Source organism: Eublepharis macularius, chromosome 2 (assembly GCF_028583425.1).
Source record: "Eublepharis macularius isolate TG4126 chromosome 2, MPM_Emac_v1.0, whole genome shotgun sequence".
NCBI lineage: Eukaryota > Metazoa > Chordata > Lepidosauria > Squamata > Eublepharidae > Eublepharis > Eublepharis macularius.
Window position 1 is genome coordinate 35,436,377 of NC_072791.1, and position 72,089 is coordinate 35,508,465.

Genomic DNA, 72,089 nt, shown 5'->3' on the forward strand with positions numbered 1-72,089 from the left:
AACTGTAACCCTGTAACTGAGGTATATGCTTCAGTTAACAGATGTGTGGCACTCAGGTCACTCCCCTCAATATTTGAGCTCTCCCCCGCCCCTTTTCATCCATTACATACAATGTATTTATTCACAGCTCAGCAGCCTTACCAACAGAGACTTCTAAAGCAGGGGGCTTTAGTAAACTAAATTAGAACAATTTTCTATTAAAATCTCCAAAGTTTAAATTCATTGTAGCGTTGTCATTACAAAATATCTCAACCACATTCAGCTACAGTTTATGTCTGAAAAAGCAGTCTGCTTGTGTTTGACCACAGATTCACATGCTTGCCACCAATGAAGAAACCTCACTGCTAAAAACCAAAGAACTGATGGAACTAAACACTAGAATCCATTAACATTTTGAAAAGGCAGCCCTGAGATAAAACAGGGACCATGTTTAGCACTGACGGGTACCAAAAAAATAGGGTCAGTTAGTATACATGAGGTTGCAGTCCTTGAGACTAAGCTCCATAGAACACAGTGGGACTAATTTCTGGGTAAACACATTTATAATTGAGCAGCAGAGTTCATAGCATGGTACTGAGTCATTTGAAGGATCTTTGATACACTCAGCAACATGCAACATTTTTGTGGGCTAGACATTTAAATTTAAATTCTCACTTATGTGGGAGTAATGCCCATTAAATGCAGTATGAGTTCTAAAACAAAACGTGCATAGTAGGGTTGGGCTACCAGGCTGCAATCGAGCACACGCCTCCAGGGAATGAACCCCACTGAGCCACGTTTCCTCAGAAAGGCTGTCTAAAATTCCATGTACTCACTGCAGCTGATGAAACAAGACTGAAGTTGGTCCTCAGTTTCTTATTCGCAAATCCAACCACAAATGAGAATAGAAAAGCTCTGAACCCCAAAATAAGGCTTACATCACCACGTATACACACCCAAATTCAAGGGACATTACTGAAACCAGGGTTGGATCGGGCACCAGTGCCTATCCTCTTGTAGCAAAATCAAAAAGAGTCCAGTAGCACCTTTAAGACTAACCAATTTTATTATAGCATAAGCTTTCGAGAATCAAGTTCTCTTCATCAGATGCCTGATCAAAACTGGGCAGATACAGAAGAGGAGGGGGAAAGAGAGAGAAAAGGGAGGGGTCATAAATCACAAGAAGGCAGAATGCAATTAGCATAGAGGCAATCAAAACATTCCTTTGCTTGGAAATGTAAACATCTCCTTTTGGTGTGCAGTCAGTTTGTAGGGGACAGTCTCTGGAGTGTGGGGCTGTGTGATTTGTCTTGGTGTTCAGCTGACCTTTTTTCCTTGTGACGTTGTCCAACTCCCCCCCCCCCCCCGCCCTTTGGAGCAGTTAGCACTAGAACTGGGCTTTGGAGCAGAAAGCAGTGTGGGTCCACCTGGAGGACTGAGCCTAGGGTTGCCAGCCTCCAGGTAGTGGCTGGAGATCTCCCGGAATTACAACTGGTCTCCAGGCCACAGAGAACAGTTCACCTGGAGAAAATGGCTACTTTGGGGAGAGGATTGTATGGAATTATGCCATGCCATGCCCTTCCCTCCCCAACCCCCCCCCCCCTTTCTCCAGGTTTCACCCCCAGATCGCCAGGAATTTCCCAATTCGGAGCTGGCAACCGTAGCTGAGCCCCTAAATGGGGGGGGGGTGTACAATACGTGGTGGTCTAAGCCTTATTTTGGGGTACAAAGCTTTTAAATTATCCTCAGTGTTTGTGGTTGGTTTGTGAATAAGGAACTGGGAATCAACTTCAGCCTCGTGGGGATGAACGTGCAGCCTAGGCCACAGAATCTCGTTAATCTTTAAGGGGACCACAATACTTTGCCACAACCGACGCACCCAGCTACTCGTCCGGCTAGGAGCTCTTGCTCTTTTCTACTTCCATTAAAACATATCATCGATCATTCATAACGCCAAGCAGTCTGAGGCACCGGCTTATCGAAACAAAGCACAACTCCGGTTCCCGCCTCCGTCTTCAACGTCTCTCGCGGAACAGCCGCCAAGCCTTCCATGCTGCTCCGGCTGAACCAGCCGCACCGCCTCCCTTGAAAACAAACACAAAGAGGCTCCGTTTCCTCCCGCGCTTCACCCAGTTCCTCGTCAGGTGATCGCGGGTCACGTGACGACGCGGGGCTAGTTGCGGGTGCCGCCGCCGCCGCGCCTTAAACCAAGTGCAAGCCCTATGACCGCTGGAGACGTTGCTGCAGCCGCCGGTGGCGGCGGAGTCTCCTCCTGAGGAAGCGCGCCAGGCCCTGCTCCCTTCCCCTGTACCGCGTCGGCTTTCGGGATGCTGGTGCTGTGGCGGGGCTTGGCGCTCTGGCTGTCGGCGTGGAGCGCCGCTGCCTGGTCGCCGAGCGGCCGTTACTGGCTGGACGACGCGGTCGGGCTGGAGTTCGACGGCATCGGAGCCGTCAGCGGCGGAGGGGTGAGCGAGCGAGCGGGAAGAGGCGGCGGCGGGCAAGTTGGGTTAGGCTCTCTGCGAGGGGCAGTTTGGAGCCTTAAGCTGTTGGTTTTCCGTTCTACGGGTTACCGTATATAGGTGCACATACGTACACGTATATAGTAATGTAGTTTGTATCTGGATAGCGTGTTTAACCTTTAGTTTCAGGTAGGCAGCCTCTTGGTCTGCAGTAGAACAGCAGGATTTGAGTTCGGTGGCGTCGTTGTAGACCAACAAGATTTGTCAGGGTAATACATTTTCGGAAGGCAAAGCTTCCTTCTTCATGTACGTACTTGTATCTGACAAAGAAAGCTTTGACTCTCGAAAACTTAGATGCTAAAAATCTTGTTGATCTCCAAGGTGCCACTGGACTCAAATCCTGCAGCTGGTGTGGGGTGTGGAATGATATAGTTTAGCCTGACTTGTCAAGTCTCAGAAGCTAAATTGAGTCGGTACTTGGATGGGGGTGGGCTCCATGGAAAGGGAAGGCAACGGCAAATCACGTTTGCTTCTCTCTTCCCTTGAAAATCTCTTACTGGGATTCCCCTTCCTCAGTTGTGACTTGACAGCACATACATACGTTTAATTTGTTAGCTGGTTGTGTCTCGATGATGCATGCATGTATACCTCTATATATGTATAGGCATGTTTTCTAAGTACACACGTGTAAATACATATCCACACAAATATGTATTTATACATCTCTCTCTCTCTCTCTCTCTGTGTGTGTGTGTGTGTGTGTGTGTGTTATGTGCAGTCAGATCACTTCTGACATGGCAATGAAATGAATGAAAGATCTCCAAAACATCCTATCATTAACAAAATTGCACAGATCTTGCTAACTGGAGGACATGGCTTACTTTATTGAGTCAAGCCATCTCTTTTTGGATCTTTTTCTTTTCCTACTCTCTTCCAACTTTCCTAACATTGACTTTTCTGTTGAATCTTTTCTTCTCATGATGTGACCAAAGCAGGATAGCCTCCGTTTTGTCATATTAGCTTCTAGGGAGAATTCAGGCTTGATTTGATCTAGAACCCACTTATTTGTCTTTTTGGATGTCCATGGTATCTGTAAAACTCCTCCATCATCACATTTCAGATAATTAGATGCCAACAGTGTTGCTCACATATAATATATGTATTGTCATCCATAAAGTCACTTATAGCTAGATATGTTCCCAGTATATGTGTGTGTTTTATTTATTCCCTGCTTTTTTCTCAATGGGGAAGCAAAGAGGCTTACCACATAACTCTCCTGTTTTATTCTCACCAACAACCTCTTAGACTGAGAGTTAGGTTGAGGCTGGATAGATCACTGTTTATTAGGATTTAGATTTACAGCAATACCAAGGCACTGCAGGGGTGAAGGATCTATTAAAATGATCTGCACCGAGAGCCAGCGTTTTGATGAACAGCTTTTTGATGGCTCTAAGTGATTTTTCTGTGGATGGTTTACCGAGGGAACTTCCATAGCAGTGTGTGTGTGTATGTGAATATTTTTTCTAGATGCTTCATGTGCTGATACTGTGCATCTTTAGGCCAGTGTGTTTCCTTTCCTTGACAGAGAACTTAAGCAGCATAATATGATTAAGGCACAGTGTTGTGTAGTGATTCATAACTGCCTCCCATTGAAGCCCCAATCACACACTTTTAGGATTGCTCCTAGTGCCTTGTGGAGAAGTTGTTCTCCTTTTTTTTTGTAGTAGAGTTTCTGTTCTTTTGATGTCAGGCAAGTAACTGTGTTGGTCTACAGCAGAACAGTAGGATCTGAGTCTAGTGGCATATTCGAGACCAGTATGTTACCTGAATTGGTCTCCTTGCAAATAAGAGAATAATGGGGGAATTAGCAGCAAGGAAGACAGCTATGTGAGAGGTGGTAACTACGGGATCTTTCCCACCAATTTTTATGGAGTCCCTTCCAAGATAGCAGACGAGGCTGGTGCTTTATGTTCAAAGGGCAATATTTTATTAAAAGATGAAAATGCGCACGCACGCACGCACACACACACACACACACACCCCAGTTGGAATAGAGTGAGGGAGGGCAAAGTATATCTACCTATCCTGAAGAGCAGTCCAGTCCACGGAGGAAGAGAGCAGCTTCAAACGCCAGCGTTGTCGGCCAGGAGGGCAAGAGGCTTAAGGCAACCTCAAGGGAACAGTGCCTTGGATCCAATAAGTGTGTACAGAGAGAGAGTCTTAGGGAAGAGACTCTAAGGGAGCAGCGTCCTGGAAGCAGAGGTCCTGGAAGCGTACACGATTCGAATGGTGCCAGGGCACTACTCTTATAGGGAAAAATGTGTCCTGAGGTGGGAGAGCCCACCTAGCTGTTGGAACAAAGACTCCAGTGGTTAGTTCCTGCAAATAATAAAGGTTTGATTACCTTGATTACTGGAGCATGTGAAAGCAAATGCAAAGTCTCTTCTGGAACTGCACAAAAGGGGCAGTTTGTTAATGGAGTCCACCAGAGCTAAGTTGATGAATTTAGTTGGGGAGTGTACCTTGCCAGGAATGAATTATAAATACTTATGAATGCTGGTTGATTTTCTCCTCAATCATGGACAGGAGATCTCATCATGGAAGGAGGGAAAGGAATGTGTTAAGTGGGATGACTCTGTGACACTTCTGTTGTGCTTGATTCCTTTTTGGGGCTGGGGAGCCTGTAAACTAATCACAGCTAGTCTCTCCACATTTACATGCAGCATTCTATTCATGCCTGGGTCTCCCGGGCAGGACTCAGCAACTGCTAGCTGGAATTCCCCTGGCTGCAATCCAAACTGCCATTTTAATCCAGGGGCTTTGTGATTTTTATATCGCAGGTAGCCATGTTAAATGGCTATTGATGGTGGAGGCTTGGGCAACTGCTTACAATTAAGATTTTCAAGCTTTCAAGAGTCAAAGCTCCCTTCATGTACTGAAGAACTTTGACTCTCAAAAGCTTATATCCTTAAAATCTTGTTGGTCTTTAAGGTGCCACTGGATTCAAATCTTGCTGTTGCTTTAAAGAGTGTCATGCAAAAATTTGCCACACATCCCTGCTTTCAAAGCCTAGCACGTTTAGGTCTTTGACCTAAAAGGGTGGAGGATGGTCTTTCAGTTCCAAGCCTCCTTCCTTGCCATCACCAGCCAGCTAATCTGGTGAGGTTTGAAGTTAAGTCTTGCATGTCTCCCAGTGTCTTCTTGTATGTCCTACTTGTCCTTACCCTATTAGCCTCTTTCTGTAAGCTTCAAAAACAGCAGTTTATATATTCTAGAAATACAGTAATTCAAAACCTCTGTCTTTCTGTTTATCCTCAGGCTACCTCTCGGCTCCTGGTGAATTATGAGGAACCTTATCGCTCTCAGATTTTAGATTATCTTTTTAAGGTAATAATGGGTTTGCTGTTCAAGCAAATTCTAACCTAAAGAAATTTCCTATAAATGTCTAGTATTTAATTATTCTTAGTATGCTGGCTGCTGTTTTTCTCCCCAAGGTTCATAAAAGATATGAGTTAGAGCTGTCAGTCAATACCTGGTAATAATTATTTCTCATTGCATGCAGTTAATATTTAAGTTTATGACTGAAGTCCAGCCTAACAGTCTAAGCCTTTGTTGGATTGTATCTTAACCAGAGCTGCAAAGTTTTGCTCTGTGAAACAGTGATTAGGTTTTCACTGCTGCTGAAGAATGTTGACTGAAGGGTCTAGTGCAGTCTAGAATGCAAGACGTTTAAAGAAACAGCTTGCATTATAAATCAATGAATGCTTGCTTTTCATTTGTTCAATTCTCCCCCAGTTAAGCGGCAGAAGCGCTGAGAGAGGTCTCTGAGAACACGCCCAGCCTAGGCTCAGTGTCTGGAGAAGGGTTTATTCCAGTTTCTGATTAGGGAACCTGGAAGGATTTGAACATTAGGGGAAAGCGGTACCATCTAGCACTACTGTCTTTCATCTGGCCCTCGTCCTGCAATGTTGGGTCATGCTGGGTGGCTGTATGTTGAAGAACTGATCCGGAAAAGATGACTGAACCTATAACAAGCCTGTTGGCTGATCAGTCTTGTGATTTATGTCAAAGGAGAGGGGTACGCACACCCATAATAAAAGTAACACCCTTCATTTGAGGTGCCCTTCATAACTTTCCAGAATCTTAATTTGGTTTCGCCCACACCTGGAAGGGCTGGGTTGCAGGGAACCTAGGCAAGACACTGAAATACTAGTTTCTAATAAGCGTTTAGCGGTACAGTGCTGTCCATACAGATGCAAAGATCTCGGGGGGAAAACACTTTAGAAAATTGTGGGGAAAACTTTTTTTCCTGATCAAAAAAATGGGAAAAGTTTGGGAGTGCTGAAAAACCACTCTGAGCTGAGAGGAAAGGAAGGGTATAAATATCTAAGTAAATAATCTTGAAAGTTTTTTTCTTTCAGAATGAAGGAAATGCTTTTTAAGGCAAAATGTATAATTACTTAATTGCTTTATTTATACCTTGCCTTCCTCTCCAGTGGGGACCCAAAACTGCTTACATCATTCTCCTGTTTTATCTTCACGGTGACTCCGTGAGGTAGGTTAGGCTAAGAGTGTGTGACTAGCCCATTGGTCACCCAGCAGGGTGAAGTATATTCCTTCCCAGGCCCAAAGCTAAGAAGTTCCTAAAACTGTTGTAAGATGTTTCCTGTGTGAACTGACTTTAAATAGAGTTAACCAGATTAGGAGATGTTTAATGAGGGCATTTTAAAAATTGCTTTCCTTTAGCCATTACCATCCTTTAATCCTTAGGAAGGAGTAGGATAGAAATGGAAATAATCAGAAAACTGAAAAAATGAAGCTTTTAATTAAATAATAGTATTTTATCATGATTACCAGGGGTAATTGCATCCATGATGACTTGTGATGAAATGTGTTGTTTTGCATAATGATAAAAAGCAGCTGGAAGGTGATGTATTTTACTAATTATCTCAGCTCACCTCTGTGTAGGTGTTCAATGAGCTGTAAAATAGTGACTTTGCGGAGGAAGTTCCCATAAGGAAGTTAAACCCAAAAGGCTTTAAAATTTAACTTGTTGTAGAATATAACTCTTTTCCCAAGGTGGTAATTGTGTCATACTGATGAAATTACTGAATCAGTGATGGAAATGAGCCTTTCTTACCATGGCAAATAAGCAAGCTGCTCTGTGATCTTTCAAGGCACTCAAGATAATGCTGTGGTATTCTTTCTACTTAAAGAAAGAGCAGGGCTGCATCTTTACAGCGGCTTTCCTTGCCCCAGGCCAAAAACAATTAGTATACAGTGTATACTATACACCATCAGCTAATTGTTCTTTTTCCATATCAGAAGGATTACTGGAATACTATTGTTGCTGTCATTCTGGGTTTTTTTTTTACACCAGCAATATAATTGAACTGGTTCTTCTATACTGGTCATGTGATATAATTGCAGCTGTATATGAAGACTGGGAGAAGTAAACGCAATAGAGCCAGGAGATTGACTTTACAGAATTTATAAGGGAAAAAATGGATAAGTGAAGAGGGCATGATAGGCTTCCAACTGACTTATTATCTCCTCCTTAATGGGTGTGTTGCTGGGCCACTAGTTCCCTATGTGGTGCAGAACTGGTCTTTTGGCATATTGGCTGCTTTGTCTTGAGGGCTCTCAGGTGACTACAAAGCCAGTCAGTTGACTGTTTCATGGAACCAAGGGCACTTGAGTTGGTTTCTTTGAGCAGTGGGGTATGGAATGCTCAGACACAAAGTATTCCCTTTTTTTGGGAGCCTTTTGGTACCTCTCCAGGGCTGCTTCCCTATGGAGACTATGTTGTGTAACTTGTTCCTGCTGACAATATAGAGGCATTTACAGTGGCGATGAAGCATCCATATGCAAGTTTTCCCTCTTCCTTTGCATCAGCCCTCTGTGGCTGCCACTCTTCTCCCCCCCGCCCCCGCTGCCATCAGAGGGCTTTTTCAAGCTTTAAAAAAAATCTGTAATGATTATAGCATTATACTGCCACTGCTATCTATTGCAACAATCTACTAGTTCCCAGTTTTTATTTTAAATAAAATAGCACTTTGGGTTGCAGAGTAATAAGAAGAAATGTGCAAAATGAAAGCTTGGAACTAGTACATTTTTGCAAAAAGATTGTACCTAATCAGGTTTGGGAAAGACTACTGCAAAGTGGTGGAAAACACGGTAATAGGATGAATAGAAGTTACCACCATGAGAACAGCACTGCTGAAAGAAAGCCAAGGCTGAGCAAAACCTGCATGAAGATACAGCACAGCACGGGTTGGTAAACAGGTTCGGGAGGAGCAGGTGAAATAGAAATGTAACGTATTCAATTGCTTACTGTTCAAGGCTGATTTATTATTTTGTTGATAGTGGGTCCTGTTCAGAAAAAAAGCCAAAAAAGATGTAGTATTTATATAATTATTTCATTTGGGTTTGTCCCCGTCCTTAAGCATTAGGAAAGCTAGCAAGGTCAAAACTTACTTAAAATATCTGTGTATTAATAAAAACTGTGGTAGCAAGAATTGCCTTTGATCAAATTCCATAAGTCTTACCTGTTTCCTATATATTTTTTAATTCACTGAAAAAAATAAGGGTGACTTGGGCAGCAACTGGTACAGTGCTGTTAATCGGTTTTTTTTTACTTAAGCAGGTTATGCTATATAAAACCACATATACACAAACTTACATGTATATACATATCTATATATAGATATAGTGCACCTATATTATACATGCCCTGACCTGAATAGCCCAGGTAAGCCTGATCTCGTCATATCTCTGAAGCTAAGCAGGGTCAGCCTTGGTTAGTAATTGGATGGGAGATCTCTGACAAGGACCAGGATTGCAGAGGCAGGCAATGGTAAACCAGCTCTGTTCGTCTCTTGCCATAAAAAACCCACCTGGGGTCGCCATAAGTCAGCTATGATTTGATGTTGCTCTCTCCACCATATTACACACATGCTCAAGTGCCTCCATCTCATAGTTTTGTACTTTATTGGCTGCCTTCGCTTTATTACCTCTAGCAAAGAGGAGATATATTGATTTACTGCATTATTGACTTCTGAGAGTAAGATACCGATTTGCTAGTTGGGAACCAGTATAGGCTAGGGAGTGAAATACCTGCTCTGCCATGAAGCACCCTGAGTAACCATGGATTAGTCACTTCTTCTCAGGCCTGCCTCATGTGCAGATGAAAGCAGGGAGAAAATGAATGCCCTTGGAGGTATATAACATAGAGTGCTTGCAAAAACTGAAAGGGAAATCTAATCTCCAACTGCAAATAGAACTGAGCAAGCCAGTTTTTAAAATTTATTTTTTGTGTTATTTATAGTCCGCTTAACTCAATAATACTCAAGGCAGATTACATAGTGTAAGTCAGTACAATCAACAGCTGGTACATCCAACAAACAATTCAATGGGTTATGGATTGCAGAAATTTGAAAACAAGCATAGAACCAATTCAGGCACAAAACATGGCAGTAACAAAGCATAAATAACTTGAACATATTAAATGAGTTATGAAGAAGTAGTTTTAAAATTAGGGGATAGAGAATCATTATTCCAGTGTTTTTCAGATTAGACACTTGGCAAGCATCACTGAGGAATTATAGTGATTTAAGAACAAAAATAGCCTCTGAGCTTATAATTAAGCACTTACCATGTTGCCTGGTGACTTGATTGCTAAAATTTATTCTTTGTTACTAAATCTAAAAAGTGCTTCTTTAAGATACATTGGAAAATGGAATAGGGACTTATAGTCAGTATTGATTTAGAGGAAAGAAGGTAGATTTAGAATTGTGTGGTACCTAAATGTGTATGATTTTTTTTTTAAAAGTGATATCTTTTTAATGTGAGCTGGATTTTAACCTTGTTTTTAACTCTATTTAACTGTGTTTTAATATATTTATATTTATATTCTACTTTGTTATCCACCTTGAGCACCTTTGGAGGAAAGGCAGCTGATAAACATCCAACTCCACATAGATTAACCACTATATATAGAAATATATGGGGCCAGAGTTGGTAGTGTGGCTCATTCATAGACAATTTTTTAGCTTTTGGGGGGCAATTTCAAAAATTTATCCTTTTTGGAAATTGGTAATTAAGTTAGTTAATGAAATGTTGGGGTGCAGGAAACCCCTTGATCCAAAAGTTATTTAAAAAAGCAAATACATACTGTCTTTTCAGATGGTCTTGAGCTTGCTTACTTTGGCTAAATTGGCAATAGCAGAAAAATTGAAAAAGTTAGAACCTTCTTTGGAAAGTAAATGGTTTCCCTCTTCATGTATGTACTGCATTATTAACTAAATTAATGTTATCAAAGGGCCCAAAAAAGAAAAAAATCAATGTTCAAATAAATTTATTGAGTGCTGGGTATTGTTTATAATGTTTTGGAACAATAAAATGAGAGAAAATATTTTGTTATACATTTTATTAGTTGTTATAATGCCTGTTTCTTTCTGTAGTTGGGAGTGTGAAATGTTATATATTATATTTTGAAGTTTCTGATAAAAATAAAAAGATGCATTATGTTGAATGTGTAACAAATACGCATTCTAGCCATTTTTTCTGTCTTTTTTTAAAGCCAAATTTTGGTGCTTCTTTGCATATTCTCAAAGTGGAAATTGGTGGTGATGCACAGTCAACAGGTAAGAATGAACTACTGAGTCATTAAAGCTGAAGTACTTTTAACAATATTATAAATTTGAATTTCTTAGTTCTAGGATTACCAAGCTGTTTAGGTTAGTTTTGCATGATGACAATACCAACTTTTCCCCTAGCTTCTCTGAGATGTTTTTTTATTGTGAACTATACTAACTAGTAGGCTAATTCATAGCTGAAAAAAAAAGAACCCCAGGCGAATCTGTCTTCTAGCTTGTGAGAACAAAAATTACCTGCTAGTGTTACTTCACGTTAATTTACTAGTTTTAGATGTTTGAAGAATACCGAGGAAGGGTTCATTTAGACAACTAGTTTTTACATTTTTGAGCATGCTTGGCAATTGGTGTCTAGTGAAATCCTTGTTAACCTATGTGAGGAAATTTAGGAGACTCTACTGAAAAATGAAGTGGTCTCTTGTTCCACAGACTAGTTTGGCTGTAAGTCCCATTGTTTTTTTGCAAGTTAACTGATTTTAACTGTCTGATGCAATCTGACAGAAATCAAGAGTAGAATCTATTTCATTTTGTAAATAAGGAATACATATCCTAGCTGAGCAAACTGTTAAACATGAAATGACCTGCTTGAAGTGTTACAGGAGGTGGGTAGTTGTAGGTGTTGAGCATTTTAGCATGTGGCAGCCCAATCCTGAAAGCTGCAGTGATAGTGGTGGCCTGCTGTTATAGTAGTGCAGCTGGTTGAATCACTATGGACACTCCCTCTGGTGCTCGAGGACACATGCTCCCCTCCACAAGGTGCAAACTATATAATGAGCATGCCAGGGTTCATAGCAACCTCAGCAAAATGAATCAGGTAGCAGCACCCGATGACATCAGCTGTCTGCTGATGTGGCGTCTACCTTTTACACTGCCATCCTAAGCAGAGTTACTCCAGTCTAAGCCCATTGATTTCAGCTATTAGTCTCCCCCAACCCCAAAGCACCAGAGGACAGGGAGGAAAGACCCAGCGACAGCACGACCCCAATAGAGGCTCATGGCCTGAGCGTCCCTCCATAGCCCACCCAGGAGGGGTGCAATGCAGTGGACAGGATGAGGGGAAACAGAGGCTGCATCCTGCCATCACATCCTCCCAGCCCAAGCAGGATCTGTGCTCAGGCCTTGTCTCCTGCAGTGGTTGCCTTCTGTCACTTTCTCTCCTTCATGGTAGTGAAGAGGAGGACATAGTGGGAAGGGTGGTCCAGGAAAGAGGAGGCAGTGGGAGGGCAGGGGGGAGGTTGGCAACAGAGTTGGGTATAAGGAAGGAGGAGAAGGGCGTGGAAGGAAATATGAGTGGAGGATGGAATGGAAAAAGATCGATCTGTGTGATTGACAGAGTGACAGGTCTGAGAAGGCAGGAGCCAGTGAGGGAGTTTTCCTGGGAGTTTCTTGCAGATCTCTGTTAGTTCTATTGTACATAATGTGTCTGCTCTGGGAAATACTGGGTAGTCTAGCAAAGGACAGTGTGTAGCATGATTTGCATTTATTGCACTAAGTTTGTTTTGACTCCCACAGATGGAACAGAACCGTCCCACATGCACTATGAAAATGATGAAAATTATTTCCGTGGTTATGAATGGTGGCTGATGAAAGAAGCTAAAAAGAGGAACCCTAACATTAAATTAATTGGTAAGGAAGGACTCAAACATTTAATGTCTCATCATTCTGTTACTGTAACTTGAAAATACTTTTGTGAGTCATATTTAACTACAGGCTATTCCAATACACAGGTTAATATGCAATAGTACTCCATAACATAATGTAAATGGCCTACTTGATGTACATGTATTAATGTGTTAATTCCTTTCTGTGGCTATATGTGTGTATGCTTAGGATTAACCCTTCCTATCACAAAGAGAATCTAAGCCACTAGCTTTACAGAGAAAATAATCTCTGGTCCTTAGGTACTAGCATTTTTCTATGAGTGTGAGGAATTAGGTGCTGGGAATTTTTCAGCTTCACCTAACTTAACAGCAATGTTATTTCACATTAAATTCAAAGTTAAGATGTTCTTATTCTTTCTTCCCAGCTTTATTCCTATTTCTTTTTTGGTAGAAATATTCAATCCAATGCTAGATACTCTGATATAGGGATAACAAGTTGAGAACCCATGAGCAATTGCAGGGTGGAGTGGGGGCACCATTTAGAAATATCTCATCCCTGACATTAGTCACTAACAGGCGACAAATGTGGCTTGCATTCTTTGGAAAGCTTTGTGTTTGAATATACAGTCCTCTGGGTTTTTTAAATGTGATATGCGGTCTATGGTTATTGTCATGGGCTGGGCCAACGCAGGCATGATAGTCAGAGTCTGGTCTGAAGTCAGAGCACGAGTCCAAGGCCAGGTGGCAGTTCCAGATCCAATGTCCAGAATCCGAAAGCTTGAGTCAAGGCACAATCCAGAGGTCACACAACACGGCACGGCACGGCAAGACAAGACAAGGCGGGGGTGGGGGGTGAGGGGTGAGGCGCGACGCAAGGCTCGGCTCGGCTCGGCTCGGCTCAGTGTAGTGGTCGCAGCCAGAGCAAAATGCTGACATGTTGCTTCCGTGCCTCCTGGCTCTCTGTGGCAGGGTTTTATAGGCAGGCTGGGCTTGCAGCCAGCTGCTTGGGAGCTCTCCTGTGCTCACTCCTTATCACTCTCAACAAGCAGCTGGCGTCTGGCCAGGAAGCGTGCACTTCGTGTCCTTGCCTGCAGTTCAGCCCTCACCTTCCGTCTACTGCACTCAAAGGGTGGAGGGGAACCTGGAGGGCTGGGATCAGCTAACTGGGTTTCACCAGCTGGAGCAGAGCTAGAGGTCGTTGGTCCTGCCTCAGCTGTTGGTGGTGCTGGCTGATCAGCAGGTATTCCCTGCTGGTTAGCTTCTGTAAGCTCCCTTCTTTCCGAGGAGTCCTTGGCTTCTGTCAGTTCAGGACTGGCTGCACGGAGCTCCTCTTCCCCTGAGAAGACCTCACTATCACTCAGTCCTGGCTGACACATGACAGTTATTTTTTTGTATGCTTTGGGCTATATAGGAAAGGTGGGATCAGGCTGTTTTTCAGAGTTTTTCTTTTTTTGGGAGGGGGGGTGGACTAATGTACAAAGTCATATTTTTCTGCAGACTTACGGAATCCCCAAATTACTTGCTTTGTAATTTCAACTTTCCTCCCCTATCTCTCATATGGCAAAAACAAATGTGCCTGTACTAATGTAGTATAGGATGGGGAGGTTTGTAACTGTTGTTTTTATTTAGTAATGAGTATGTGGTGGAACAGCCCCACTGACCTGTGAACACTGCCCCTTCTTGTCCTCTGGGGCATCAGGTTCACCAGTGGTAGTCCAAGTCTCCACCTGGCACATACCACCCATGTGATGCCCCCCCCCCAAACCCTGAGAAGGGCTTTTACACCTTCTCTTTTGCACCTACTGCCACCACTTGGTTTTTTTGAGAATTGCCTGTGGGGAGGGCCCAGCCCCCTGCCTTGTGCCCAGTCTCCTGCTACCCAGCATCTTATTACTGTAAGGACTGTTTACTGGGGGATCAGCTAATTGCTAGCAGGCCATTCCCTTCCTGTGGCACCTGTTTTAGATAGCATGGTTGAGTAGTGGGAGTTTATGTGGTACAGAGAACCACTACCAATATTTAAGAATTAAAAGGCATTTATTAAAGAAAAAAAATGTTCATGCTCACAGTTTTAAGCACCGCATCAGAGCAAGCAAGGGAACTAAAAAAGAAATGGGTAAAAATGCAATTCCTCTGTCCCTCCTGCTGTCCCTGCCTAACTTGGATCTTCTGTTTAGGTAGGCTGAATGTCTTAGAAAGTTCCCGCTTATTGAGATACCCTCATACCTTTCATGATTCAGGCTTCCAGCCTCCACATGGTCAATGGCTGCAAGGGGCCATCTTTCAGCTCCTTCAGCTTCCAGCTAAAGTCAGCCAAAGAGACCTTCCTTCCTGTGCCAGAAATTGTACTGTGCTAGTTAGGTCATAAGTGATGCATTTTATGCTCTTAAAGCAGTAAAATAAATTTGGTTTTCATAGGTGAATAGTTATTACATTTTTCAAATTTTCCCCAATTTTCTGCCCCCACCCGTACGCCGTGGGATAAAAGTCTTCAAAACTTCTGGAAAATTTACTTCTCTACTCTGTACTTTTGACTTATCCCATAATTAACCCTGGAAAATGTCTGCTCGGTGGTACAGATAAGTCTAGTTGGGTGGATTCTGAAATCATGATTGTCAAACAGTCAGCATAAAAGTTTACGTCTGAAACTACAAGATAAATGTCATTTAGTTTTTTCCTTAAATCTTTTCCCCCCATTATGTCTAACCACATTTTTAATTACACATCTATTAATTTAATTGCTCTTGCTATGTATTGCAGCTCAATCGTAAAACTTGCTGCATAAGCAAATAACTTTTAAAAACAGAGTGTATTGTTAACAGATGCCCTGACCTGGATATCCTTAGTCTACTCTAGCCTGATCTTGTCAGATCTTGGAAGCGAAGCAGGATTGACCCTGGTTAGTACTTGGATGGCAAGGGAAGTCCATGGTCACTATGCAGAGGCAGTCAGTAGCAAACCATCTCTGTTTGAATCTTGCCTTGAGAACCTTATGGTGGTCCCCATAAGTTGGCTGCAACTTGACAACACTTTACACATATACGTTGTTATGTGTATGTATGGTAGAATTGTGCTGGCATATTTGAAAATTTTATGAATTGGGTGTTGAACATATGAAGCTGCCTTTTACTGAGGCTGATATTTTCTAGTCTAACTGGCAATGGCTCCCCAGGACCTTCAGAAACAGATTGGAATGATTTAAATAGAGATGCTGGTAATTAAAGCTTGAAGATTCTGTATGCAAAGTATGCGTTTTGCCACTGAACCACAGTCTGTCCCTTACTGCTGATTATAAACTGTTTGAAACGTGTACTGAGAAAAGCAGTATTTTGGTCTAGTAGCACCTTAAAGGCCAACTAGATTTTCAGGTATGAGCATCCAAGAGTCAGAGCTCCCTTATATGTTATTTGCATACTCTCCAGAGGTTTCAATTAATGGAAGATGTTTGCTTCCCCAGGAAGCATTTATTTATTCAACATATTGTGCTTACCACAAGTGCCCCCCCTTCTCTCTCTCTCTTTTTACAGGGTTGCCATGGGCTTTTCCAGGATGGATTGGGAGGGGTGAGAACTGGCCTTATGACCATCCAGATGTCACTGCTTATTATATAGTCTCATGGATTATAGGTGCTAAAAGATTTCATAATTTGGACATTGACTATATTGGGGTTAGTAAAGCAGTTTGTTTTAAAAGTTATTACAGTCTTTGTTGTCATATGTTGGAATGTTTCAAATTTGACATCTTGTTAAACTTATCTGACTTAACAGTGTGTTTCCTATATTTTACATGTAACCGACACTGAAAAGAGGCTCAATAGGATACATGTAACTGATACTGAAAAGAGGTTCAATAGGATATTGTTTGCCTGTGATGTTATTTACCTCCATGTCATGAAAATCTTCACCTGTCCATTTCCACACAGTAAACTTCTATTAAAGAGACAGGACACCTTTTCTCCATGTTGTTGGGAGCCCTGTGTAAATTCCAAACTGATAGAGGATGTTTGGCTGTCCAAACCAGAAACCATGATTTGAATGGGTTTCTGATTCTGCTTTGGATGGCAAGTTTTTGACCATATCTTGCCAGATTTTATAATATGGCAAACTTTGCTAGAAAGGAGTTGAAAAATGAACATGGGAAGAAAAAGGGGGAATGTGCAGCTAGTTTCTGATCCTTCAGTCCATGGTTTCAGAAGATCATCTGAACTGAACCACCAAGTAAGACAAAAATGCCTCTCGCCATGTCTTGATAAGGGATCTAGACGTCATCTAGGGAGAACTTGTTCAAACTTGTATGTACTTGAAACAGCTCTCTCGCAGACAAGGGAATGTGTCGATGCCAGGACTGGAACTCAGCCTGGTGTGCTCTCAAAAAGTATGTGTGTATGTTCAGGCTTACAGTGAAACATACAAGAAACAATACCGGGAATATACAGTCAAAATTTTTGGATTTTTATAACAATATATTGGTGCAAAATGTGCAAAAGTGCAAAGTGTCAACAATAAATACAATCTATAATAAATACAATCTATAATAAATACAAGGTAACAATTATACAAGGTAACAGTTGTTTGTCCGTGTTTTTGTAATGTTCATAAAGAAACGTCTGGGTGAGAGCTGCAGTAGAGCCTTCTTAGGAATGTAGGCAGACAGTCCCACATCAATATTTTCATTTGATTTGGATTGTGGTCACCCTCCTCTGTGGGACTGTCTGCCTACATTCCTAAGAAGGCTCTACTGCAGCTCTCACCCAGACGTTTCTTTATGAACATTACAAAAACACGGACAAACAACTGTTACCTTGTATAATTGTTACCTTGTATTTATTATAGATTGTATTTATTATAGATTGTATTTATTGTTGACACTTTGCACTTTTGCACATTTTGCACCAATATATTGTTATAAAAATCCAAAAATTTTGACTGTATATTCCCGGTATTGTTTCTTGTAGCTTTTGACTATCCGGGGTTTCCCTGCTTTGTTTCTTACAGTGAAACATTGCAAACTCAATCTTTGTGTTCTGGAGTAGTGTATGGATTAAGTAATTGAGCTGCAATTCAGCTCTTCATTTGTTTGAATCGCACAACTTCCATGAACTTACCAGGTAGGCTCCAGCCCCAGCTCTCCAGCTGTATTGTGGAGTTAATAATGCTGACTTTGTTCACTGCTCTGAGTGGGAACTAATCTGTCCAGAAATGCGGTATACAATTGAACTGTTGTTATTATTGCACTAAGTAGCTTCTGCATTGGCCCGGTCTGATAGGCATACTAGGAGCTGGGTGTTATTCTTTAGTTTAATCAGCAGAGTAGTGCCTTCTCTTGCTGAACTTCTGGCTCAAAAGTTCTGTAGTTCATATAGCTGGGCTTTGGACATCAGAGATTGCCTTAGGATGTGGTTGTTGTGATAGGGTAGGATGATTTAATTTTTACTGCTTGCTCTTAAACTTCATGATGTTTCTAAATTAATAACTTCTGATTGTCTTATAGATTTGGAATGAACGGACTTTTAACCGTAAATATATCAAGGTAGGCTAATTGATAAGATTTGTTTATTTGGTACAATATTAAATTATTCCCTTGGATGTGACAGCTTGAGAAGTATGAAGTTATATGCCAGTATTACTGAAAAGCAGCTATTCAGCAGGAGTTTCAGGTCTTAAGGCGTGCTAAAAATGTTAGTATTTATAGACTTAATAGTGATTCATTCTCCAGTGGTCCATTGGGAGTGGGTCAGTCCGAACTATTGGGAAGCGATTCCTCCTCTTCAGTGCAGGGTCAGTCGATCTGATTGATCCTGCCTTGGCTCTTCAGTTTTTCCTGGCCCTGCTTAGGTGTAGGACGTCGACTGCAGTGCTCCATCAAGCACAGGATCCTCCCCCCCCCCCAAATCTGAGGCAGAAGTAGGAGAGAAAGGAGCTCACGGGAAGGAAGGGCTCTCAGCCCCCCCCCCCCGGCAGTTTTCCCCGCGCCAGAATCAAGTGGCCACGAACAGGGAGATCGACAACACTAGGCAAGCCTAGCTTCCATGGCTGCTGCGTTGGAAGCGGGCGGCAGCGAGCGGCGAGGCTGACAGCACTAGGCAAGCCTAGTTTCCACGGCTCTCGCAGAGACTCCAGCATCGCATTCCAACCTCTGGGCTAGGAACCCCTCCTCCCTGTCTGATTGGCTCCTCTTCAGGGGGAACGCGGTAGAGTCAGAGGGAGCTGGCAGGAGTAACGACAGGCCGAACAGCCTCTGCTTCAGCTCCTACGCGGCTGACTGGACGTTTCTCTGCACATCGGGGGAAGGTTTGCCTGCAAGTGGAGTGGTGAGAGGCCTCCCAAGGCCAGAATTGTATTCTCCACTGGTCTTAGTCTTCCCTGCCTAAGCGGTGACCCCTTTTGCCTCCTTCCTGCCCCTTTTTTTGCAAACGGCCGTACATTGATTAATCCTATCTTCTTTTGGTGGGAAAAGAGTGGTATGGCTGCTAAGGCAGGACTAACACCCACGGCAGGGGCAGGGGGTGCTATTTGTGACCTGGAACTCCCTAGCTCTCCAAATTCACTCTCTTTTCATCATTCCCCAGGGGATGAAAGGGAGAATAATACTGAATCAGACCCCACAAGTCAGGAAGTTAAAGTCCAACTATTATCCTGGCTTGGTTCTGAAATGCAGAGAGAATTTAAGGAGGCCTTGAAGGAGCATGGCTTTGTAAAAGGGGGTCCCTCCCCTTCAGACAGGGCAGGTTGGCAACCCAATAGGGCACATACTGCAAAGATAGGCAAATGCAGAGGACCATTACCTTCCTCACCTAAGTCCAAGAGGAGAAGGGAAGAGGAGAGTTCCACTTATGGGGAACAAAGCCCTTTGGAATATGAGCTCTCAAGGGATGAGATGTCTGATTTATCCTCCATCAATGAGGAGGGAGAGCTATAAGATGAAGAGGATAGCACCACTACCACACAAGTGAGGCTTTTTCCTCTGGAGGTTTTTGCCCAGAGTGTTGAGGGTCCTAGAGATTATGCCATCGTGCCCTGAGAAAAAGGACACAGGGTGTGCCTTTCCACAGGGGTCCAAACGGGCCTTGCCTAAGAGAGGCAGTGTGCAACCGAGTGTGCCGCTACCTGCCGTGTTCCATGAAATCATGAAGGCGGAATGGGAAACACTGGCAAAGTTAAAAACCACGCAGCCAATTGTGTCCAAGTTATGCTCCTTTACTCCAGACGCGGTTGTGGAGATCAAGTTGCCCATAGTGGATGACCTGGTCTCTAGTCTGGCCACCACTTTTGCGCTTCCTATGGGGGTGGACAGCCTTCCAAATGACCCATGTGACAGAAGGAGCGAACAGGTGTAGCGTAGAAATTTTGAGGCCTCAGCAACGTCAATTAAGGCCTCAGTGACTGGCTCCCTCTTTGCCAGAGCAGCCTTCTTATGGGCATCTGATCTGGCTGCAGTGGAGAGTAACGCGCCGAAGGAAATCAAGGACGAAGTCAAGAAAATTGCTCTTGGCAACAGCTTTCACTGCAGATGTGTCCATGGATGCCTTTCAGTTCTCCTCTAGAGCCATGGGGTTCAGTGTCGTGGCTAGAAGGAACATATGGCTTCAGAAATGGGACGTAGACCCCTTGGCCCATGTGAAGGTGGCGGCAATCTCCTTTAAAGAGGCTAACCTTTTCGGTGAGGCGTTGGAGAGAGACCTTGTGGAAGACAAGGAGAAGAAAAAGGTGCTTCTGTCAAAAAGAGATGCACAACAGAAGCGAAGGTTTCTGTCCTTTTGTGACTCCAGGAAGGCCCCAAGGTATGGGACTGTCAGATCCTCCAAAGGGCATTTGCACCCCAGGTCCAAATCGGACAATAGATCTACAGCCGTCTCCAAATTTGGACAATACAACAAACAGCAGAAAAAGGAGCCCTCTGCATGACTATGATGCCCCAAGCCTGGTCACCAAGATAGGGGGCAGGCTTTAGGAATTTGCGGAAGTGTGGCATCAGACAGTCTCAGACAAATGGGTACTAGAAACTGTAACAAATGGATACTCTTTGGAATTCATAACAAGACCATCGGACTACGTCTTCCAGTTACCCAGAAAGACTTCTCCACTCAAAAGCATCGTCTGTTATTTCAGGCGACCCCCACACTTATTAGAAATAAGGACGATAGAACCAGTTCCGCTAGGTCAAAGAAACCAGGGAGTTTATTCCGCCTTCTTCATAGTACCTAAGAAAAATGGGGACATCAGAGCCATACTGGACCTTCAGTGGCTGAACCAATTCATCAGGACTTACAAGTTTCGCATGGAGACCCTTCAGTCGATTGCGATGGCCATCCAGAAGGGAGACTTCTTGGCTTCCATCGACCTTTCAGAGGCTTACTTCCACATACCCACAAAGTAGACACACCACAGATTTCTCCGTTTTGCTGACAATGGAAACCACTTTCAATATCGAGCGCTCCCTTTTAGGTTCAAGTCATCACCCAGGGTGTTCACCAAGGTTCTGGTAACACTGACGGCCTTACTCAGACTGCAAGGGATGTAACTTTTTCCTTATTTAGATGACATCCTGATAAAGGTGTCTTCCTTGCAGATGGGACTGGAAGCAGTACAAATAACATTGGAATGTCTGGAGAAACATGGTTTTGTGGTCACAAAGAAGAGTTCTCTCCACTGCAGAAATTTTCTCATCTGGGAGTTCTACTGGACACGGTAGAGGACAGAATGTTGCTATCCCCAGACTGACAAAGGAAACTACAATCCCTGATCGTACAGATTCGGAAGAATCCATACCAAGAGGTCATGGCTCTAGCGCAACTTGTAGGCATGATAGTATCGTGCCAGGATGTGCTGCAATGGGCAAGATTCCACACGCGCCCATTTCAATGGTTCCTGCTTCCCTATCAGAGAGCAATAGCTCGAAGAAGGCAAGTCATAGTAAAGGTGCCAAGAAACATTCTTCGATAGTTGGAGTGGTGGATGGATCTGAACAGGTTTCGGTTAGGTGTTCCCCTCAGGAAACCGAAGAGAGTGATGATAACAACAGATGCCAATCGTTGGGGCTGGGGAGCTCACTCCCAGAACAGAACCGCCCAGGGTCTCTAGTCACAGAATGAGAAATCCCAGAGCATGAACCTACTAGAACTGAGAGCAGTGAGGAATGGGTTGCTGCAGTTCAGTCATTTGGCAGGAGCCCATGTCCTAGTAAGAACAGACAACATGACGGCAAAATATTACTTGAACAGACAATGAGGGACCAAGTTCAGGACTCTAAACAAGGAGACCAGTCTCATTCTAGAATGGGCAGAGAAAAACATCCTGTCTCTGAAGGCAGTTCATGTGGTGGGACTAGACAGCGTCCTAGCAGATCAGCTAAGCAGAGGAAAGATAGATCAAGGAGAATGGATGCTGCACAGGGAAGTCATCCACCAAGTATGCAACAAGTTTGGCACTCTGGACACAGATTTGTTTGCCAGCAGTCAAAACTGCCAGGTACCGAGGTTCATGTCTAGAAGGAGGGAACCGCAAGCTCTGTGCACAGACACCCTGAACTGCGATTGGCCAAGGCTTGTGCATGCCTTTCCGCCAATTCAACTGTTCCACAGAGTGATACAGAAAGCCATAGAACAAAGGGCGGAGTTGATACTAATAGCGCCACATTGGCCTAGGAGAATATGGTTCCAGGATCTGATGAGCCTATCAGTAGTGGAACTGTGGCACCTGCCTATCAGGAAGGGTCTTCTGAGTCAAGGACCCCTCCTATATCCACAGCTGGAGATGCTCCAGCTCACTGCTTGGAGATTGAATGTTACCAGCTTAGTCAGTTAGGCTACTTAGAGGAGGCAATCTCAACAATGCTTGCCTCAAGGAAGAGATCTACTAGTAGCAGTTTTAACGTCACTTGGCAAGTGTACCAGAAGTGGTGCTCAAACAGGCAGAAGGATCCTTTACCAATTGCCATTAACGAAGATCTGCTTTTTCTAAAGGAAGGTCTGAGCAAAGGCTTGAACACCAGCACCTTGAAAAGGCAGCTATTTCAGCCACAGGAGGGTGCAGGGAGGGGAAGTCTCTAGCACAACACCCACATATAAAAAGGTTTTTACAAGGTGCAACCTTAATTAACTCAAGTTCATAGGTTTCCCACTTGGAATCTGAACATAATGTTGAAGGCACTAACTAAAGAACCCTTTGAACCGATGGCGACATGCCCCCCACACTTTTCTTAGTGGGAGTTACTTAAGCCAGAAGGGTATCTGAGCGAAATGCATTATCAGTAGATAAGGAATTGTGCATTTTTCACAATGATAGAGTCATTTTGAGACCTGACCCAACCTTCATTCCAAAAATTAACTCTACCTTTCATAGGGGTGAGGATATTAATTTGCCATCATTTTGTACAAACCCTAAGCATCAAAAGGAAAGGGAATGACACTGTCTAGATGTTTGACATGCCCTCAGTTTCTACATAGATAGAACTAAGTCTATCAGAAAATGTGAATCCATGTTTGTCTCTTTTAGAAGGTCTTCCATGGGGAATAGAGTATCTTCCTCCACCCTGACCAGGTGGGTTAGAGTGTATTGTCCGTGCCTATAAGGCTAGAGAGCTGGAACTGCCAAAGGGGATCACGGCTCATTCTCTCGGGGGCACAGCCACATCAGCTGCATATAGATCCTGTCCATCTTTAGAGACGATATGTAAGGCAGCCACTTGGAGATCAGTTCACTCTTTTACAAGGCACTATAAGATAGATAAGATAACCTCAGCCAAGGCTGCTTTTAGGAGAAGAGTACTCCAGCACATGCTCTAAATCTGAATAGTTGAGTAAACCTCCCTGGGACACACTGCTTTTATATGTCCCAATAGTATGGACTGACCCACTGCCAATGGACCACCAGAGAATGGAAGATTTAAGTATCACTTATGTGAAGCTTCCTTTTCCGGTGGTCCGGGCATGGGTCAGTCCAACCCACTGAACAGAGAAAGAGGGTGTGCTACAGTACGCCTACTACAAATGAAGGAGTTACAAGTTCAAGGGTTGGAATCTGAATGTGTATATAGTTGTTGACAGGACATGACTTTACTGTTTATTACAAGTTGTGTTAATGTTAGTGTAATGATTTTAAGTAAATGCGTGTGTGTGATACAGATGAAGTGTGGGGGTGAAAGCGAGGGATGAGTGAGTGATATGAATGGTTGATGACTGACAACAACAACATTCGATTTATATACTGTCCTTCAGGACAACTTAATGCCCACAAAGAGCGGTTTACAAAGAATGTCATTATTATCCCCACAACAAAACACCCTGTGAGGTGGGTGGGGCTGAGAGAGCTCCAGAGAGCTGTGACTAGCCCAGGGTCACCCAGCTGGCTTCAAGTGGAGGAGTGGGGAATCAAACCTGGCTCTCCAGATTAGAGTCCCGTGCTCTTAACCACTACACCAAACTGGCTCTCAGTTTGTGGCTTTCCGTTTGAGAGTGTGGGCGGAGTGAATGCAGTTTTAGACTGAGAGTGGAGAGAAAATGTTTAGTTGGGGCAAGAGAGGCAAGCTCTGTGCAGCCTGAGTATTTTTAAGCAGTTCTGAAATATTGTCGAAGGCTTTCACGGCTGGAGAACGATGGTTGTTGTGGGTTTTCCGGGCTATATTGCCGTGGTCTTAGCATTGTAGTTCCTGACGTTTCGCCAGCAGCTGTGGCTGGCATCTTCAGAGGTGTAGCACATCAAGCACCAATCCATATGCAAAAGAACCTCCTCAGGATACAGTGAAGCCTCCCGCCATTAGCATTCCACACCCTGGGAAACTCTCACAGGATGACTCAGCTCAACCCCACCCCTCCTGAGTAGATATAAATGACCTGCCAACATCTTTTCCACACTGTGACACTGAGAGATCTCTGTCTTCTGGTGCTTCACCTCTGAAGATGCCAGCCACAGCTGCTGGCGAAACGTCAGGAACTACAATGCCAAGACCACGGCAATACAGCCCGGAAAACCCACAACATCCATAGTTCTGAAATATTTAGTCAGGAGAAAGCAGGCAAACTGTGTGCAGCTTGAGCTTGTGTATGTTGACTGAGAGAAATATAACCTGTGTGGTAGCCTGAACTGTATGTTTGTGAAAGAACATTCAGTCAGGAAAAGCAGGCAAACTTTGTGGGCGCCTGAGAAAAGGTCTTGTAATTGAGAGAGAAATTAATATCAAAAGCAGGCGATCTGTGTGTGAAGCCTGAGAGAAGATCTGTGACTGGGTTTAAGTAAAGTAACCTTAAGAATTGACAACTACTGTTTTGAAACCATCAAGTTTTAGAAATAATATGAAACTGATACGCTTGCCTGTCTTGCCCTGACTAAATATTTTCTCTCCACTCTGAGTCTAAAACTCTCTCCGCCCGCACTCTGTCATCAACCAATCATATAACTCACTCATCCCACTTTCTTCCCCACACTTCATCTGTATCACACCAAGCATTTAAAGACACATAAGTGCATTTATTTAAAATCATTCCAGTTAGTATGTAGAATTAATGTAGTAAGGTGGAGGGGAATTACCCAGAGGCTATGAAAGCTAACGGGGACTCAAGGCTTGGGAAAGAACTGAAGAGCCGAGGAAGCCCTTCCCCTTCTGGGATCAATCAGATCTGCTGACCCTGCACTGAAGAGGAGGAGTCGCTTCCCAATAGTATGGACTGACCCCCTTCCGGACCACTGAGAAAAGAAGCTTCACGGTGAGTGATATTTAAATCTTCCATTCTGGCGTGCTTTTTTGAACTGCCATGGAAACCATTCGATCTATATTTGTCACAGTGTAGTGTCACTAAACAGGGACTTAAATAAAATGAGACACATCTTTCTGTCACTTGAATTTAACAATATGCTTTAACAATATGCTATTACTGAGATTTTTCTTATCCCAGGTGTTTACAGTTTACAACGTTACAATGTATTTTTGTTTCATTTTACTCTTGCAGTTTTATTCTTGCAGTAGCCATGTGAAATAATTTAAGCTGAGATACTTTATCCCAAACTATCCAGTGAACGTCAGGGCTGATCAAGGAATTGAATACCTAAATTAATGCTCCGCCCATTATGACATGCTACTGGTAGATGTATGGTCTGCTCTCTTGTGAGGTCTTTTCTCTTGGAGCCATCTACTAAACAATATGAAAAAAACCTAATTATATTTTAAGATAAATAAACATCCTCTAATTACAGCACAGTACTTGGCAGTAGGTCACTCTGAGTTGTGAGGCTTATGCTTAAGTAAGTGTGCATAGGATTGCAGTATTAAACTTTTAAAATGATTACATATCCTGAAAAGCAGTCCCACCTGGTCTTGGCACTCTCTACTTATTTCTAAATAATGGCTTGTCTGCTGTCAAATAACACATCTTCATGATAAAAGATATGTAGAAGTTCTCACCTATCCAAACATGTCCAGTTTTAGTATAAGTTTAATCCTTCACACACACACACACACACCCCAATTTGTACGCTCATTGTAACAGTGACACATGGGAGGCATTGCTGGGAGTATTCCAACTCCCACCACTGAGGACTGTGGGGAAGGGAGCGTGATGCCTTTCTTGGAGGGCATCAGGAGGCAGTATTGGAGGCACCAGAACTTGGCTGTAGGAGTGTGCAGGTTCAAGGCTGTTGAATGGATAGCAGAACATGACGTGGGTGCAGGTAATGACCATCACTTGCCAGTGGTGGGTTCTGCTGTCTTTTTAGTAGCTGTATACAGCACAAGGTCTGGCAGCAGTAGGCTGCAGGAAAGCTTTAATTTTTAATATTATAGAAGTCAGCTCTGTATACTAACCCATGCTACAAAGGTCTTTAATAAAACTTTTTTGGTTCTGTGAAACATGTAGTTAACAAAGTTGGATTTGCTTTGTTTGAGTTCCTTTAGGCCCAGCACAATGTAACCATTTGTTTTTGGTATGAAGTCTTCCTGAGACAGGTGGACTATAAATGCGCTAAAATAAAACAGAAGAATACACATCATTTCTTTGAAATGGTTATCATTTTATCTTTTGTCAGCTAATGAAGTAGGTAGCATTGGCCCATAGCAAAATCCAAAATCCTGATGAAGAGTTCTAGAGAACTTGCAAGCTTTCACATCGTGGTGTTTTTGGTTGGTCTTACTAAAAAGCATTATGTTCTTTTGTTTTTGGATTCTTCAGCTGAAAAATATTGAACATAGTTATGGGCAGTTTTTAGGTTGTTATGGTATTAGCATACTTTGTTGGATCTAGGAAAATGTACATTCGGAAACTAGCTACAGAGAGATTAGTGCTAACTTACCCTAAGTGCTGTGCTCTACTAATGATCTTCGTATTATGTTGAATGTTTGTTTATCTAGTCTGTAATACCATTTCACATTTTTGTTTGTTTTCAAATATTGGTTCATCTTCCTATATGAAGCTTGTTATTTATTTATTGAATGCATGTTTGTATGGGTTCACTGGAGGTAATAGTTACTTACTACAAACTACCCAGTGAGTGAATAATTATGAACTCCTCCTATCCCAGATTTGTGGGAAGTAGTTATAGGTTATTGAGTTTGCCTAGTTGCCATGGGCAGACGTGAAGGCACTCTTTTTATTAAAGATGTAAGTTGTTGTGCTGGAGCTCTGGTATCAAAACAGGTTTTGAGCTGATGAACTGGTAAGACTTGGGGGGGAAAACCCTTGGGCAGTTAGAAACCTTGAACATGATAGGTAATTATACTCTAGTCTTAAGTATTAAGGAATTCTTTATGTGTCTCTTCACTTAGAATCATCACCCACAGTCTCTCTGTGATCTGTATACAGTTAAAGTGCTTAAATCCCTTTAAAAATGATGTATTTAGGCACATTAACTGCACGGGCAATCTTGACTTTCTATTTTACATAATAGTCACATTGCCAGTGGCCTTTTCCCTACTATTTACTTTGACCTGTAAGATTAATGGTATGTTACTTGGTTGACGAAAGCTATTCTTCAAGTATATTATCTGTTACTAAGGTACTACGCGAAACAATGGACAAAGTGGGTATACAGAACATTGGCATCATCGCTGCGGATGGAGACTGGGACATTGTGAAGTCAATGCTAGTTGATCCTTATCTTAATGATGCAGTTGAGATAGTAGGGTAAGTGTGGAAGCCCAGGGAAACAGTGTTCATTCAAAGCTGCCTTGAGCTAAGAGAAATTTAAAGCTCTCTCGCTCCTTAACTCTGTAGTTCAAATAACTGAAATTCCATTTATTTTAAGGGTATCTAGACATAAGTTTTAGCAAGTAATCAGTCTGCCCCTTAAAACTGGGATCAAGTGAGCCTATGCTGTCTTCTGTCACTGTGCCTTTTCACTTTGACTTTGTATAATAACTTCTAATCATATTTAATGTATTTAATTCTCAACATATTTAATGTATTTAATTCTCAACATGGCATCGTCTGTGTATACTTAAATCTATAGAACAGGGCTGTAGTAAGAGAAAGGAGAACTTTTTGTAACGGTGGGGGAAGAACAAGGTTTGAGGAACAATCGTAAAAGTAAGGGGAAAAGAGGAGGAGGAGTGGTTTCCAACTCTACCCCCCCCAAACTCAGAAAAGTTGTATGTGCAAGCACTCACAACTGTTCTTCAGAGGCAGGAGGCATGCGAGGAGGAGGAGGGCAGGGGAGAAGGAGCAGGAACTGCTGCTCTCTACTCTCCTTAGAAGCTATGGTTGCGAAGCTGGAGAGTATCAGGGAGGAGGTATGGATCCTGCCAGCCCATCTAATTGCTGAGGTGGCTGTGATTGTCCCCCATCGCCCCCTAGCACCCCCCCCCTACACACACACATACAGAGACAGACATTTGGGGTGGGCATGGGAAGAAGTGCAGGACTTCCCAGCCTTCCCAGCTGCTGAGGCAGTGATGCTTCTCCCCTCATGCTCAGTCAAGGTAGCAATGCTGGAGGTAGGCAGGGGATGAGGCATGGGAGTTGTTACTGACCCCCTTGCTGCCAAGGTATCATCCTGGAAGTGGGTTGGGAGCAACCTGAGCTATGGGCGGAGCCTGGTGAGCAGGGGAAGGAGTGACAGAGAAAAGGGGGGAGAAAGAGAGGGGTGATGAGTGACAGTTAAGGGATGAGGGACAAAGGGGGATGCATGACAGAGAAAGGATGGGGGGGAAGGGATGAGTGACAGCGAAGGAATGGGGGAGAGGGGAGGAAATGCAGAGGGAATGGGTTGCCCTCTTCTCTCAAGTTCCTTGCAGGTTGTCATTTGTCTCCTAATGCTGATGAAGCTTGTGTTAATATCTTTATCTCTGTGCTTTCTTCTGCAGCTGACCTGTGTGCTTTTTACTTTGTGCTGGATTTTTCTGTTACAGAGAATAATGTGTACCTGTGCCATGGCTTGAAATGCATTAATAAATCATTCCCTTCCCTTAGAGCTGAGATTCCCAACATAGTATCCATGGGTCCTATGGCACCTGCAGTGTATCCTAGTGCTCACTTTTTCTCCTGCTTCTCCACTCTTGGCCCCAACAGTTGTGAAGAGGTACACTAATAGTCAGTCAGCTGTTCCAGACCACAACATGTTCTGTGCTTGGGCTGCTTCAGGGGCTGAGCTGGAAGCTGGATGGAGTTCATGAGCCTGCTGATGTGGGGAGGGCGGAATATAAATTGAATTAAATAAATAAATAGAAAGTAATTTCCTAGTACTCTTCTCTGGAACCATGGATTCCTCTGCACCACCATATCTGCTTTCTGCTGCCTCCCTCCCTTCTCCCTGTTCCTCTCTAGTTCATGGCAAGGAAGGAAGGAAGGGTGTTCTAGACTGTAGTCCTGGCTTACTTCCTGGGAACAGGTGCCTCCATCCATACCATTCCCCAAAATTCTCTAGGATCCCCTTGAGTACATATAGAGTGCAGCAGTCGATGTTCTTCTCCTAGCCCATTCTTTCTCTCTAATATTTCATGTTTCTTTTCTTGCTTGCTCACTTTTCAGATCCCTTTTCATATACAGTCTTAAGAAAGCGGTCTCACATTTTTCATGACATTTTATAAGACATAGCCATGACTCTCAATGGAAAATTGAGATAAAATAGAGAGGTGTCAGTAGGAAATGAAATCAATTTGTGAGTCACCATGTTCTTTTCAAGGTAATACTATTAAAAGTTAGAAATCGCAGTTTCCCAGACGGCGTGTATTCATCCCGGAGTTGCTTCTGTCCTTGCACCCACTTTGGGGGTGCCAGAGTAAAATGTAGAGCATTGCATGTTGCCCTCTTATGACTTTTTCTGCCCCATAGGTATTTGTTTCATTCCGCGGATGCAGATGTGAAGAGGCTGATTTTGGTGAAACTGCATGTAACTACTAAGCAGCTTGCCAGACACACACACAGAATGTAGAGGAAAGTAATGAGGTTCATTCTCTGGGGAAGAAGGGGGAAAAGGGAGTGATGGAGGAGGACAGGGAAGCACTCTTGCTTGCTGCAGTGGCATTAGCTTTGCAAGGAAATACACGCCTGGAAGCTGTCTTTTGACACCCCCTGCAGCCATTTTTTGAGGAGTCCACTACGTTTATTAAAATTCCAGAAGTGTCTGCAGGTGTTGTAATAATATAGATTAAAGCACATTATACTAATCAATACTAAGCTAATACATAGTAATGGCTTGTATTCTGGGTGAACTTTTAAACTTTTTATGAACTATCTATGCATTTTTTTTAGTGTGTTAGGTAACTAAAACAGGTGTACTTTAATCTTTTGACAGCTGATTAAAAATAGTGGACTCCATCTAGATTAATGTTTCTTTATCAGAGATTGGACCAATAGTGATCTAGTATCTTAACTCTTCCTGTCATTTCTCACGGATTTATGGCTTTGTTTTGCAAGTTAGTCATTTTGGGCTAATTAGGTTATACAATAGAAATTATGAATATTCAATGAAGCATTATGCTTATGCTATTACATGAAAAGATCTTAGATATTTGCATATAATAACCTATAAAACATGCTAATCTAGACAGTGAGTTAGAGTTCTGATTGGAAGAGATCTTGTGAAAATTAGGTGAGATTCTTCTCTTTGCAGTGTAGGCTATGAAAATCTTAATGCATTTCATAAGAACTTTGATTATTTTTAAACTTAAGAGTTAGTTAGGACATGTTAGCAAATTTCATTCTGATTGCCTTTCTGTGTTCTATTTTTGTAGGACTTATATTAATAATCATATATTTTTAACTACTTGCTTCATTAAAAAAGAGTGTATTTTCAGTTGTCAGTTGCAGTTTATTAAGTCAAAGACCAGCATAACACAGAAGCAGAAAAGTGCATTACCCTAAAATATGGTTTAAAAGTATAAAATCAATATATAATTAAAATATGATACCAATATACATTAATGGTTAGAAGTTGTGTATATATAAATATTTCCTAATAATAGATATAATAATTATAGCAGCCTTATCCCATAAAATTATACCGTCTTGTTTGTGTCTTCCTTTGATAACGACTTACTACTACTGTTGATACTATCCAATATGTTACTATTCTTATTAGGACAATCCAAGATTGTTGGAGTGTATTTTCAATAAAAGAAATAAACTCTAACAGGTGTCTGAGTACTTTGATTAGAAGCGGCAAAGCAATAAAGAACCTTTTTACAAATAAATGTACTGATAAGCAAATGGTTCAAAGAACAATTTTGCTTGACAGATCTTGAACTAATTGCTGAACACTATCCAAAAGAAAAGATAAATCTTTCCCTTGGAGTAGTGGAAGCTTAAGACACAGGCGAGAGAGCCTGTTACAGAGGTTCAACAGCTTGAGGGACCTTGACCTAGAGAGCTTACTCTAAATCAGCTTCGGAGCTGTAGTTTTGTGAGAGGGAACGTGGCTTTCTAAAATTTTTTACTCTTGCCATAATGCAATTCCCATAATTCTTGGGAGAGCCAATTTGGTGTAGTGGTTAAGAGTGGCAGGGCTCTAATCTGGAGAACTGGGTTTGATTCCTCACTCTTCTGCTTGAAGCCAGCTGGGTGGCCTTGGGTCAGTCACAGCTCTCTCAAAGCATTCTCGGCCCCATCCACCTCACAGGGTGATTGCTGTGGAGATAATAATAACATCCTTTGTAAACTGCTCTGAGTGGGTGTTAAGTTGTCCTGAAGGGCAGTGTATAAATAGATGTTTTTATTGTTGTTGTTGTTATGACTGTTAGTGGTATAAAATCTGTATTAGGGGTGTGTGATTCGGGTTTTGGATTCAGGTAAAATACCTGAATTGGACCCGATTTGCAATGATTCAGAACTTCTGAATCGGGCCCAGCATGCTAGGCCCGATTCAGAACCCCCAAATCAAAGCTCCCCAAAGCAATTTGTATTGCTTTGGGAAGTTTCGGGTCAAGGGGTTTAAATGCCCCTTTCCACGCCGCTTTGCAGTGGCATGGAAAGAGGCATTTAAACCCCAGGATCAGCTATTTGGCAGGGAGTTCCCCTCCAAGCAACTGATCCAGCCGAGCAACTGATCTGTGCGAAGCAGCACGGAAAGGGGAATTTAAACCCAAGAATCAGCTGTTTGGCGGGGAGATCCCCACCAAGCAGCTGATCCGAGCCTTTCTCGCTGCCCTGCTGGCCACTGCAGCTGCAGAGGAGACCACACAGGCCCTGGAGGAGCCGGCTCTGGGCTTCCCCACTGCCTAGCTGGTCTTCTTGGCTCCACAGCCAGGTAAGTGGGGTGGGGGTTCAGAGGAGGGGGGAGTAATTGGGGGGCTGGGAGACAGGCAGCTTCCCCCTTCACTTTGGTATGCTCCGAATCTTTACGGAGCATACCGAAGCAATTTAAATACCAATAGCCAGAGCGGCTTGCTGCTTCGGCTTTCAGGGTATTACAGATCCAGGTGCACAACCCTAATCCATAAACTTAGCACTGTCTGAAACTTTATGTCTCTCTCTTGGAAAGTAAACATCACGGGGAGATTATGCACAGCTTTTAATCACTTTTCATGTCATTCATACCCGAAAGTATATGAAAGTTCTGTTGGGCTCTTCATTTGGTTTTGGAAGCCTGTATTGCTGAACAGGCTGTCCCAACAGATATGCCCGCCTTATTTTTATACCGTATTATTGTTGCTCTCGTTCTCCTCTGCTTTCCTTATTGCTAGGTTTGTGAAACAAGCTTCTTGAAAGCTTGTTATATTTCAAATCACTGCTTATTCCCTTAGGAGACGATGCAAATTTTTTAAAAAATTATGTAATAGGATCTGGAAATGGAAGAAGCAAGGTGTGACAATTTACTAGTGTTTCCTAAACACACAGGCTTGGGTCAGACATAGTGTGAAACTGTAGTGCTAGGTGAATGAGTTAACAACAGGCACCCCTCTCTGTACATTCTTCTTTGTGAACTGCATACTCCTGGTTTGTGACAAATGCTACTTTACTATTACATCCAAACTGGTTGTTCAGAAAAACTGTTGCCACAAACGAGAGATGCACAAACTAGGGACACACTAAGTGTGCTTAGTGTGATATAAGCCCCTTTGAACTTGGTGGGACTTGTTTTTCAGTGTACATAAATAGAACTTGGCCGTAAATCAGTTTTCTGAAAGGCAGTATAATACTGTCTAAAAGCATTTTATTTTTGGCCCAGGAAAGAATAACTGTTGTTCTCCAGGTTTTTCTCTTAGATATGTTAAGTGGCTAGTGTAATAGTGGGTGGATATTGGATCTTGACTAGAGTGATCCAGCTTCATATTTGCACCCAGCTGTGAGGTTCACTGGGTGTCCTTGGGCCAGGCATTAGCTCTCAACCTAATGTTGCCTTTACAGGCCATTTGAGAGGATAAAATAGAAATCTCTGCCTCCCTGAGTTCTTTGGAAGAAGGGTAGAAAAAACGTGATACATACATCTGCATCTATTGCTACAGAAATTATTCTGCATGTCGATAATGCTTAGTAATTTTGTTTCCGCATGTCATGACATATGAAAACCAGCAGGCCTGGCTCTTCACAATTATGTTCTGTGCACATAATTGAATTGGTTTTATTTGTATATCGCACCATACATTTTTTCCTGTCTTTTACTCTTGCTTATTTAGGGAGGTGGGGGTTAATTAATTCACCAATTTTTTTTTACATACCTGGAGGGTCCCTAAAATATGTAGAGACCTACCTTGTCTGTCAGAGCCTCCATTGTGCTGCTTTTGTAATCTACACAAGGGTCCAACACTTTACTATTAGATTTAAAGATGTATCTAAGATCTGGCCTAATGAAAAATCATTCTGTGTTACAGGCGGACAGTGTTTATAATGGAATTTACAATATGTTAATTGACTTTATAATTGGCAGTTATTTACAATATTTAATATGCTCGGGAATTAGATGTACATTTCACAATTAAATGATTTCAAAACAAAAAATATGCAAAATGGTACAGCCAATGTAATAGATGTAGATTGCAGAATAAAAATTTCTACCTGCCCAGTTCATTTTTCAATCAAAATTCAGGTTGTGTTTTCAAAAGTTGCACATTTTAATCCTAAACATGGGATTTAATTATGAGGCTAATTAATCTAGTAGAAAAAATTCTGGGTTATGGCTGCAATCCCAAGCATATCTGGAAGTAAACCATAATAGTAAACTTTCTGAGGAAACCTGTTTAGTTTTGGTCTATGAAGAGCAGAAACAAGTGATACTTTGAACAGAAAATACTGGATAATGACCTCTTGTGAAAACAGACAAATTTTTGTTTGATAAAACCAACAAATCTTATATTCTGATGCAGACTTTTTTTGTTGCTGATGTATGTCCTTTGGCAACGGTGGTTGTCAGCAGAACCTTCCCTGTTAACATTTTACAGCTACTAATATCCTGTGCCAGAATTCTTGCATCAAGAGGTGGTTGACTTTGTATCTGAGTATTTTTACTTACGATTCAAAATGAAAACAGGATCCTTTTTCCTGTCTCCTAAGACCTGACTGAGAGCAGACTTTAAATACTTGTTCAGTAGTCAACCTTGCTATAAACAGCTATTTTGTACTGAAAGAACAGCAAACTTGACTTCTGTAAACAGGAAAAAAATTATTTTTCCTCTCTTTGTTTTCAAAGCTTTTAAGATACACTTTGGATAAGCAAGATTTGCAGCGGGTACGAATCATAGCCAGCGATAGCTGTTGGGAACCAATTTCCTTTGTCATGCTGCTTGACTGTGAACTCCGTGAAGCGGTCGATGTCATTGGGTAGGGTGCCTCTTCAAAGCTGCAGTGCAGCATGGCAGACTGCTGTTTGAGAAGCCTTGTTGGGTTCATGGCAGTAGGCAGCTCAGAACTTTGGATTCTAGTCTTTCCTCAAAGTTGTCTTGGTGGCTAATATTGATATGTGAAGCCCCCGATTCAAATTTTATCTCTGTGAACTTGTTAGGTGCTCTTAAGAAAGCCACACACTCAACCACAATCCTCAGCTGCATTAGGAAGGTAATAATTCTCACTTGATTTACTTGGCAATTATAAGAATTTCTGAAACAACGGACATCAAGTTCTTTGAACATCAAGTTCTATAACACGGTTCATGTATTTTAAATATGTACATTTCAAATATAAGCACTCTATTTTTGTTTAAAGTTTGTAGGATATGAGTGGCATCCGATGCTCCCTGGCGGTTCATTGGATGAGCTAGTGGAAGACTGGCAAGTCCGTTTTTCCAAAGCCATCGATAAAATCGCCCCCCGTTGCCCTCTCCACCCCTGTACCAAACTAGCTCCCTGGTATACAGAGGAGCTACAGCGGAAGAAGCAGGAGCTGAGATGGCTAGAGCGAGTATGGCGACGAACTCGTGATGAAGAGGCAAGAACATCCTATAGGACGTTCATGAAAGCCTATGAGATGGCAGTGAAGGCTACAAAGAAAAAGTTCTATGCAGCCTCCATTGCATCAGCTAGCTCACGCCCAGCAAAATTGTTTAATGTGGTTCGGTCCTTGGTCTCCTTATCAGGAGGGGACCGTCAAAATTTAAATTCGGATATTGGCTGTGAGGCTTTTGGGAGCTTTTTTGCTGATAAAATCTTGTCTCTCCGCTGTGATCTCCCAGCCACAGTTGATACAGTGAGCGAACTGGAGGCCCCTTGGCCGCCTTCTGGGATAACATTAGACAAATTCAGCCCACTCTCTGGGGATGAGATTGACAGGATTCTGCGAGCAGTTAGGCCTACCACATGCTCCTTGGATCCATGCCCTTCGTGGCTGGTGAAGGCCAGTGTAGATGGGCTACAGGATGCCCTGGAGTCGGCTGAGACTGAATCCCTTGAAGACGGAGGTCCTGCATGTGGGTCTAGGGTCCATGGGTGCGGGACTCCAGCTCCCCGCTCTCGATGGAGCGCTGCTTACGCCGGTGTTGAGAGTGAGGAGCCTGGGGGCGGTCCTGGATGCTTCCCTGTCTATGGAGGCATAGGTCGCAGCGGTTGTTCGATCCTCATTTTTCTACCTAAAACAGGCTCGACAACTTATCCCTTACTTATCGACCCATGACCTTACGACAGTGATCCAGGCAATGGTCACCTCCAGATTAGACTACTGTAACTCGGTCTACGCAGGGCTTCCCTTGGGCTTGATCCGGAAACTGCAGCTGGTTCAGAATGCAGCTGCACGAGTGCTTGTTCTCATCATGGCACATATAACACCCATCCTCCCATCAGCTGCACTGGTTACCAGTTGAGTACCAGGTCCGGTTCAAGGTTCTGGTGTTGACCTACAAAGCCCTATGAGGACTGGGCCCAGCATATCTTCGGGACCGCCTCTCCCCATATGTTCCCCGGAGGTCGCTTCGATCAGCTAATAAGCAGTTGCTGGTGGTCCCTGGCCCCAGGGAGGTCCATCTGGCCTCTACCAGAGCCAGGGCCTTTTTGGTCCTGGCTCCGACCTGGTGGAACTCTCTGTCTGAGGAAACTAGGGCTCGGCGGGATTTGTTATCTTTCCGCCGGGCCTGCAAGACGGAGATGTTCCACCAGGCATTTGGTGGGGGCTAGGCTGTCCTCTCGCCGGCTATACCACTGAAGACCGTCAACCACTCATGCAGGAGCTCATAAGTGTGACGCAGGGCATGATGTAAGAGCCAATCCCTGCGCCTAAAATGCTGTATTTTAATATTTATATCCACGAATTGAGAAATTTCATTGTATATGGAATAGTATTTTAATGTTTATTTATAATGTTTTTATTGTTTTTAAACTGCATGTTACAAATTGTATGCTGTTACATTGCCCTGAGCCCATCTGACGGGGAGGGTGGTCTAGAAATGCAATAAAATAAATAAATAAATACATCTGTTAACACTGTAGGCTCTGTTTTCTAGTCCCTAGACCTGCCACTACTTCCCCTGGTGCCTACTGAGCATTTCAGAAAGTGGGCAGGATCACTGTAAGATAGGGCTTATTGGCAGCCCTTATTCAAATGAAAGAGGTTTCCATGGCTGTCATAATAATAATAATATTTGATTTATATGCTGTCTTTCAGGACAACTTAACACCCACTCAGCGGTTTACAAAGTGTTGTTATTATCCTCATGACAATCACCCTGTGAGGTGGGTAGAGCTGAGAGAGCTCTGAGAGAGCTGTGACTGACCCACGGTCACCCAGCTGCCTTCAAGTGGAAGAGAGGGGAATCAAACTTGGTTCTTCAGATTAGAGTCCTGCTACTTTTAACCACTACGCCAAACTGGCTCTCTGTAATAGCAGCTACTGGAAGTTCATTAGGATTAGTAGCACCTGGGCTTTTTGTAGTCCATTCTCTCTGCAGGCCTGACTGACAGTTGCCCTGAGCTTCCTTTGTAAGGAAGAGAAGGAGCTTTATTCTAGAGTGAGAGCCCAGGGAACTGAACTGTTCTGTAAGGGGAGATAAATGTTCAGGAATAGAAGGCCACCTCTTCCTCCTCCAAACTTTGTCCTCCCAGTAGCTGGACCTTGCTTCCATCAGAAGTAAAGATAGTACTGACTTTGATAGTCCAATGGCTGGACTCTGAAGAAGTCAGCTTCATATCTTCAGAATGGTTGCTGTACCATGCAGTTCTTCTGCAAAGTGAGGAGAGAAAGTATTCGGTTTTTCTCTGCCTCCTGTGACAACCATTTTGGGCTTGGCTCTGCCTCCTGATGTAACCATTCTGGAGTGGCACTAACTGTTCCCTCTCAAAATTTCAAAGGTGCCTGCAGGCTTAAAAAGGTTGGGGACCCCTGCCGTAGACTTTGTTTTGCATCCAAATTGGTTGATCCAAACTTACAACAAAAGGCTTATCTCCAATGGGCATCCAAATATTTTTAAAGTACTCTTGATTCGATTAAGCGTAGAGTAGACTGTTCTTCTTTTCTTTTTTTCCTTCTTTGGCTATGGATTACTTTGTTGAAGTTAAATATCCTTATCTGTGTGTGATTGTTTTTTGTTTTGTACTATCAAGGGCTCACTATCCAGGGACGACAACAGTGCCTTCTGCCTTGTTAACAAAAAAGAAACTCTGGGCTTCAGAAGACTACAGCACTTTCAACAATGAAGTGGGCGCCGGATGCTGGGCTCGAATCCTGAACCAAAACTACGTCAATGGCCACATGACCTCGTACGTCTAGTTATGCGTGGGGATATATCCGTCTGTAGTATCGGCACTATGAGATACATAGTATAAAGGCTTGTATAAATGGTATTTGGGGGTTAGTATTATAACGAATGTATTTGAAGCCCATATTTCTTGTCAGCTAAGTTAGATCCCCCAATAGGAATATTTTGTACATTTTATTTTATTAAAATATTTATACTGTCTCTCCCATCCCCAAATGATGGCTGAAAACAAGGAGATGCAAACAGAATATATTAATCCCCTGAAACGCCCTGTTCATTTTCATAATTGTATTATTAAGAACTGCTGAGCTACAGTTTGATTAATATATGTATTAATCTTGTGTTAGTTGAGTAACCTGATTGTTGCTAGAAATTTTTTTTTTTATGAGTACATGCATTAATTTCTACATATTTTCAGCACTATAGCTTGGAATTTAGTGGCTAGTTACTATGAAGACCTACCCTTTGGTCGATGTGGTTTAATGACGGCACAAGAACCATGGAGTGGACATTACAGCGTGGATCCTCCGATATGGATCACTGGTAAATGTTTTTTTAATTTTTGAAGAAACATTTAGTTGTGTCTGCATGCCTGTAGATTACAATGCTGTTGTAAATACATTTTTAAAAAAGTGCTAGGACTCCGTTTTGTGATTGACAATTTGAACAATAGTTGGTGGAGTACTTCCTTCATGTGTTATGCTTATCACATGGGTTTCAGTTGATGAGGTCTAAAGGACTATTGCAGGAGACTTGGTGTGCTTGGCATTACAGTGAGGAGATTTACATCACTCGATTAGGTTTTGGGGCAGTAGGCTCTAGAAAAAGCTTTTAAACAATGCTGTACTGTAAGGGCCAAAATAGATGGCACCCCAGAACACAGGTGGAAGGCATTTCCCCACCTAGGGATGGCAATGCTTTACTATATCTCATTAACCCAAATAGTTCATTACATGGGATCAAGGGAAGAAGTTTGGTCTTAGTTGTGAACTTCACTTCTTTTGCATTAACAGTCTACCTAGTCTGTTCTGATGCAGTTTATATTTTGTTGAAATGCTACAGGTTAATTTTCTCAAGGAGTCAAGGAGCACTGAATTAACAGTTGCAATGAAAGTGGTTTCAGAAAAAAGAAAAGTAATATAAATTTTGCCTTAGGTCAGTTACAGCAGCAGAGAGCCACCTTAATAAAGCAGCGAAGCAAGCCTCTTAGAGTAACTGTTGAAGGAAACTGGGACCTGAACCTGTATAATGAGCAGCCTCACAAATAGCTGAGCGAAGCATGTAGCTTGAATCCAAGGAACCTGTATTCCTCTCTGTGCCTGCAGTCTGTCTTGACCTGAAAGATTATTCCTGGGGTCACAGGAGCAGCCGTGTGAGTTTTGCCAGGAGGAGAGATAAGTTTCCCTTCTTCACTGATGAGAAAAAGGAGGGGGCGATTTGACCACCTCCCCCCTCTCATCAGAGCCTCTCCTCCAGTGTGCAGATTCATCTATGTAGGTCCTGTATCTTCAAAAATAACCATTCTCTTGTTTCGAACCATTCCTATATCTATACCACACAAATTAATGAAACAATGGCAAGCAATCTTTAATAATTTTTTACGGAACCATAAATGACCCAGAATTGCATTTCACATGTTATGACAGAGTCCCCAAAATGGGGGCTTCAAATATCCAGACCTTGAACTATATGCACACTCAGTCCATCTCTCTACTATATTACAAATACTAAGATCTAAGGAAGAAACAATTCGGTCACAGATATCACAGTCATTATACTCCCCTTTGTCAATTCAAGAAATTCTTTGAAGCACTAATCGCCTTAGACCAACACAAACTGATAACAACACACTTTGGGCAAGTCTAATGAAACTGTGGGACCACTACAAAACCAAACTACTCCCACCACTATCACGGTATTCAGCTATTCTTTTTCAAGAATGGTTTCCACCAGGCTGCAGCCTATTAAACCGTAAGCAATGGATTTTTTTGAAAAATACAAATCTCTTAGACATATCTTCCCATGTGGGCCTTTTATCAAAAACTGATTTAGAAAAGAAATTAAACACTACTATCCCCTGGTTTCAGTACCTACAATTAGTCAATATGACTAATAAAATACATTTAAAAGATATAATATCAACACCCAAAACAAACTTTGAAGACCTCATAGACATGAACACTCACCATAAAAAGGACTGATCTCAAAAGTCGACAAAGAGAGAGAGAATGAGAGAGAGACACACACACACACACACATAAAAATACTTTTCTCTGTTTTTGGTGGATGAGATGAGCCTACTTGCCTACTAAACCCAGTACAATGCTGAGCTTAAGAAATGCAGCACAGAACCTGTTTGGTTATCTGTGTGCTCCTTTTGTTCATGTTTCTTGCTTGTTTCAATATTATGTCTGGCTCACAGCAGGAGAAGGAACTTAGCCGGAGGGAACAGTCACCATGGCTCCTCCTCCTCCTCTTCTTTCCAGTCTTCTTCTGGAGCCTCAGTTTTTGACTTGTCAATTTCCAACCCTTTATGAGCTGTCTGGGCCGGACATACTTCCTAACCTCATTTGCAGTCTTATGAGCATACTAATCCTGTGAGGCTGTAGGAAGGTGCTCCTGCCTTACCCAAGCTTGTGGGCAGTGCAGGAGCATGTGCTTGTGGTCCAGGGTAGCTGAGCTATGCTGACCATTCCTCCCAACCACTTTGCTTGGCTGGCAGCTGGCGAAGTGCGAAGCCTTCTGATACTTTCTTACTGTGTAATAAGTTTTTTAACTAAGATCAGCAGCTTTGAGACTATTGGAGAATATTCTTCTTTTTCTGTTGTGACAGCACATACAACCCAGTTTACACAACCAGGCTGGCATTACCTGAAGGTAGACGGGCGTTTAGATGGAGGCGGCAGCTACGTGGCACTGACTGATGGGCAAGGCAATCTTACAATCATCATTGAAACCATGGTAATGCTCTCTCAGCTCTAGGCCTGTTAAAATCTGCCTAATTCTTAAAGCTGAAAATCTGTTCTAACTGTGCACATACAATGGCATGTATCAACACTTGAAAACAAATGTGTCTGGCTAATTAAAATTATATATGACTGTCCATTCAGTTCACGAGGATGATATTTAAACGTGCCATTTTAAAACTTGGTTTACCATAGTGGCTAACCTTTGATTCAGAATTTTTCATTTCTGTTGTGAACTCATAAGGCTTGGGCATTCTGCTGTCTATCAGTCTCATCATTTCAACTGGAATATGGGAATAATTATACTAACCTACTTTACAGGGATTTCTAAGGATTAATGTCCTAAATCATTAAAAGTGCTTTGAGCACTTTCAAATCATGTATTAAGACTGATGGTGGTTTTAGTAGCTTCTTTTTCTGAAGCAACTACTGATTCACTGTTGTGCTTTTTAGTCATCTTAATGATTTGGGTTTATCCAGTGTGGTCTCCTAATCTAGTGAACGCTTCGTCAGTATTGCAAAGCTAAGATAAGTAGAGTGTACTTATGACACCTGAAGTTCCTCCTCTTATTTTAAATATCTACTTCCTAGCTGGCTCAGATAATCATGTATAAATGTATTTTTGTCTATTGTGAACGACCACTTTTTTAAAGCTTTAAAAAAGCTTTTTTAAAGCTTTAAAAAAGCTTTTTTAAAGTATCAAGTGGTATAAACTTGCTGTCACCAAATAGCACTTATGAAAACTATGTTTGTATTGGCTAGTTAATATTTTAATATGAAAAGCTCTTGAACATTAGCTGCATGTAAATTGTGTTGAATTAAGCTTCTCTACATTTTTCCCACCAGACTTATCACCACTCTGCTTGCATCAGGCCACCGCTACTTCCATACAGCGTGTCACCACAGAATGCAACTTTCTATCTCAATGGATCTTTTGTAAGTAGACAGCATTCTCTGTATTTTCGTCCTGCATATTGATGTTACTGTGTAGAATCATCGGGTTGGAAGAGACCTTTAGAGTCATCTAGTCCAACCCCCAGCACAATGCAGGAAATTCACAAATCCCTCCCCCCCACACTCACCCAGTGACACTTACTTTGTGCCCAGAAGATGGGAAGACAGTAGGTAGTAGGTATACATTAAGAAAATGATGTGTAGTAAGTATACATCAAGAAAAACATGATCTCAGTTTGGTCACTCTTTGCCTCTGCAGTTGAGGCCAGTGTAACACAATTGTCCTGATTCTCATCAGCGTGTGCATTAGTCGACTGGACCTGGGAGTGTTGGTGCTGAGTCGTACTACCCTAGAATGAATTGTGTACTCATTACTATGTTCTTGGTGCTTGAAATACCCATAATGTTAGTTAAAGTTATATAAATATTTTAAATAAATAAATTTGCATTCATGTGCACTTACTGAGGGATCTTGAAACTGAAGTTCGACATTTGTCTCCTCAAGAAACAAACTGTCATATTTTAAGAATGATCTAATGATTTTTTTCTCCCTTCAGAGCCATGTGAAAGCTCTTCAGATGTGGTATTCTAAGCTTGAATTTACATCAGCAAATTCTACATTGTTCCATTCACTTGGATCCAAAAAAGTGAGTGTATGTTAATGGGAGGCTTTATTAGGACAGTGTTCAGTTACAGTACAAACACATACAGTTAAAAAGTTTTTTTAGTTATTGGGTGTTTATAATTAAAGAGAAAGGAGCTCTGTTCATTTTTGCACCTCAGTTGTGCCACTTAGAGGAGAGTGACTTCTTTCTGGTTTACGTGAAGAATCCAAATAGGATATCAGACGTGCAAATCTCTTGCCCCCTGCCCCTAATTTCTCTGTATATTATCTGATGTTGCCTTTGGACTTTGTGTGGTTAGGTGGTACATCTTCATAACAGGCATCAAGAATGTCTGCTGTTCTATCTCTGTACATTTTAATATTTAGGGAGCATGTTCTTTAAAAGTTAAACAGGTGAATATAAAAAAAGTGGTTTTATTCTCGACAGCATGATACCTAGAGATGCAATGACCCATTTTTCCCCCTGGTTTTCCCTGTGTGTGTGTGTGTGTGTGTGTGTCTCGCTTGCTCTCTCTCTCTCTCTCTCTCTCTTGAAATGAGTGAAAAGTGCTGCAATTAACATAGGGTGCAACAGACTCTCCCTCAAATCAGTATTTTGATACCTTTACAGTTTTGAGCTAAGGCATTTATACTTCTGCTTGAGGTGGCTTAAAAACAAAGACCATGAAATTATGATTATTAAAACCAAGCCATTGAAAGCAATATTATGCAACCTGAACTGATACCTAATAACAGCCCTTTGGCCAGAAGTGGACCATAAAAACATCTTTTCAATTAAATTCCTGGTTAAAGAGCAGTGTTTTTAGCCCAGTGCCTGCCTGCTTGTCTGCCTGCCTGCCTGCCTGTCTGACTGTCTGTCTGTCTGTCTCTCTCTGTGTAAAGTGTCAAGTCGCAGCCAACTTATGGTGACCCCGATAAGGCTTTCGAGGCAAAACGAATAGAGGTGGTTGGCCATTGTCTGCCTGTATGTAGTGATGATGCACTTCCTTGGTGGTCTCCCATCCAAGTATTAATCAGAGCCGACTACTGCTTAGCTTTCAAGATTTGACGAGATTGGGCTAGCCTGGGCAACCCAGTACCTGAAGGACAGTAAAGTAGATGCCAGGCAAGCCTCTACAGGGAGGACATTCCAAAGGTGAAATGCCACATTTTCTAGTAAAAAGCCAGCCTCTGGTTGCCTTTTCCTCACCTCTGTAGGCAGGAGCAGAGAGAGCAGGGCTCATTGACTTCACTGTGCTTGGAAGGGTAACTCTGTTTAGGACTGCACTGTTAGGTGTAAATGGTGCATTTTATGTTAAGGCAGCAAATTATGTTTGGGTGTGATAGGAAAGTAAGTATTGGGTTGTATCCAGCCGGCTTTTTCTCTCAGTCTTGCTCAGTTCCCTCCTTACTACATCCCTTATCCATCATGGCTTTTTTACATGCAAATCTCATGATCTCTATTGTAGCCTTTTGGGGACTTCTCTTTTTTCTACTTGAGGAAAAACTAGTTGGATCCAACCAATTAAATATGTTACAATTCTCCCCAAAATTTCCATGTTTATTGCAGAAATGGCTTTCAATTTTTAGAAATTTTACTTCTCCAATGTTACCAGTCAACTTTTATAGTCTTATAAATTTCAGCATTTTATGTACTGCTAAGGTACTTTTGAACTCATGCGTGTCTTATGCTAAAATGTAATGCTTCTTTAATTTTGTGATCTGATACATTTATAATTAAATGTTTTAGTGGGAGGCATGGGTAAACCTTGGTAAACCTGCTATAGTGTTAGTTTGGATCAGAGCTTCTGTGTTACGTTGACAATTCTAGTTGTGTACCCATGGTAAAACATTCTGTATCTGCTGTCTTTATTTGGGCACTTGCTTATCCTCTTTCCACACAGGTGTGTGAAGGAGCATTGACAGTAAATTTGGGTTTGGATGAAGTCTATACTCTGACAACATTGACAACAGGCCGTAAAAGCCCCTTTCCTGATCCCCCTCCTTCCCATCCCTTTCCCACAGCTTACAAGGATGACTTCAATATCCGTAAGTTCTTGAATTCCCTTGTAGGATATAGATAGAACTATAGGAGAACAGTTGCTGGATATGATGAAGAAAGTAATTCAAAATGCCTTTGCACACAGAAACGGGGCCAGCTCAGCCCCATAACTAGACATGCCAGAAAGAGAGTCTAGAGGCCTAGAATAAAAAAAAAACTTGGAGAGGAGCATGAAACAATGGAGTAACACAATTGTATGGCCTTGTTTCAATTAGAAGAGCTATCACTCTATACAATATATTAAGGTCCAAGTGCAGAGAGTATCTGAGAATGGCAGGAATGTCTAACTTCATAGAAGTTAATGATACTACTTAAGGATAGATGTATTGGTGGAGGGCCAAAGGATATTTGTGTGTATGAGAAACTTGTAATCACTAATTTTGCGTAGCCTTGGTTAAGATAAGAGGTAGCAAGAATGAACGATTTTTATATATTTTAAGATGTTTCAGATAATACTATTTGTTGTTTGAAGTTGATGTCTGATGTTTGAAGTTATAAGATAATGTTAGCCAAGAATGTGAGTCCCTTTGAAGTAGCACAGATAGCTATTGTAAGGTAATGGTTCTGAAATCCTATAAATATTTAAAGAGAGCAATCATGTCCCCCCTCAAGCTCCTCTTCTCCAAACTAAACATTTCCAAGGCCCTCAGTTTTTCCTCGAAAGGCTCAGTCTCCAGACCCCTGATCATTCTCATCGCTGTCTTCTGCACCCTCTCAATTTTGTCCACATCCTTTTTGAAGTGAGGCTTCTAGAACTGCACACAGTACTCCAGGTGTGGCCTGACCAAGGTAGTATAGAGAGGGACTATGACCTGCGATTTCGATGCAATAGCCCTTTTGATATAACCCAAGACTGAGTTTGCCTTTTTTGCCACCGCATCACGCTGACTGCTCATATTTAGTTTACAGTCCACTCTTACTCCAAGATCTCTTTCGCGTACGCTACTACCCAGAAGTACTACCCATCCTGTATTTGTGCTTCACATTTTTGTGGCCCAGATGTAATACTGTGCACTTATCTATGTTGAATTGCATTCTGTTCATAACCGCCCACTTCTCCAGAGTATTCAGGTCTTGTTGAATTTTAACTCTATCTTCTTGGATGTTTGCTGCTCCTCCCAATTTGGTATCATCGGCAAATTTAATGAGTAGCCCATTTACTCCCATCCAGATCATTGATAAAAATATTGAAAAGTACTGGGCCCAAAACCAAACCCTGTGGCACTCCACTGGACACCTCCCTCCAATCTGATGAAATGCCATTGACCACCACTCTTTGGGTGTGGTCCTCTAACCAGTTCCCTATCCACCGAACTGTCCTATAGTCCAGTCTGCAGTCTTCCATTTCACCCAATGTCATGGGGAACCTTATCAGAAGCTTTACTGAAATCCAGGTAAATCATGTTGACAGAGTTCCCACGATCGAGCTCGTCACTCAATCAAAAAAGGAAACCAGGTTGGTCTGACAAGATCTGTTGGGGACAAAACTATGTTGACTTCCCCAGATCAATAAGTGGTCCTTCAGATGCTTACAGTTTGATCCCTTTAAAATCTGCTCTAATATCTTCCCAGCAACAGAAGTCAGACTGACCGGCCTGTAGTTTCCCGGGTCATCCTTTTCCCCTTTCTTAAAGATTGGGATAACATTTGCTCTTCTCCAATCTTGTGGCACATCCCCAGTCCTCCAGGAGACCTTGAAGATGATGGACAAAGGCTCTGCAAGTTCTCTAGAAAGTTCTTGAGCACTTTTGGGTGCATACCATCTGGCCCAGGGGATTTGTATTCGTCCAGTGCAGCCAGGTGCCTACCAGGAGTTGGATTTCAGCTCTCATGTTTCACACTCTTGGTTGTATTAGTCATTCATGCTTCAATAGAGACCTGGTAGTATTCTCACACAACCCTTCTTTTGTGGGTTATTAGAGGCTATCAAAGTCTCCCTTGAGTGCATGACTGTTCAGTGTTTTTTATCTTCTGTGGCTCTCCCCACCAGAGTGCTGTTTTTTCCTTGCTGCATTCCTGCTTGTACTTTGGCAGGAACACTTTTACAGAGCTCCCTGCTTCTTTAGAAGCACTTCTGGTTGAATGTCAATAAGACTCTAAGCATCTTTTGGGAAGCTGGTCCTCCATAGTCTCTTGTTTATTGAGTGGTCTTCTGTGCAAGCACACATACTTCCCTCCTGCCCTGCTATGAAGTCTCTGGAACTTTAATTTCTGGGATGTCTCCAGCGGTGGTATGGAGAGAACTGCAGGAATAGCACCCCTCTTCCTGGCTGCGTGATATTTGGGGTAGGAAAGTGCAAAAGAGGGAGGAGGGGCACTCCTGGTCTTCTAGAATGCTCTGAAAACCTTCTCCATGGCTGGCCTGCATGTACACAGTCCCAGTGTGTGCCTGCACAGAAGACCATGCGATGAACAACAGTCGCAGGTAAGTCAGCCCTGTTTTTTTGGACTCATGTCCAAAATTGCTCGAATGACTAACTCTTCTGGTCTGTTAAACTTTGCCTGTTGGCTTACTGTTTTGGGAAAGACTTCTTTGCTCCTGTAAGGCTGCAGTGAGACATACATTTTGATACCCTCATCCACCTGAGACCCCACGCTCTCTTGCAAGGTATGAATAAGGATATGTAATGAGTTTCAGCTAACATTTCCTGGGAGACTTTCTGAGACGCTTCTAGTTTAACATAATTCCAAGTTAATTTAGAAATAGCAGAATAGCAGTTTTGCAGTAGGTACAGTGCTAGCCTGCTGTCTCCAGGATGAAGTGGTCTGAGAAGTTTCTCAATAGCGTCCATGGACGTGAGGGAATAAAATAATTACTGTTTTATGCAGATCATTTTAGGCTGTTAAATGCTTTATATTGTTTTATTCTCTGACTGTTCAGTTCATGATTTTTGTGCTGTTTCATGGTTTTATCATATTTTACTTTGTGAGCTGTCAGTGGCGCACATACACTTTCTAAGTAAATGAATGAGTGTGTTCTCCAAATAGGCAACCCACCTTTCAGTGAGGCACCATACTTTGCTGATCAAACCGGGATCTTCGAGTACTTCGTGAACACTTCGGATCCAGGAGAGCACGTCTTTACTCTCCGGCAGGTGGTCAATCAGAGACCTGTGACATGGGTTGCTGATGCCGAGAACACCATCAGCATTATAGGGAACTATAAATGGTATGTACCCCAGTGAGATTCTGAACTGGAGCAGTAGTGCAAATTTTCAGGAGCAAATTCAGCCAATTAAAGCAATTAACTCCCTTGGACTGTTAAGGAACAGTGGACTTATACACGTGTATTTTAAAAAAGTACTGAGTCCCACATAATCTAGTAGAAATTTTGTTAGTTCAACTATGCAACTTTCAACATGCCAGAGTGTTCAGGGAATGAGTTTGTTGGTGAACAGAAGGTTCTTTTGAAACCTTTTTGTGCTCAGGTAACCTGGTACTACATAAGTTATTTAAGGTGATCACTTACTGCCACCTGCTGTCTACTTCATAGCATTGCTTTGAAAAGCTGATGAAAGTAAGCTGTTCACTAAAGAACTGAATGGGCGCAAGTGATCTCTAGCTATTGCAGCCTTACAATTAAGTGTGCTGTGACTGCATGCTATGCCCTATGCTACAACTATTTCCCTCTCTTCCTTCCTTACTTTTAGCTGCTGTTGCCTGCCCTGTGTCAAGGCTTTGGTGCTCTGAAGCTATGCCAGGCCGTGGGGGTGGGTGGGGGTGGGTGGGGAGGACCCACATCATGTCTTCCACTGGAAACAGCAGTGGCGGGGTTATCTCTTCTGCCAGATCTAGCTTAGCAGGCTGGGCCAGAGTTGAAATAGAGTGGCAGGGAGAAGAATGAGAGATTATTCATGCTGTGTTTTGGGGGGGGGGCACCTGCTTTAGGCAGGAGGCAAGCTACATTCCTCTAGTGCTTGGAGGCACTGTTACTTCTGCCTGTTTCTTTTCATCTTGCAGCTTGTTCTTGGGACTGTCCTTGCTGTCATGGTTTCTGTTCTGCAGTGGCGCTTTTTCAGTTAACCTGCGGTTTTCCTGTTATGAGTAATCTTGTGAGTGGGTTCAGTGGATATCTGACAATCCAAATTTCAAAGGAGATGTTGGAGGGAAGAGCTCAGTACATGCTGAATCTGTTATTAGGACTGGTTCCTGTATGAATTTTCTCATATGACATGAATATACTTTGTCTTAGAGGTGGTGATTGGTGGATGTGCCTTTTATGATGCAAAATCAAAAAGAGTCCAGTAGCACCTTTAAGACTAACCAACTTTATTGTAGCATAAGCTTTCGGGAATCACAGTTCTCTTCATCAGATGCATCTGACGAAGAGAACTGTGATTCTCAAAAGCTTATGCTACAATAAAGTTGGTTAGTCTTAAAGGTGCTACTGGACTCTTTGATTTTGCTACTACAGACTAACACGGCTAACTCCTCTGCACCTTTTATGATGATGTTTTATGATGATACCAGGAAATCATACATTTGCAATGACTGTTACTATCATAAGGCAATCCTATTTTTAGATTGACTTTCAGTCAGTCTAATAGCAAAGAGTCCAGTAGCACCTTTAAAACTAACCAAGTTTAAGCTTTCGAGAACCACAGTTCTCTTTGTCAGATGCAAGTCAATCTAATTAAGTACGTGGTTGATGAATGGTCTTTGCTTCTTGGCAAGTATGAAAGGGTGCAATACCTGAAAATTATATCATCTTTTCTGCAATGCATATGTCTTTCTAGTATTTATCAACCTTGATTGAAAACCTTCATAGTATTTTTAGTTGTACATTTGAAATGGATGAATACCTGTTAGCCGTATCTTTTATTTTGGAAATAGTATTGTTTGGGATGTAGCATGTCTTGACTTCTATTTTAATCTTAGCAAAAGTCTGAAATATTTCATGTGTTTTTGGATAATGGAATGTAATTATGCAGATTTTTGTAGTTGGCAGGGTTAAGGTTTAGGTGGGGCAGTTAGCTAAGGAGGTTTATATTCAAAAAATTTTCAAACATGAGTTTTTAAATGGCAGCACCTTTCCTTTTAACATTGTTAAAAATAACATTGCTTTTGCAGGGTGAACCTAACTCTCAGTTGCGACATTTACATAGAATCAAAGCAAGGAGGTGCATTTATTGCAGGACGAGTAGACAAAGGTGGGATATACATTGGAGATGCCAAGGGAGTTTTCTTCTGGGTGTTTCCAGATGGCACTTACCGAGTCACACGTGATCTCCGTGAGTATATAACTTTTGATATTCACATACCTGTCACAGAACTGCAGTTGGTGACAATTGAGCCATGCATTGTAAATCTGTTATATAATCATCTTCTCACTTGAGCTAGTAGGATTCTATTAATTTTCTTGTTTCTAGTTAAGATGAGTTTGGTGCTTGCTTCCATAGTGCTTTCACTAGCGTGGAGTAATCAAAGTCAAATTTTGTCAGCCTAAAAATTCATTTGAATTGTTCTTATTTTAAGAATGTGTTAAAAGAATGCTAATTGCTTTAAAAACACCTTAGTTGAGAGAGCTTGCTATTAGCTTGTATTCCAGCACCTACAAAATGTTTGGACAAAATATTTATATTTCATTATGAACACAATCTATGAAGGGGCTGTAAATTTGAAATGTAGCAATCCCTTTTTCAACTGGCTGAAGCATCTGAGAATGCACTGAAATACAGTGCTTACATGGATATATGGAGTATAATACAGCAGCTTTAGAGGAAAACCAACTTTGTATAATAGCCAAGCATGTTGTGATTGCAGTGTGATACAAACTTGCCAAATATTGTTGAGTTTGAGATCTTGAAAAGATAATCTCAAATGTTGATGCCAGGAGATTCCTTCCTCAGCAACCTTCACAGTGTTTAAAAATAACCAGGGCTCAACTACAGGCTTATACTGTCTCTGTACAGTTTGTTTTTGTTTATAAACTTGTGTAATTTGTTTACAGATGGTAAAGAGATCTTAATGAAAGGGATGTCTGGCGTGCGGGCTGAAACCTGGCATAGGCTTACACTAACACTCATGGTAAGCCCTGATAAAATCGAGTTAATATTGGCAAAAGAGAGACGAACCCTTCAGAGTTATAAAATAGTTATGGTAATCAGGAAATCCTTGAGAGAAGCATTATTCTTTGACAAATGGAAAACATGGGTTGAAGTGGGTCACTGTTAAGATGACCAGATCTAACATTTGAGTTTGCCTTCAAACTAGGAGTTGATTCCCATGTTTAGAAGTAACAGCTGAGCTAAGCAATGCATACTGTCACTTGCTGTAAATAATGTGGATTTTTTTAATGTTCTCATATCTAAAATGGAAGATGAAAAGTTGGTTTATATAGGGTAGGGGGAAAAAAAATCACATTTATACTTAGGCGTAGCTGCTTGGCCAAGTGGCTTTTCCTAGAATGAATCACACCGAGCATCCCACATCTGTGTTTAACGTGAGTGAATGAGAGACAGCAGCAGGCTAGTGGTGCTTGAATATCTGGATGGCCTTAGGTAGGTTGCTGTGTAGAGGATAAAATTGGGGAGACATCTCTACATGTGCTGCCTTAGCTACTTAGAGAGGAAGGGTGGAATAAACAAGTGATTTGATTTATGTTGCCATGTTTATAGCTTGGCAAAAGGCCTCCTTTGGCGTTGAATTTGCTAGCGATTTGGGATGAGGTTCTAAGATACAAGTGATCCTGGGACAAAAAACAAAAGTAGGACTTGTAGAGAATTCTTAATAAAACCAGAACAGTTTTCCAATTGAAAGGTTTTTCTGCCATTACAGCTCTTAGGGGCAAAGCCTGGCAAAACAAAAAGGGGCTATATAGGAAAATGGCATTCTGATATCTATAACAGAGCACAAATGTAGGAACTTGTCACATGCTAACTTGCTGTGGCTGAACTACCTAGGATCTTAACACCTCATACTACTTAATCATTTTTCAAAGCTCAAGTTTCAGTAGTCAATCTAGTGAATTTTGTATCAGGTCATGTACTTTAACACTGTCTCCTTTATTTTGACAGGGCTCGAATGCTTCAGGCATGTTAAATGGCTATCCTCTTTGGGAGAATGTTACCGTAACCAAACCAGAGAATGGCTGGGCAGCTATTGGGACAAAATCGTTTGAGTTTACACAGTTTGACAACTTTCATATTCAGGCCAGCTGAGGGCCTTTTCAAAGAAGGAAAAACTGGCTTCTCTTAGTGCCTTGAAAATAACTTTTTGTAAATTATGTTGGTGGGAAATTTTTATTTTTCTTACTGCTTTTATGAATGAATCTAACCCTGTGATTTAGAAAAAAGTCCCAAAGCAGAATTCATACTTTTTCTCTCTCCTTGGAAGAGATCATTGCTGCCTCCCCCAAGCCTTATAAATTGTTGGAATTCAAATGTCATAGCATGACTTTTTAAGCACAAAGGGAATGTTTTTAATACTTGCATAGCCGTGAAGTCCATTCCTTTCACACTAACGCCATTAAATTAGACAATATGCTTTGTGTACCTTTCTATAAAGGGATCACTTTGCCTTTTTGGTGATCCATCTGAGATGATGGAATAAAGGGATCAAATGGATTTAAATGCCTTCTCCCAAGAAATAAGATCTCACACTTAGCCTTTTACATTCTTAAATACATTTGCCTATTTTTAATGACAGTGAACCCAACTGCCAACAGGTTGGATCTCACAAAACTCCTTATTTTAAACTACCTCTTACTCTATAACAGTAGCAAACCAAGTATGTTGAAACAGCCTTATTCCATGTCTAATAGCTGCTTCCAGTTTTTCCTCTGCTTTTCTCCTTCTACAGAAGAGAGAGTAGAAAATACTTCTGAAGTTTTATTAATGGAAATTCATGGAAAGGCACTTTCCCTAGAGTTTAAGGGACATTTGACACATGATTGTGCTCTCAGATTGACATCTAGGCTAGACTTGTATGGAGGGAGTGTGAGCATGGACCACCACTTCCATGTAGGTGGTGTGTATGTGAGTGGCCTGGTTTCTGTGGTGGTGGTACTCCAAGGTGGTCATGTATATATCCCCCACATGGAGCAATTGGCACCTCCTTTCAAGGCCATTCGCAGCATTCCTAGTGGCCTCCTGTACTCCCCAGAGGTGAAACCCAGCCCAATGATGAAGAAATGTTTGCATGGATTTTTGATTCATTAATTCATTAATCACAAACTGATACATATATCCTTTCAGGTATTTTTCTTTTAATAATTGAGTAACTTCCCCCCTCCCCCAACCCATCATCATTGACCAGATTCCTAAAATCAAGTTGTGTGGTTTCATTATCTTTGTCCCTTTTTCTTACCTATTACACACTGCAGAAAGCTGACACCAGTTAAGATTATATGTTAGCCTAGTTAAGTCCCTAGAAAATTTCATTAGAAAATGTCTCTAAACAATAGATCCCCCTGGTAGTTTTTGAAATAGAATGACAATGTATTACACTTGACTATTGGAAATTATCTTGTTGACATACGTGGCTGGATCCAACCACCTTTTCCAATCTCTCTCACTTAAATTTTCCTCCTTACTACAGCCCTTGTCCCACATGCCTTTTGACCGTGGAGATCCTTTGATGCCCAGCATAGACTTTTTGGAGGTCAAAAGGGACCCCTTCCTCCTCTTTAAAGCACTGGATAAAACATATGCCATTTTAAAGTTTTGTCTCATCTGTGAATTTGGATGTTGTGCATTATTGTAGTTAAGTAGAGAAGGGAAAAACCAGAATATTTCTTTTGCTGCTTGAGCAGAAGCTGTGCCCATGTTCCAAGAGCTAAACAATTAGAGACACCTACTAAAGGATTTCCATGGATGTTTAAGCACTTTGGAAATTTTGGCTGGTATAAATACTTCCATACTCAGACCATTTTTTTTATAAAAAAAAGATTGGGTTGGATCTAGAAATTCTATAGCAGGTGCTGATGGTCACAAATCTATCTCAAGGTCCCCTCTCTCCAGTAGATCTTTCTGAACCTGGGAGAGTTGACTGCTGTTTCACAGGACCCATATGGTCTATTAGCCACCTGGATCAGGGGCTGGAATATTGAGAGGGAGTGGTTGTTGTTGCCCTTCCTTCTCTCAGTACAGCTGTGCTGATGGAAGAGCAATGTCATCTTTCCCCCCTGCCTCAGCACAACCCACTTACCTATATGCAGTTCCTGTAAATCTGCAAATTAACTTTTCTGGAGTCTGAAGGGACTGCTGGATGGAGAAGAAAGATCTGCAATCCCCGGGACCAACAGATCACTGGATCTGAAGTTACTGAGTCTGATTAGTGTCCATTATAACATTTCCTGGTACCTTTTGGTGAGGAGCTGCATTTAAGAAGGACCCGATTAATGTAACCCAAAGATTTTATTCTTTTTGCACTAACTTAACGAATGGTTGTATTTTTATGTTATGTGCTGAATGTCTTGTAATCAAGAGAAGTTTTGTTAATTTATGAAATAGCAAAAAAGTTTGCCCTGTTATGGTTAATGTTTGTGTGTTCTCCTTAAGCTGCTTTGATATATGTGACTAGTGCAGACTGATGTATGTGACTAGTGCAGACTCTGTACAAATGTTTCAAACTGAAGAAATAAATACTACTAAAACTCTACCTGTGTAGAATCTCTATGTAAATATTGTTTCCCTTGCCGACTAAGCAGAGATGAGCACCGCTTTGTGGTTTAGGGCCTAAAAAGGCTTAGTCACCATGTAGAAGCTGTGTATATTGCAAGACACTACCAGGAAGATGTATTTCCACAACCTACTGGCTCAAAAGGAGAGTTTCATACCAAAAGACCTTCACTACATACAACAGAACATGTCTATTCTGCACTACTCATTGTCTGTGCAATAGATCTGATAATGTAGATAAGGCATCCAGTCCTTTTTAAAAAGCTCATCTAGGAACATAAAAGCTATATATTAAATCATTCTAGTGGTCAGAGATCCTTCAAACAGAGCAGCAAACATGTCAATTTCCCATTAATTAATGGAATATAAATATACAGAGACCCAGTTAACAAGGGTGCAAAGTCTTAAAGACGTATACACTAGCAATCGCATTTAAAGCAGAAGTCTGATCTGTACTGTTACAAAGAATCTAACTCTGGCAGGGCGCGTTGTGTTGCCCATATAGATTTTGTGACAAGTACAAACAAGTAAGTAACACCAGCTGTTTGACGTGGAGAAACCTGACATGTCTGATCTGGAGTCATATGTCTGTCTACATATCTGCCATGAGTATTCTCTGTGCTCTGTATTGTGTGCTGATCCTCTGAGAGTATGTGAAGTAGCCTATTGGAGGCCTGTTTAGCTGGGAGTTGCTTATCTTACAGGTGCCTGCTGTGATGCCTACTTTCATTTTCACAGCCGTTTGAGAATGTGTCCTTGAGTGCCGGCTTCTTCCTGGGAACTGAGAATAACTTCATTTCTCCTACAGTTCTTCTCTCCTCCTGTCTCAAACCTCCTCCCCCTCTTCTGGCTCCTTCTTGGCAGAATCCTAACTGTCCATATCCTAAAGGCGGGAACTTTCCCTATAACTAACCCCTCCAAACTTACACACATCACTTCTGCTAATACCCTTGTCTGTGTTTGCTGATACTGATGGATCTCTAATAAAGTAACGTTAGTTGTTGTGGATTTTCCAGGCTGTATCGCCGTGGTCTTGGCATTGTAGTTCCTGACGTTTCGCCAGCAGCTGTGACTGGCATCTTCAGAGGTGTAGCACCGAAAGACAGATCTCTGTGTCAAACTGGCATCTTCAGAGGTGTAGCACTGAAAGACAGGATCTCTCAGTGTCAAACTGAGAGATCTCGCAGTTTGACACTGAGAGATCTCTGTCTTTCGGTGCTACACCTTTGAAGTTGCCAGTCACAGCTGCTGGCGAAACGTCAGGAACTACAATGCCAGGACCACATCGATACAGCCCAGAAAATCCACAACAACCATCGTTCTCTGGCTGTGAAAGCCTTCAACAATATAAAGTAACTTTAACTCATACACTGGAGTGTGTGCAGTAGAGTACTATGGGGATCTAACTGCCAGAACCTGACACACATTAATATAATATATTAATATAATTATAATTAAGTATATTAATGTAGACGGCAGAGGCATAACATCAGATGAAAGAGCAAGTACATCTGGTGTATAAATGAAAGTATATTAATATAATTGCACCTGAGGAAGCTCATTAGAGTGAAACACGTGGCTAGCAGTTTGTTGGGCAACTTCTGTCCCGGGGGAGTTCCACGGCTGGATACTAACCTTGAAGATCCAAGATTACAAGAAAGGAGAACACTGTTTTTGAAGGACTATCGGTCATACAAGGACTTTATAGATTGAATGAAGCCATGGAGCCACAGAGAGAAGTACCAGGAACGACTATTTAAATTTACACAGATTGTACTGGTTTATATTTGGCTATTATGCAATTGATTTATTGAGTGGTTTGATGGTTGTAGATATTTATTGTATAGATATTATTTATTACCTGTATTTTGTATTATTTATTCAAAGCATGTAGCACTTTCTTCACTGTTTATAAAAATGTTCTAAAAATTTCCTCAAAAAAATTTAAAAATTTGATACATATAGTGTGGGGGATTTTTTCTAGAAGTATAGGAGCACCTTCTCCCACAGACAGACTCTTTGTTTGATACAGTCAAAGAGGACCTCCCAAATTTTGCATACGGAATAGGAAATAGCCACACAGCAGGTTATGCCTAATGTTCCATAGTAGAGGTGAAATGAGTATGCTAGAAGCCTTGTGAACCAGCCCTCAGAATCAATTTTAATAGGCCTGCATTAGAAATGGGAATCAAGAGCACTGTTCTACAGGTTCTTTCTATCCCCTTTCATATCATTTGCCTTTTTACCATTACAGACTTTCACAGGCTCTCAGTGCAGTAGTTAACTGTGCTGGGTCCAGAAAGGGAGCGACTTTCTTTTTTGTTACAAAGATGGATTGCACCAATCCACTGCTGCCCGGCTTCCCTGACAAGACGTTTCAGCATTGATGCTTCTGCTGCAGGGTTCTTAGTCTTATTTGGTTGTCTCAAAATAAAAAGCTTAAAAGAAGTTCTCTAGCACCATGTGAAGCAACACATCTTTTAGGAAATGGATTCCATTTAATGTCATGAATTAACTTCTTGTGTTCACATTAGCTACATTTTCTTTTAATCCATATCACTGCTAGGGCTGGCTGGTTATTTTTTAAAGGCAGTGATAGTTGAGGCTGAAACTATTTGTTTCCTAGAATCCCAACTTTAATTAATGTGAAATTTTATACAGCAGAGATTTTTCTACAAGAAGAAACAAAGCCACACGCTGCTTGAGCTGGCCAAATGTAAGCACTTTAAGGCTCATTGCCTTTAATGTGATAGCAAAGAAAATGTTTAATTATTGTGGAAATCTTGTGAATTTAAATGCTGTATCGATGGTGCCCACAATTTTTAGTTGTTTTGCATTTTAACAAAAGAAAATTGTACAAACAAATTGTGCAAATCAATAAATGTGTACATATAGTCCCTGTTCTTCAAATTGCAGTGAACACCCTATTCAGCTAGAAATAATGACACGTTTCCTACCTCAGGCTAATGAAATTCCTCCAGCCTTAGTGGAGGATGAGACCCCTCAGTTGAAGGAAAGCTTCAAACTTTGCTCAGTGGAGTGCTAGGTAGGAGAAATGCCTTTATACTCAGCATTTATAAAGGAGCTTTCTGTGTTCAAAGTGCCCCCCACACCTTATCCCCACAGCAGCCCTGTAAGTTAAGTCAGTATTATCCCCCATTAGAGCTGGCGCCTTGACCTGGATAAACCCAGGCTAGCACAATCTGGAAAGTTAAGCAGGGTTGGTCCTGGTTAGGAAAACACCCAACTCTACATCTTGCTCTTCTGGTCCCCACAGGATGCAGTAGAAATCTTAGATCACTGCCTGACAGCCATGGCGAAATGACTGAAAAACAACAAATTGAAATTGAACCCAGACACGACTGAAGTGACGCTTGCTGGGAAGACAGAGCTCTTGAAGGATATTGTAGTCCCCACTTACGATGGAGTTTGTCTGACCCTTGCAGACTCGGTTAAGAGCCTAGGAGTGATACTGAATCCAGCGCGACTACTAGAAAAAATTAAGGCAGCCACAAAAAAATGCTTTCTACAACCTCACTGTAGCCTGGAAGATGGCTTCTTATCTCGACACAGCTGACCTGGCCAGCTGGATCCATGCTATGGTAAACATCAAGGCTTGACTATTGTAATGCACTATACATTGGTCTCCCATCTAAGTTTAGAAGGCTCTAATTAGTCCAAATGCTGCAGCTTGACTTATCAGAGTGAGCAGAAGCATGAACATCACTCCCATCCTACAGTCACTCCATTGGCTACCTATCAGTTACCCTGCTCGGTTCAAGGTATCGGTTATTTCATACAAAGCTCTTCACAGCCTTGGTCTGACATACCTACAGGCCCGCCTCCCTCCCTATGGCCCTTCCTCCATGGCAGCTTTGCTCATCTGAACAGGGTCTCCTGCAGGTGCCAGGCTGCACATGGGTGAAATCAACAGCAGGAGGTCAGGAGAACCCCCTCTCTCCTGGCGTTCCGCAAACAATGCAAAACCGAATTATTCAAAAAGGCTTTTTACTCAAATGGTAGGGCTGTATTGTAGGGATGGGGTTTCAGATGCTTTGCTAATAAGTTAGGGACTGTAGACTTCACCATTATGCTGCCTTACATATTATCTGTTGCTTTAAATATGTACTCCTATGTACTACCCCAAGCTCTGCTCACAATCTGAGTTCGATCCTGGCGGAAGCCAGGTTCAAATAGCCAGCTCAAGGTTGACTCAGCCTTCCAGCCTTCCGAGGTTGGTAAAATGAGTACCTAGTTTCCCGGGGGTAAAGTGTAGTTGACTGGCGAAGGCAATGGCAAACCACCCCATAAAAAGTCTGCCAAGAAAATGTCGTGATGTGACTCCCCCCATGGGTCAGAAATGACTTGGTGCTTGCACAGGGGACTACCTTTACCTTTTTCTATGCTTTGTGTTGCCTTATGCAACATAAGTGTTGCCTATGCTTTGTGTTGCCTTATGTCAGTCCTAGAACTGATTATGTTCTGTTTCAGTATTTCTTCTACTCTGTATTGGATTCTTGCTAATGTTATGTCTTTGTAAACTTGTAATGGCATTGTTTATGGAAATGTCCTTGATATTGTAAGGAAATGTACTTGAAACTGATTGTACTAATCTCATACTGTGTAATCTGCCTTGAGTCTCAGTGAGAAAGGCGGACTATAAATAAATAAATAAAATAAAAATAAAATAAATAACAGCAAACCTCCTCTGAATGTTTCTAAACCCATTGTCTTCAACAGAGATTGGAGAGTGTAACGCAGCTTAGGATGGCATTTCTTTTTTTATTTTTTTTTTATTTTTTTTTAAAAATAATTTTATTGGATTAGAAATCCTATAATTATTCAATACAATCATTTCCCTTTAATTTATTCCAATTCTAACCCCCTCCCTTCCCCCCCTTTTGTTGACTTCCAACAGTTTTCCAACCCCTTCTCTATCTTTTTTCTCACTCATTTCAAACTTACTTTTTTCTATTAAGCATACACTTTCATTCTCTTCTGAGCTAATATATTCTAACACAGTACTATCTTTATTCCCTTCCCCACTTAACTTATCAAACTAAATATTACATTCCTAGCATATCTTCTTTAATAATGTAACATTTTCTCCATTTTTTCCCCTCTTACTTAATCACTCTAATCTCATCAATGTGGGTCAATCAATTTGACCATATTCTACGTATTTCCAAGTACTTCTCTAACACTTTATACATTCAATATAAATCAATCAATTTAACTTATATTCTATATGTTACTATATACTTCTTTCCCCCTTTCTTATATTCACTCTATTTTAATTATATAATTTATCTATTACACAGTTATCTACCAGAAATATATTTAGTTAACTTATATCCTTATAATTCTTGTAATAACATCTCTATTCTTTAGTACTATATGTGGTAATCAAATAACATAATTGCTTCGAACTTCTTGTTTAAATTCCCTCCCCCCGGTAAAGTCACTTCTCTCTTCTTTTATTATATTTCAGTAATTTTCAAACTGCCACAGATCTCCTCCCACCTCCCATTTTTTCCCCAGATATTGCTTCAACTTCTCCCAATCCATGTTAAACTGTCCTGGATCAAGATCTCTCAATTTTCTTGTCATTTTGTCCATTTCCGCCATGTACAGCAATTTGTAAATCCAGTCCTCGATTGTTGGCACTTCTTGTACTTTCCATTTTTGCGCATATAAAAGTTTTGCCGCTGTTGTCATGTAAAATAACAATGTCCTATATTGTGCTGGAATGTCTTCCATTCCCAAGTTCAGTAGCAGCAGTTCTGGGTTCTTATTGACTTGAAATTGTAAAATCTCACTTATTGCTTCTATTATTTCCCCCCAGTACTGCTTAGCTACCTCACAAGTCCACCACATGTGATACAAAGATCCTTCATGCTTTTTGCATTTCCAGCATTTATTAGACATATTAGAATTCCCTAGCGCAATTTTCTTTGGTGTCAAATACCAACGATAAATCATTTTATAGACATTCTCTTTAATGTTGGTGCATGTCGTAATCTTCAACGTATTTTTCCACAAGTATTCCCACGCCTCCATTGTTATCTCTTTGTTAAAGTTTATTGTCCACTTCACCATTTGGACTTTGACTGTTTCATCTTCTGTAAACCATTTTAACAGCACTTTGTAAGTCTTAGAGATTTCTTTTTTATCCGCTTGCAAAATTACCTCCTCTAATTCCGAATTCTCCGTTCTTATCCCTCCCTTCGCCCGGTCCGAATAATAAAGATCTCTAATCTGTCCATATTGAAACCAATCATAACTTGGAGACAGCTCTTCCTGCGTCTTGATTCTTAATTTAGAGGATTCTATTCGTGTTATCTCCTTGTACGTTAAACACTGTTGTTCATTATCGACAGTTCTCGGATCTATTACTTCATAAGGAACCACCCAGGAAGGGATTCCATCCTGTAGGTAATTTCTATACTTCTTCCAAATTGTGAAGAGGCTTCTTCGAATATAATGGTGTAAAAACATAGAGTCCGCTTTCACTTTATCATACCACATATACGCGTGCCATCCAAATATCTTTTTATATCCCTCTAAGGCCAGTAGTTTACGGTTTTTCAATGTCATCCAGTCTTTCAACCACACCAAACAAATTGCATCGTGGTAGAGTCTTAAGTTGGGCAACTGCATTCCACCTCTTTCCTTTGAATCTTGCAATACTTTCATTTTCACACGAGGCTTCTTGCCTGCCCAGACAAAGTCCGATATTTTCCTCTGCCATTTTTCAAACTGCTTAGAGTCCCGAATAATTGGTATTGTTTGTAACAGAAACATCACTCTTGGCAATACATTCATCTTTACTACTGCAATTCTCCCCAACCATGACAAACTCAGTCTATTCCATTTAATCAAGTCTCGCTCTATCTGAGTCCACAGTTTCTCATAGTTGTTTTTGAATAAATCTATATTCTTTGCAGTCAATTCAATTCCTAGATATTTCACCTTGTTTGTTACTTCACAATCTGTTATTTCCATTAATTGCTGTTGTTTTTGTTTGGTCATATTTTTACATAGTATCTTTGACTTCTTTTTATTTACATAAAATCCTGCCAAGTCTCCAAACTCCTTAATTTTCTCTATTACCTTTGGCATATTCTCAATTGGATCCTCTACAATTAACATTATATCATCCGCAAATGCTCTGACCTTATAGGAAAATTCTTTTATTTTTATTCCACGGATTGCATCATCTTCTCGAATCTGTATCATCAGTATTTCCAAAACCAAAATAAACAACAGTGGAGACAACGGGCAACCTTGTCTTGTGCCTTTACCTATAGTCAATTTCTTAGTCACCTCATCATTCACCACAATTGCTGCACTCTGGTCCCTATAGATTTCTTTTACTGCTCTTATGAATCTTTCCCCCATTTGTAGCTGTTCCATAGTGGCAAACATAAAGTCCCAGTTCAAATTGTCAAATGCTTTTTCAGCATCCACAAAGAAGAATCCAACCTCCTTATCACAACGCTTATCATAGTATTCAATAGCATTTATAACTGTCCTTAAATTGTCTTTAATTTGTCTATTGGGTAAAAAACCAGCTTGTTCCTCTGCTATGAATTCGGACATCCATCCCTTTACTCTCTCTGCCAATATTTTCGCAAAGATTTTATAGTCATTATTCAGTAACGAGATAGGTCTGTAATTTTTAACATTAGTCAAGTCTTGTCCCTCTTTTGGGATCAATGATATGTTGGCCTCGCTCCAAGTATCTGGAGTCCTTTGGTCCCTCAAAACTCCATTGATCACTTCTTTTAAAAATGGCACCAGTTCATTAGCCATTACCTTGTAAAATTTAGCTGTCAGTCCATCAGGTCCTGGCGCCTTTTCCAAATTTGTTGACTGTATTGCCTTTCTTAACTCTTCTTCTGTCACTTCGCTATTCAGTTTGTCTCTCCATCCCTCCGAAATTGCTGGTAGTTTCATTTTCTCCAAATAACTTGCTATTGAGTCTTTATTCACTTCTTTTTTATTGTACAACTTTGCATAAAATTTATAAAAGGCTCTACTAATGGCAGTCTGTTCCAGATGCACTTTATTATCTTCACAGATTTTATTTATTACTTTCTTCTCCTTTCTCTTCTTCAATTGCCACGCCAGATATTTCCCAGGTTTATTTGCACCCTCAAACGAATTTTGATTCAATCTCTTAAGATTCCATTCCAATTCTCTGTTATTCATTGCCGTCAATTGCTCTTGAAGGATTTTAATATCCTGATAGATCTTCTTTTTCCCTGGTCTTTTCTTTAATTGTATCTCTTTGGCTTTTATTTTCTCCATAATCTCCTGTCTCTTTTCTTCTCTTTTTTTCCTGGCTCTTCCATTTAAGTCCATTAGTATGCCTCTAATTACTGCCTTGTAAATGTCCCATACCTTATTGGTTGGTACTTCTCTGTTCATGTTGTATTGTATGAAGAACTTAGTCTCCCTTCTCAACATCTCCATATTTTCTCCTTCTTGTAGCAAGTCCTCATTTATCCTCCATCCTCTCCTTTTAATTCTTTTTCCGAACTTCCACATAATTGGATTATGATCTGAGCCTACCATAGGCAATATTTCCACATCCTTAGTCCAAAGCGCTAAGTCCTTTGAGGCCCAGATCGTATCAATTCGTGATAACGTAGAATATCTCGCCGAAAAAAACGTATATTGTCTACATTTGGGATTCTGCCTTCTCCATACATCCTCTAAAGTTTCTTGTTGCGTTAATACAAAAAAAGCCTTTGGTAGTAATCCTCTTTTCTTTTGTGCAGTTACTGATTTCTTGTCCTGATCCAAATTAGTAACTCCATTGAAGTCACCAGCTAAAATTATCTGATCGTAAGAAAGTTCATCCAGTTGCTTCCTTAAATCCTCAAAGAAGCTTTCTTTCGCTCCATTAGGTGCATAAATTCCAATCACCAACACTTTCTTTAAATTCCATATACATTCCACTGCTAGAAATCTGGCTTCCGTGTCTCTCACCACTAATTTTGGCTGTAGCTCCTCTTTTATATACAGCACCACTCCTCTTTTTTTCTTTGTTGAGGCCGCTACAAAGTCATTGCCCAATTTGTTCATTTTTAAATATTTTACATCCTGCTTTCTAATATGGGTTTCTTGTAGACACACAATATCACATTTTTGTTTTAATAGCCAGTGGAAGATGTTTTTTCTCTTATTAGGTGAATTAAGTCCATTTACATTCCAAGATAATAATTTACACTCCATATTCATGGCCTTATTGTTGGCAAGTCCTTTTCATTGTCCCTAATAAACTTTTCCATTTCTAATTCAGATCTGATGCGCTTTTTCACTCCACCAAATTCAAAGGACATTCCTTCAGGCATTTCCCATCTATACCTTATTTTCATGTCCTTCAGAATCTGGACTAGGATTTTATATTTTTTCCGGTCTAGCAACACCGATCTGGGTAGCTCCTTCATAATAATAACCGTCTTGCCATCAACCTCCAATGGGTCTTGAAATTGCTTGCTCACAATCATTTCTCTCATTTCTAGTCGTGAACTGCACAATCACGTCTCTTGGTAGTTTCCTCTGGGTCGCAAATCTTGAGTTTATTCTGTACACCACATCTAGGATAGCCCCAATTTCCTCCTCCTCCTTCCCCAGGTACTCAGCCAACACCTCAGTAATCTGTTCTTGGGCCGTCTTTCCTTCCACTTCCGGCAAGCCTCGAAACCTCAGCTGCTTCTCCATATGTTTACTCTCCGCAACTGCCATTCTAGCCCTCATCACCCTCATCTCAGTTCATTGCGTATCTGCTAAAGTCTCCACCGCATTTTCTACTACATTAACTCTTTGCTGTGTCGCTTGCAAGTCATTTTGTATCGTTTCCATACCTTTTTTCACTTCTGCCAGTTCATTCTTAAGTGTCTCTTTAAACTCTTTCGCCAACTCGGGTATCATGTCCTTAAGCTCCTTAATCCCTTCTGAGAGCTTTTTATCCAAGTTCTCTATCGCCGCTTGCCACTCTTTTTCCGACATCGTGGGGCTTGCTTTGCTTCGCTCCCACGAATCCGCTCGCTTCCTTAGCTCCGTGGCGTTTAACTTAATATTCTCTTAGTTTAAATGTCCCGGTCTTATTCCCAAAAAGTCAATTAAAGAGTCCAAAATGTCGGGCATCTTTTCTCTATGGTTCCTCTATGGTTATTCCCCCTTATTTGTAATCCAATATGGCTTACTTCCTCTTCCGCTGAAGCCGCGACTCTTCCCCTTTCAAAGATGGCGATTCCCATCTTCCTGTAGTCCAGAAAGGGCCGCTTCTCTCCAGCAACTCTATCGTTGTTACGTACTTCCTGTTTCCCATCCTCCCACAGCAGTTCTCGCGATGGTAAAACTTTCTCACCGCCCACTATCTCTTTGTCACCACAGGTATGTAAAACAATAGTCCAATTTCTTTAATAACTCCATTTTAGTTAGTCCTTTTTTTAATACAGTTCTTGCCGGAACTTCCCCTCCTTATAGTCACTCTGTTGCAGTTTTCAAATCTACTTTAATGCTTCCTTATTTTAAGTAATCTGTCCCGTTTCAAGAGATAGTGATCTTTACCTTCTTAAACGCTTCCGCGGGTTGTAATCGCTGTTTCAATCTCCACTTCCCTCCAGCTCTTCTTGTCCCTGTTGAAGCTTGGGCATGTAGGTCTTATGCCAACCGCATTGGCTCCTAAGCTACTGCAGAGATTTTGGCAAAACCTGTCTTCGGGTGGGACCTCAAGGGATGGGAGAGAGTCCGTTGCGCAGGACCTCCCCTCACCCGAGATCAACGCACCCTGAGGTTCTTGAGCGTTCTATGCCTGTTCTCCGCCTGAGGACAGTTGGCTGCGGGCAATTTTAGCCCTTCCAGCCTCCAAAACAGCAGCCCGGACAGCTCAGCTCTTAGAGCTGCGTTAGACCTTCATGGATCCCAAACCGGAAGTGGCATGGCATTTCTAAAGAGTTTGTGGCAGAGACAAGATCTGGACCAGCTGAAGGACATTATTTTAGCCTCACTGCTCATTATCTTACAGCTACATCAGTAACGGTGGCGATGCCAAAGTGTATACCGTTGTGTTCTGTCACGAGTTCAAGTTTGCAAAGACTGATGTGGCAACTGACAACACTCCACACAAGATAGGAGAAAGCTGATCTGTAAGGCTGATGTTCCTGTGGGTAGATACCTGCTTATTTTAGAAGTGGCAAAGAGGTGTTTCGAAACTAAGACAAAGATTGATTATGAATCTAGCAATGTCGCTTGATGCTGAACTTGCAGATAGAAGTGTGGTGATGAAGATTGCCATGAAGTCATAGTTGACTTACGGCAACTTTTGGTGAGGTTTTCAAAACAAGAGATGAACAGAGGTGGTTTTGCCATTGCCTGCCTCTCCAACCCTGGTCTTCATTGAAGGTCTCCCACTGAATTACTAGTCAAGGCTGACCCTTCTTAGCTGCTAAGATCTGATGAGATCAGGCTTACCTGGAATATCTAGGTCAGGGCATAGAAAGAAGTACGTTCTACTAATTACTTTGGGTAGCCATGCTGATTCATCCTTTTGCCATCTCTCTGTTGGACCACCATACCATGCTTTGTTCAAAGCCAGCTTAGATGCTTCAGTTGGTATAAATGCAGTGACCCCTTAGCAGGGGCTAGTCAGAGCAAATTGATTACAATGTAAGATGTTGGCTCTTACTTTTAAAAGTCTTGGAATCCAATATGAAAAATGACTAACTCTTCCTATGCCAAGCAGGTCAGTTCTCCTCGGGGAAAGGGCTGTAGCTCAGGGGCAGAGCATCTTCTTTCCATGCAGAAAGTCCCAAGTTCAGTCTCTGGCTTCTTCAATCAAAAAGGATCAAGGAGTAGCAGGTGATGTGAAGACCCTGAAGAACTGCCAGGCAGAGCAGCAATTCTGACCTTGATAGACAAGACAGCTTCTAGTGTTTCTCTACGCAGGGCTGTATGCTCATCGTCTGCCGGAGCCCACGCTTTCCTATTTCAGCCACTTTGCGGCATGGGCTGCTGGAAGTGGTGAGACAGGGTCTCTCTGGGCAGCTGTTCAGGAAGGGAAGCAAGACTGTTCTGTTTCTTAGGGCTTTTAAATAAGGTTTGAATTGTGATTTGATGTTCCTGGATTAATTGTTTTGTTTCTGTGGTGTTTTGTTGATATTTTTAACAAATTGATGGTTGTTGTGGATTTGTTGTGGACTACAAATTGATTGTAAATTATCTTAAGCCCATGTTTGGGGAAAGATAGGATAAGTAATATCATTTTCTTATAAATAGCTGCCATTGTCCCAGGTTTCCCCCCCCCTCCTAAAAGGAATAAATTTGTTCAGTTTCTGCTCTCTCTGTGCTGCAATGTTCAATGAATGGATTTAATGTAATCTCAGCTGATCCTGCTTCCTTCCTAAGGAGAATGAAGTACAGTTGCAAGGAAAAGCCACTTGATGGTGGCATTTCCCTACACAAGCTAACACCAAACTTACAGTCTCTTGGGTGCCAGGCAAAGATGTCTTTATTTTCTTACGCCTTTTAGAGCCCCTTTGAAATTGTATTTATTTATTTGTTCAGGCTTTTCTAGAGCCCCCTTTGAAATGGAGCTTTCAGCTGCCAGATTTGTAATCCATTACTCTTTTATGCCATTGGTGCTTTTAGAAGGCTGTATCCTGTGCTGCTTTTGGGATGCTTTAAAATCATTATCCCAATATTAATCTGACATATGTATAATTTTTACTGTGGACCAGTCATTGTCTCAGACACACGCCAGGTTAAAATATGACTCTGGTTGTTCCTGTGCTCACATCTCCCTAGCAACACATTGTTTAAAAATACATATGATGAGATAGTTTTGCATTACCATTTCCTATTCTTTTCAAGAAGCCTCAAAAAAGGTGTACTGGTCAAGGATGAGGGTTTCCAGCCTTGTGACTGCTCATTCCAGAAACTTTTGGGGGGTGGAGCCTGGGAGAGCTTCACAATGGTCTAAGACTCCCCCTCCTGTCTTTATGGTAAAGACCATAGAGATCTAGGGCATTTCTAGAGAGTCATGGATGTCATGACATGATTCCCCCATTTTTATCCCACTGCTCAACTGAACGAGCATCAGTGATTGAGGGTGGGAATGGGCAAAATGTAAAACCTAGATTGGATAGAAGCAAGTTCAGAAACTTGTATAGAACAGTGTCCTAAAGGGACAGGTGTAAATAATTCTGTTTTTCTAAACTGGAAGAAATGGAGTGATCCACTTGAAGCCAAGACACCCAGCAGTAGACCCAGCCAACTGGAGGGTTATTGGAAAGGAACAAGGGGCCATGGAGGTATGCTGTGAACTTCATTCTCTATGAGTTGTACTTTGGACATAAGAGAATTTTTAAAAAAAATCCTCCTGGTACAGTAATAGCCTGCAGCACATATATTGGGAATCATCCCTCTATTTAGAATGAGTTTAATCAGACAATTGCACTAGGAGTTAGAGATCCCTCATGTTAGCTGAGCTAGGAAAAGAATCATAATTACAGTCTTTACTGCATCAGCAAATAAGCCATAAGCCATAGCAACAACACAATGATTCCATCAAAATAAAATATGATTTTTCAGGGAAATAAATCCCTCATATACAGAGTTACTTTCAGTAAAGTTTATTGCAACAAGAGGATCTGTAGGTCTTCCAATAGCAAAGAGACCTTCAGGAATTTCCCGACCCCTTGAGCCTCCTGCCAGTTGCAAGCTCTTAGTTGGCAGCTCTAGTTACAAGCCCAACCTTACCAGGGCGAAGAGTGAGGGAACTTATGCCCTGAAGCATCCAGTTAGGAAAGCAGGGGAGAGCCCCGTCAACCAAATTAATCACTACCTACCAGACCATTATGGGATGTGTGAGTGATTCAAGACAAATATGGTTGAATGGCCACCTCCTATCCTTTAATGCCTGTCAACACTTACAGATATTCCCTCCATTAAAGACAGTTTGAAGGGGCTTTGTTTCTTGGTACATGAAGTATATCCACTTTTTGCAGACCACAATTCTAAACATATTTACTAGGGAGTGAATTCCAGTCATTTCAGTGACACATACTTCTAAGAAGACATACTTAGGATCATGCCTTTAGATGAAAAGAAGAAGAGAAACCTGAGGTCTTTTGGTAGGATGAAGATCCATGAATTCTTTAAAAAAGATTAGTATACCGTGCTGTGATTTTTTGCAAAGAGTACAAGAATTTATAATTAGGCTTGTGCCAAACGAAGCACGAGGAAGCATGGGGCCTTATTTTAAAAACAAAAGAGGGAGATGGGTGAGAGTGGAGGGACTCACCATTATCTACAGCTTCTCTCTCTGGAATCCCTTTTTCCAGGCTCTTTTGTCATCTGTGGAAAGTTACACGGACTGAAAGAAAAATGCTTGGACATGGGAGCTTTACTGAAGTATGCCATGGGGGGATGCAGTATGCCCTCACCTTCATGCTCCTTTTACTTTTAAAGTTAGAACTGTGTAGTGGACCTCTAGTTTGGCCTTAAGCTGGGAGGGACCAAGCCAAAGGAATTTAGAAAAAACATGACCCTCCATTCTCCACATACACCCACCATTCTCTTGGACCTGAATTGCTGTCAGTGATCTATGGCACTGGCAGCTGTAGAGGGAAACCGGGCAGCCCTACCCGTTACTCTACTGGCTTTCTCCTCCTTAGTCTAGCCTCAAGCTTCTTCTGGCTATTACCTTTACTGATCTTCTTGGGAGTTTTTAAACTACCCCCTCCTTGGCCGAACCCTTCCCCACCTTACTAGGGTCATCTTTCTCACCTTCCCTGGATCTGCTTGGACTACAATATCTGAACGTTTCTTACATAGTTGCAACTAGGACATCATAAGAACCAAGCAAACTGCTTTGGAAGCGCCTTGTTGACACTTCCAGGCAGGGCTTTTTTTCTGGGAAAAGAGATGGTGGAAATCTCAAGAGGGAAATGAGGAAGAAACACACAGCCCCCCTTACAAAATGGCCATTTCCTCCAGGGGAACTGATCTCTGTCTGGAGATCAGGGGGGTGGGGCTACTGGACACAAAAGGTGCCAGAACTTCGTTCCACTGCGCTCCCGCTGGAAAAAAGCCCTGCTTCCAGGTAAATGGCTAATTTTAAAAAGGAATGGCTTGGTTAATATATAGCTTTTGTGAAGCTGTTCTTCGCTACCTACCCCATTCCATGAAGCCCCCTAAGACTCCTGAAGTGCTGGGGTGGAGGGGAAGTCAGGGAAGTTTGATAGACATCATTATACCAGGTATGCAGGCTGCAGTGAGCAGGCAGAACAGGGCAAAATTGCTTCCAATTCCTTTCTTCTGTTGATAAAGTTGATATAGTGTCAGAACGAATTTTCTGTTGTTAGAGGAGGGGTGAGATTTTGCTTGATCCTCTTAAATGTCTCCCAGCCCCTAGTACAAGATTTTCAGGTTTCTTAGGGGTCTACTGGAGGGAGATTTAGGTGGGGAAGAGCAAGAGCCTTCTTTTCACAGCTGGTAAGTTTCTACCCTATATTTGATGGAAGTTGAAATGAAGGAGCTCAAGAGCTTGTTTATTGACACACCCTTCTCTCTCTGCCCTCCATTTTCAAAATGTTCTTGCTAGAAGCAGCAGTAGCAGTGTTCTTCCAGTTCACTGAATGTGTCTAACACCTGTGTTTGACGACAGCACTGAGTCAGGCCGGTCAACTGTTTAGCATGCTCAGACTTCAGTTGGTAAGGGTAATGCTGTCGTTGTTGTTGTCATCGTCATCATCATTATCATCCTGCCTGCTATCTACTTTTTAAAAAAAATTACTGAAGTATCATAAAGACTGGCCTCTAAAATGAAAAATAAAAGGTTGGTGTGATCCTTTCGATCGTCTTTTTAAAAGCTTTCTGACAAGGCCAGAGGGCAGGAGAGCAATCTGCCACCAGATGGCAGTGTGACCATGGTTAAGGCACGATGCCGTCGCTTTAGAAGTTTTTTCTGCTCTCTTCTCAGGCATGACTGTTCAGAAAAGAAGCAATTTTATTTATGGCCTGTTTTGAAACTTCATGTTTTTCCAGTAGCCTTTGCAATCAGCACAGGTCAGTGATGCTAGACTGGAAGAAGATGGTCCAGTATAATCAATATAATTGTAGCTATTGCACTTTGGTTGCCAAAAGTCTCAGGTAGGCTTGCCAGGTACCCACGGGTGGCAGGCAAACTCCTGGCAGTTTGCCTCTCTGCCCACTGATTGCCAGTGATTGGCAGGAGGTGGTAAGCCACTCAGCAATTGCTCAGCTCTGGTAGGCAACCTGAGTAAATGGGCAGCAGACGCTTGTAGCCAGAGTGATAACATTGCTTCTGGGACTGACATAATTGTTTACATACTACCTCTATGCTGATCCTAGGCTGGAACTCCCTTCCTCCATCATAGGGTTGCCAGTCTCCAGGTAGTGGCTGGAGATCTCCCGGAATTACAACTGGTCTCCAGGCCACAGAGATCAGTTCACCTGGAGAAAATGGCTACTTTTGGGGGCGGACTCTGGAATTATGCCATGCCAAGGTCCTTTCTCTCCCCAAACCCCATTTTCTCCAGGTTTCACCCCCCAGATCTCCAGGAATTTCCCAACTTGGAGATGGCAACCCTACTCCATCATGTGTTCTATTATTGCCATGTGGAGCACCATTTCTCTTGCAGGAAAAGACTGAAATAAAGTAGGAATTGAGCAGTTCTGCTCTCTCTTCATCACCTGTTATAATTTCACTTCCTGTCCCTACAATGGGCCTACTATATCCCTTGCTCTTTTTCTTACTTTGAACATAAATAACACTTTTTTGTTGTTTTTAGCATCTCTTGCTAGCCTAAGCTCATACTGAGCTTTAGCTTTTCTAATGCTCTCCCTACAAACATTGGTTATTTGTTTATAGTCATCCTTGGTTAAGGCCATCCTTCCATTTTCTAAATGAGTTTTTTTAATTTCTCAATTCATTAGAAAGCTGTTTATGAAGCCATCGTGGCTTCTTTAAGGTCCTCCCGTTTTTCCTTCTCATAGGAATTGTTTGTGATTGTGCTTTCAATATTTTGCTTTTAAGAAACTCCCACCTCTCTTGAACTTCCTTCTCCTTAAGTATTTCTGACCATGGGATTCTACCCAGCATAGCCTTCAGTTTGTTAAAATTTGCTTTCCTGAAGTCCAACCTATATGACTATGTACAGCTTTTCCCTTCCCCATGACTGTAAATTCCAAAATTACATGGTCACTACTAGAGATGGGCATGAACAGCAATACGAACAAAAAAAGGTCACGAACAGCCCAATCCACTGTTCGCAAGCAAGCTGTTCGGGAGGCCCTGTTCCCGGCAAACATGTGTTCACTCCAAGCCTTGTTCGTGGCATTCGTCAGCCATTCGTAAAGCCAGACAGTCTGGCACCTTTCAATCAATTCCTCTGGCAACATAGGCATGGACTGTCTGAACTCTGTCTAAACTCCTTCCAGCTTTTCTTCTGGCTTGTAACCCCTCAAAGTAGCTTCCAGCAGACAGTCCAGTTTTTGTTGCTATGAAAGGAAAGCCATGGATCATGGCTTTCCCAGGGTCCAATATCTCTGAAACTTGGGGGGTCTTCAGAGGACAGTGAGGACTATGTCCCCTGCAAATTTGGTGGGTATTGGACA

General features: G+C 41.8%; 1 protein-coding gene across 2 annotated transcripts; it reads left to right on the plus strand.

The window, feature by feature from the left end:
* Positions 1-2,195: 2,195 nt before the first annotated feature.
* Positions 2,196-54,412, plus strand: GALC (galactosylceramidase). Of its 2 annotated transcripts, none has more exons than XM_054971871.1 (17): positions 2,196-2,444; positions 5,757-5,825; positions 11,020-11,083; positions 12,605-12,718; positions 16,221-16,360; positions 18,184-18,222; positions 27,675-27,802; positions 38,074-38,229; positions 38,647-38,771; positions 41,062-41,189; positions 42,041-42,130; positions 42,706-42,795; positions 44,657-44,801; positions 47,803-47,983; positions 49,885-50,045; positions 50,765-50,841; positions 51,831-54,412. In XM_054971871.1, the coding sequence occupies exons 1-17, from the start codon at positions 2,307-2,309 to the stop codon at positions 51,972-51,974; spliced, it is 1,989 nt and encodes a 662-aa protein (XP_054827846.1). In that variant the 5' UTR covers positions 2,196-2,306; the 3' UTR covers positions 51,975-54,412. The 2 variants fall into 2 exon arrangements, with proteins under 2 accessions (XP_054827846.1, XP_054827845.1); XM_054971870.1 differs by lacking the exon at positions 27,675-27,802 and adding an exon at positions 34,740-34,870.
* The last annotated feature ends 17,677 nt before the right edge of the window (positions 54,413-72,089 follow it).

What these genes read in the sequence shown, in the direction of transcription:
- GALC (XM_054971870.1), top strand. Translation starts at nt 2,307, where the DNA reads ATGCTGGTGCTGTGGCGGGGCTTGGCGCTCTGGCTGTCGGCGTGGAGC. An exon ending in CCCTAACATTAAATTAATTG is followed by an intron (nt 12,719 to 16,220) that starts GTAAGGAAGGAC and finishes CTCTTTTTACAG; the next exon opens with GGTTGCCATGGGCTTTTCCA. An exon ending in TGGACATTGACTATATTGGG is followed by an intron (nt 16,361 to 18,183) that starts GTTAGTAAAGCA and finishes ATTGTCTTATAG; the next exon opens with ATTTGGAATGAACGGACTTT.